The sequence below is a fragment of the Xiphophorus couchianus genome, chromosome 17 (assembly GCF_001444195.1).
Source record: "Xiphophorus couchianus chromosome 17, X_couchianus-1.0, whole genome shotgun sequence".
Lineage (NCBI taxonomy): Eukaryota > Metazoa > Chordata > Actinopteri > Cyprinodontiformes > Poeciliidae > Xiphophorus > Xiphophorus couchianus.
In genome coordinates, this window is record NC_040244.1 from 14,597,081 (window position 1) to 14,668,691 (window position 71,611).

General features: G+C 39.6%; 3 protein-coding genes across 6 annotated transcripts in view; 1 reads left to right on the forward strand and 2 right to left on the reverse strand.

Annotated features, from left to right (window-relative positions):
• The window catches only part of LOC114160733 (NXPE family member 3-like), an 8,897-nt gene extending 8,018 nt beyond the window's left edge, over nt 1–879 (reverse strand). For both annotated transcript variants that reach the window (XM_028043481.1, XM_028043480.1), the window contains exons 1-2: nt 788–879; nt 348–483 (exon numbers count right to left, since the gene is read on the reverse strand). In XM_028043481.1, coding sequence (XP_027899282.1) covers nt 348–365 — 18 coding nt within the window. In that variant the 5' untranslated portion in view covers nt 366–483; nt 788–879. The remainder of the gene's footprint in view (nt 1–347; nt 484–787) is intronic.
• A 1,500-nt stretch (nt 880–2,379) lies between these two features.
• On the reverse strand, nt 2,380–15,859 carry LOC114160736 (NXPE family member 3-like). The gene is made up of 8 exons (XM_028043486.1): nt 15,676–15,859; nt 7,530–7,701; nt 6,465–6,866; nt 5,274–5,566; nt 3,782–3,834; nt 3,570–3,602; nt 3,219–3,443; nt 2,380–3,139 (listed from the first exon to the last, which is right to left on the reverse strand). Exons 2-8 carry the CDS (start codon nt 7,659–7,661, stop codon nt 2,583–2,585), a joined length of 1,695 nt encoding a protein of 564 aa, XP_027899287.1. The 5' UTR covers nt 7,662–7,701; nt 15,676–15,859; the 3' UTR covers nt 2,380–2,582.
• LOC114160728 (anoctamin-4) lies at nt 10,256–59,056 on the forward strand. 3 transcript variants are annotated; one of them, XM_028043471.1, is made up of 29 exons: nt 10,257–10,642; nt 14,534–14,608; nt 24,307–24,531; nt 36,795–36,995; nt 37,104–37,252; nt 37,367–37,516; nt 38,962–39,062; nt 41,898–41,942; nt 42,025–42,156; nt 42,243–42,349; nt 42,560–42,615; nt 42,738–42,859; nt 43,548–43,682; nt 43,983–44,079; nt 44,555–44,615; nt 50,478–50,560; nt 50,692–50,832; nt 51,965–52,129; nt 52,315–52,351; nt 52,543–52,654; nt 53,642–53,699; nt 54,250–54,347; nt 54,902–55,044; nt 56,024–56,176; nt 56,254–56,401; nt 56,516–56,635; nt 57,293–57,398; nt 57,582–57,818; nt 58,526–59,056. In XM_028043471.1, the coding sequence occupies exons 1-28, from the start codon at nt 10,423–10,425 to the stop codon at nt 57,774–57,776; spliced, it is 3,435 nt and encodes a 1,144-aa protein (XP_027899272.1). In that variant the 5' UTR covers nt 10,257–10,422; the 3' UTR covers nt 57,777–57,818; nt 58,526–59,056. The 3 variants fall into 3 exon arrangements, with proteins under 3 accessions (XP_027899273.1, XP_027899272.1, XP_027899274.1); XM_028043472.1 differs by lacking the exon at nt 41,898–41,942 and having other exon boundaries at nt 10,256–10,642; XM_028043473.1 differs by lacking the exons at nt 10,257–10,642; nt 14,534–14,608; nt 24,307–24,531 and adding an exon at nt 29,974–30,669.
• The last annotated feature ends 12,555 nt before the right edge of the window (nt 59,057–71,611 follow it).

Sequence of the window (71,611 nt, forward strand, 5' to 3'; positions counted from 1 at the left end):
ATAATTATTCGCTAAAATGAACAAATCAGAAGGTTATGCATTCTGTATGCATTTTCACCGACAGTCACGTTTAAAAATATTTCTTCTTGTATTCTCATTGTACCCCACATGTCAATATTTAAATATGTAAATATTTTTAAAATAATTTGTTTTAGAGGGTTTTTATGCTTAAAAAAAAAAAAGCAGCCTTTTTGTAGCGCCAGTGCTATAAGCTGAAAAATTTAACTAGGCAGATTTTAAAAACTTCAAATTTGAGATGATTGACGTTGTGGGTCCAAAGAGCAGAAGAAAACGACCAGCTAAGAATAATAACTTTTCTCGTCTTTTTAAATTTTTTTTTCATTTACCTTTGTATTTTTCTCCATCGTCGTCCTCACTTGGCGAAATCCGCAGAGCTGTGTGGAGATGTGTGTGTGTGTGTGTGTGTGTGTGTGTTTTCCTGCCTCTCTCTTCTCACAAGGTGTAACCAGGAATGGACTGGAGCTATAAAAAAAAAAACAAACTTGGACTTTGACTCAACTGGACCAACAACAAAAAATGTATCAACACCTGGCACAGGTGTTCCACTACTTTAATCGTGACTCTACCACACACCATTCAAATTAAGCGGCACATTTCTGTGCTTAAACTGGTGCTCTTAGGGATGTTGTCTTTTTCTGAGGGTGGTACGAAAATCAAAGACGGTTTGTACTGTAAGATTAAGACGGCGTGATCTAAGCTCAGGCAAATATTTTCATGTTTCATCTTACAATAATAGGGGGAGTATTATGTAAAATCAAAAGCATACCTGGTGTCGTTGCCTTTATTCTTTAATGCATATTTGAGATAATCCTTTAATTGCCTCCCTGATCCATGTGAAGTTCCATCATGAGGTATCTGTTTGTTCCACCTGCTGCTAAAGTTCAATAGTCTATGGCATAAACTTAATCTGAGTTTGTTAATGTGTTTGATTAAGGCTGGGTCTGGGTAAAGCAAAAAGGAGAGGGAACAATAAAAAGGTGTAACTTGGCCATTAACAGATTTTGGAAAAGTTCTGCTGTTTTAAACAGCAGACACAGCTGGTTGAAGTTCAGACGTTACGGGGGAACTTGTTATGGATGTCCTTCTGCCAGAAGTAAATCATAACACCGTTTTCTGACATAAGGTTCAGTAGCCTACCTTATTTGCATGCATTCAAAGTAGGCTTCAGTTCATGGCTACCTAGAATAGGCATGAATTTCAGGTGTGTACTTGGTGAATACACCTGAAAACAACAGGTATCCAGGTGTATGTTATGAAGTAAGTGGAGCAGCGCCTTGGTTTATAACAATGCTTCTCAATTTCATGCCTTACATGTTTTAGTTGTTCCCCTTCCTGCCAATCAAACACAACAACAAAGGAGAGTGAATATTGACACCCTTGTTGATTTCTTCACCCAGGATAAAGGGCAGATTCTACATCTTGAGGTGAGTTTAAAAACTAACACTGGCCAGAAAATGATAAATAACTTAAGTAAAGTGGGTTTTTTTTGTTGTTTTTTTCACTCAATATTTCTGCATTACTTTGTATCCATTTACAGGCGGCCATCTCAGGAAATGTTTCGTCTCCTTGGGCAGCGTCAAAGGACGGGGGGTCGACATCTTCGTTAAAAGACGATGAGCAGCTGGTGTCCAGACCCCAATCTGTACCTGGACATCAATGACTTATATCAAGAACAACTGTCAGCTGTCCAGCCAAAATAATACCAACACTCTTGATGGTAACAGAAACAGACTGTCAATTCAGAAGGTGCTTAGTGACATTTCACCAAATATTAGCCTGCATTTATGTATATATTTGTGTATATATTTGTGTAGACCCACTGGTTTATCCCAACAGGGTTGCTGGTGCCTGTTTTTTGCGGCCACCAGGCAATGTCCACCCTGGACAGGTCATCTAGCGATCACAGGACAACACAAAGACCTAGCATTATTTTTTATATACTTTTGACTGTGTGAGGAAGTCAGAGTACCTGGAAAGTTCCCTCATTGACTGTGTAGAAAGACCGCAGGCCAGAATTATTAAACCCGAGTCCTTCTTGCTGTGAGGCAACAGGGCTAACAACTCTACTACTTTGCAGCCCAGATTAGAAAATAAATCTACAAATTGTTCAAAATTGTGCAAGCAGTCCTTGTCAAAAATACTAACAGTTGTGTGATAATTACACTCCCCAAAAAACTTGATTCAAATCATGAAATGTCTATTATATTAATGTGGCATTTGTACCCATAATGAATGCCTGTAAATTTATGAACAAAACTGTAGGTGTGAAATTTTCTATAATTTTACATTCAACCCTTTAACTTATTGCCTCAGCGTCAATAACTTAATAAGTGAAATTAAATGTAGAAATTCAAAAGATTTCTGATGGTGATGGACACTTTAATTACCATTACTTCGGTGTAATCTCAATTTAAGCTAATATTGTTTCTAGTGACTTAAGTAAGATTTTAGTAGTCGGTTTGGGAAATGTTTTTTCATAGAACTGTATCCGTTCACAGACAATGTTCACCAGAGAAGACAACAGAAAACACATTCAAGAAAGTCCAAACTCCCTTAGTTCTTTATAAATTCTCAGTTTTGGGGCATATGTAAGACAAAACAACAGCTATCATGTTCTTAACTATGGGAGATTGTGGGTGGAGGCTGTGCGGCAGGTGGTGGGCTATAGACATCTCCCAGGCGTCCACTAGTTTGACTTTGACTCTTTTAAATATTGCCCTGAGGACCTTGTCACGCTGTAGTGAATACCAGTCGCTGTTGGTCAGAGTCTCGTACAGCGTCAGCGCTTTGGGGTTCGCGGTCCTGATGATGACTAGAGTATCTGGAGACCTGCTCAACAGCCGCACCACCGCTTTCCGAATGTTCAGCAGACGTCGGATGTAGACCTCAATGGGGAAAGTGCTGAAGTGAGACCAGATGCCGATAACGACAACCGTATTGGTTCCCCCAACCACGCGGTCCAGTTCGTTGGCAATATAATGGAGATTACTGATAGGGATGATGCGAAAACGGATAGGAGGGCCGTGGCTGCGGAACGTCAATAAAATGTTGTTTGCGTAATCCAAAGCCAGGAACGGTCCGGTTTGATTGGAACTCCGCAGGTCAAACTCCTTGAGATCTGAGGCAAAGAGAACAGAAGAGGCAGCAATGTGAATCAGTTTAAACCCTAATGTCAGACATTTGTAACGGACACATACCTGGTAGCGATTGGTTTAAATATTCAAACCACTGTCTAATGGTGGAGTCTCCATACAGGTGGAGTGCTTTGTTTTTCAGACACTGGCTGATTGCTGTGATGGTGTTAAACTGGTGAACTGTGGTGCCATCTAGTGACCGCCAAGCACCCTGGTAGTAATAACCAGAGGGGCTAGACTGTGTAGTTTTTTTTACTCCACCAGAAAAGTCCCAAGGGAAGTTAAAATCTAAATAGATAGAAGGCAAAACAAAAGAATAGTTATAAACATTTAAAATTTAAAAATTTAAAAATTCCTACATGTCAAATTGTCAGAAGACTGGATGTTTGCAAGCATTACTTCTTATAACCTTACCTGATCTGTAAAAGTAATCAAATTGACTCCGAACTGGAAGAAGAAGAAAGAATTGGAAGTAGGTAGATTAATTAGTTTTTGATTGCAGATTAATACTCATTATGGACAATCTGCAGACAGACGAGTTCACCTAACTTTTTTTTCCTCATGCCATGCCTGCCATGTATTCAGCAGTACTGACAATTACGAAGGTGGCGGTAAAAATGTTCTACCTTGGACGTGTGCAGGTCCTGAAGCCGGAATGGAGACCTTCAGGTTGACGGCACTAACACAAAGATGAACAACATGTCAACACATTCAGCGAAATAAACAAAAACTATTTGTTTAACTTTAGAAAAGTCAAACAAATGTTTACTAAATGTTTTTTTGTACGAGTCAGACTGAACTAGACGGCAGTTGCCCAAACTGGCAAAATTGTCCTGGGACGTTAAGACTATCAGGTTTCATTTATGTTTGAGCTTTGATCACTTCCATGTTATTTATTATTATAATTATGTCTTACTGTATGTAGATTCATTAATACTATTTTAAAGATCTTGGGGTATCTGTTTATTCCTTTGAGTTTAGATTTACTTATTTATTCTTTCTTTCTGTTTCTTGTGTTTTTTGAATATAAAGCTTATTTGTCAGGGGTTTTAATTTGGTGCCAAATCCTCTGACTTCCTGTTCGTTCCCTACGGTGTTGATTCATCATCCATCATTTGTCTCTGCCTGTTTGCCTTCTTCTCACAGCTGCATGTGTGCAATTAAAGCACTTATAAAGTATTTAAAGGACACGAAGTTGGCCGGGAGAATTGTATTCATTTATTTATTTACAATAAACAAAGGTATGGAAGATAGGGTGAGTTAAACTTGTGGTTACACCTCAGTCCGGTTGGTGGCAGTAATACACAAAGCTTGTAAGCTGCCAATAAAGTACTGCAGAAGAAGAAGAAGATTGTTTTTCATTGGATCCTCTAGCTACTATGTCAGTCACCTGCCTAGTTCTGAATCTCAGCCTCTTGTCCTGTTTTCTACCGGTAAGTTGTTTTTTTGTTCATCATATTGTTTTCGGTGAAGCTTGTCAGCCTACCGAGATCTTGTTTGCATTTTTGGTCCAGTTTTAAACACGCATTTTATGGCATAAATTACGCCAGACTAAATGCATTTCCATTCTCACCAGACTCTGAACTTTGCCAATATTCCGCTAATTCAAAAAAACAAACAAACAAAAAATAAACAAATCACAATTTCACAATTGCGGCGTAGAAATGCGCGCGCCTCCATCTCCTACCACTTCTTTTTCGTGGTTTGTGCCAAGGACAACATCCGGTTTTTTGTTAAGTGACTCGCGTCATTTTTCGGCGCATCCAGAAAAAAAAACAAAAACGACATCTAATCGTAGCGGCAACGCTTTTTAAAATTTTTTTTCTTTATCAAAGAACAAGTTCGAAATAGCCGGGCCTTCATTAAGCAAATTTATTTTCGAAATGTCAAATTGTGCAATTATAATGGAAATGCACCTATTGTCTGTAAAATCATGTATTAAAGGATAACGTCAATTTGTGAAGCTCACTGCATTTCTCTTAATAGACGTATGTTGAGTCAAGAAGAACATGACTGAACATACGTGAAATAACATGAAAATAATAATAATAAAATGAAAACTACATTTCTACATTTTGTAATTTATATTTGTGTGTATAAATGTAACATTTCGCTTACCTTTGAAAGAGCTTTTCCTCCACTGGCCTGAGATATACTCTGAATCCTGCTTTGGCGTGGCTGATCCTGGCATCACAGCTCAAATTCTTTGGCTTGTAGCAGAACCAGGGCTCACCTGTGCTGAGGTCCGTGTAGTCGCACAGCCTCTGACTTGAACGGAGGCATATGTTGCAGGTCGTCATTTCGTGCGCTGAACCCAGTCGGAAGAGACTGCGGAAATAGATTCTGTCAGGTTGCTCCTGGGTCAGCTTTTCCAGCACGGCGACTCCCTCACTAGGGTGGACCAAGGTCACCTTGCAGAAATGAGAAGAAACATTAGCAAAAGCGTTTAGGGTTATTTATCAGAAACACAAAACAAATTGATTCAGTTCCAGAAGACATATACATTTCCACACATTAAAGTACAACACAATTGCTTAATTTCATAGAGAGAATGCAGCAAGTTTTCAATGTGTTCTTTCAAATTTGACATAAAAAATGAGCTTGTAGAGTGTTTTTAAATCCTGCCCAGCACACATACTATCTATGCTAATAGCTGCTTTGGACGATTAAAAGACTATATGAAAACACATTTCCTCGTTTGTTAAGCTAATCCTGTTTTAACAGTAGCACAACACAAGATATTTATGTTGAAAAATCTGTTGTGTCCAAAAAAAAACTAGATTTTAGCCATTTTTAAGCTCTATATTATATGCTATGCTATTTAGTTTGTCCTCCAATTATCAGTAGTAATTTAGAAGATAACTCTATACTTCCATATAAAAAAAAACCCAAAACATGTCGTGTGCATCTAAACGTGAGGAAATTAATTAGATTTTTTTTGTGACATTAACTCCAGTCAAGTCTTTGAAACTTCTGAGTCTCCCATTGTGAAGAGTCAACTTTTTTTGGGAGGGACGGGGGGCTGGGGGGTGGGGGGGGGGGTGTGAAAGGAGTGCAGTTTACTTAGATGGTTTGGACTTGTTTAGAGAAGAGTCAATGATTATATGGGTAGACGGATGCTGAGGTTGTAGCCACAGGGCAGGAAGACCAAAGGGACATTTATGGATGTAGCAAAAAAGGACATGAAGTTAGTTGGTGTGAGGTAGGACTACATGGAGACAGATGAATTGCATTTCCCTGTAGGGAAACGGTGGAAGAGAAGTCTTCCTACATTATTAAACGACGGTTTACCATACAACTTAGTCTCACCTCAACGTGTGCGCTTCCTTCCCAGAGTAAAGAGAATACAGCAGTGTAGGAGCCATTGCGATGATCAAAAACTCGCCCCGCCACGCCTGCGTTAAGGGTAGGGTTGTGCAGCCGAGCAAGCAGGAAGTCTCCGCCACACGTTTTGGGCCGACCGTGGAAGTCGGACATTTTTATCAAAACCTCCAGCTGACCCCCTACAAACCAACTTCCCCGTTCGTTTGGGAGAACGGTGAAGGTGCTGTGAGCGGGATCACTGGTGTCACTCAAGGAGAGGTGAGGTGGCAAAGAAAGCGTTTTGGGCCAGGCAATTAAGCGTTTCAGAGAATTTGCCACTTGTGCCTCCTTTGGTGATAGTGAATGGAAGGAGCAGCTGGTTTTAGCAATACTGTTGGTGAGTTTTGCCTGAAAAAAAAAAAACAGCAATACAAATTAGCTGGCATAGTCACACAGAATTAAAATCTATCAGTTATTTGATTTGCGGTATGAAAATTTCTGTTTCTAGGTTAATTGTTCAGCTGTAGCTTCTCGAAGACTCATTTACAGAAAGGAGTTTCTACACCCAAGCATCTGTATCCATGCCTTAAATCACCATGTGCAATTCAAAGCTTTGTTAGCAGAGATACAAGGAGTGGTTTTCAAGCTTCTTACCCCCCTTGTTACACCAAGAAAAACTTTGAGCATGTATACAAAACTAATGCCAGGGGTTGGTGGGTGCAAACACTGACATACTTGAACACAACATACTTGCAAGTACGTTAAAGCCTCTGCACATATGTGCGCAAACACCAAAAGGAGATCTTTGAGGGGTTTTTTTTCATACTTCTGCACAAGGATCAGATTTCAGGATTTACAAACTTGTTGCTACTGTTACAAGTTGAGTTGTGCAACAGGCTTTCTCTCTTTCCTTGGTCAAGAGAATAATTTCGGTATCAGTCTGAAAAATGTCCCCCTATACGTCTGGAGACGTGGCAAATCTTGGCAAACACATCGAACCTTTAATACACCTTCACATTATGTACACCTCATCTCTACAAGTCAAATCCCTCATAAGACTCACAGACTCACCTTGGTTACTTCACATGTTCTTAAATAATTGTCTCTGTACAGCAGCAGAATAATGACATTCAGAGTCAAGAGGAGGTAGATAAATCTGAACTTCAGACAGCAAAAGGCTCTCCAGGCTGGTGGTCTCATCATCAGTGATGTCTTTGTTCGATCCCAGGTTAAAATGTAAAAGCTGGAAAAAAGCAAATGTGTCATTAGGAATCATTCTCATGTGTTTTTTGTTATTGTTTTTTTCCCATTTTATTCTGTTTTGTATATTAGTTGTTTTCTTAAAATCTGTTTTGTTGCGGTTTTATGTTGAAAACAAGTCAAATGTAGATTTCTCCAAAGAATCTTTCTCAGCACATTTCCTTTATCTGCTATTGCTATTAAATTGCTTTTTATTATTATTATTATTATTATTATTATTATTATTTTGCATTTTGGGTAAAAATCTTAAATGTTTATTTATAATAGTGCCGACTTCAAGCAGAAACATTTTTGCTCTGTAGATGTGTTGAGTTTGACCTCTAACCTATTAGTGTCCAGACAATTTAAGTTCTCTATTAAATGAGTTTGAGATCAGCGTCACAAATACCAGAGTCCTCTATTTTTTTTTTTTTTTTACTGAGACCAGCAGGGGGCACTGTGGATACTTTAAAAAGAATGTCTTTGCATCTGACATTTTCCAAAGTGGAGGGTTGCAAGTGGCAAGTGGATGAAAACATCTTGCATCACTGCAAGTTATGATTTCACAAAGTTCCTCGCTGACGGTTCACAGTTTTTCCTCCAGCTTGCCCGGCTGGAGGAAAAACTGTTATCACCTCAGTTATTTTTTTTTTCAAAACCCCCAACCCGTTTTGTGACAGGTTAGGTTTGTGTAAGAATATTGATACGCACAACAGACCATCTCGTCCTAGCGCAAAAGCTTTACATCAAAACACGTGTTTTTTTTTTTCTTCCCATTAAGCAAATTTATTTCCTAGTTCAATTTGCACATTTTTGTTTTTGGTCAGAGGAAACGCAGCTATGGATGGGCCCCGCCAGGAGGTTACAAAAGACCTCATTAAGCCTCACTACCCTAGGTTAGAACAGCCACACATGACGGCAGATTGACAGCTGTCCTGTGAAGGTAAGTTGTTTCTCTAACATTAACGCATTTATCAGAGCATACGTGGGCATGACTGACAGCGCTAAGACCCGCCTCCTGGTTTTGACTGGTTGTTTTTGACCTTTTTTTTTCAGACCGCACTGAGATGGAGGAGGCAGAGGAACTTGATTCTCCCCCCCGACAGATTATCTTATCTCATACTGTCGCAACATGATGAATGTTTTAACAAATATGTTAATAGAAAAAACGCAATTTTTTTTTGGAAAACATTTAACGCTTTGGTCCTTGAACCTGTAATTCTGTGAACTTATTCTAACTGAATGACATAACTGAACATCTAGAATCGTCTTTTCTGGCAGTGGTTCATCGTTACTGAATCTCTACATTACTGAAGCAAAAAAAAAAAAAAAAAAAAACCAGGAGAAAATAGTTTGAGATCCTTAAAACATTATGTTCGCGCAGCCTGAAATGACTGAACAGCCAAATGCAGCTCAGCCAACACCCTGACATGAGGCTGGACCATGCAGCGCCTCCAAATGTGGAGCATTGTAAAGGATGGCTGCAGCTGCAGATCTGGGTTATTTCCCCTGAGCTGAAGGTTCTTCCTCAAGGTGAAGAGTTTTTTTCCCCAGCAGTTTTCCGCCAGAGCTCAAGGCCAGAGATTTAGACTCTGCTTTCGTGGGGGGGGGGGGGGAATCTGTCTTCGCTTGTTTTAGTTTGACCTTGGAACTGCGAGAAGGTGGTTGGGACGTTGGCGCCTCATCATGACTTTAAAAAAAAAAATTCATCACATCACCTTTTTTTTTAAATTATTGTTTATGCTTCAACACTTTAAAAAAGTATTGTAAATAACTAAAATAATTATGCAACGTTAAGACATCAGTTGGGATTAGACTACTGCTAAAGGGAAATTATGGTCTAATCATTCTAAACATTACTTTATATGAAATTTGTGGTTCATTAGTTTTCAGTTCTTTGTTGGTTTTTTTTTTTTTTTGCAGACTTTCCTCCAAATGCTTCTTTAAAGCTATTTAAGTTCAGCCAATCGGTTTGTAATATGTTGAAATGATCATTTGTTAGGTTATACAGCCCTAAGATTAGCCTCAGAAACCAAAAAATAAACATCTTTTTATGGATGTTTTTGTTTGACCTTTCAGTAACTTCAGAGGTGCCCAAAGTGGGACCTGTGGGTGACTAAAAGACTGTGGGATGATTTGTTTGTGTGTGCAACTCAAGAACGGTCCAGTCAGTCTGAAAACTTTGTCATTAAAGGAATTATACTGAGAATAATGTGGAAAATTTAGATTCTTGTTGATTTATGAATTTAAAACTCAAAGATAAGGACTCTCAAAGTGAGTGAGCGACTTTGATTTACCAAAAAAAACCCCCAACAAACCTGGCTTCCCCTTATAATTTAATCATTATTATAGGAACCAAAATCTTTTGTTGTTGTTGTTGTTTCAGAAAATAGAGAAATGGTGACTTACAAACTTCTGTGTTGCTTAACAGTTTCAAATGTGATTTCCAACAAACTGGACACAAATCCCAGCGTGTTCACATTACCGAAACTGCGTGAAGCAGCCACGCCCGCGGTCACGCGCAAAAGACCAGCATTTATCGTCCAGCGCGTGGAAAAAGCTGAGCGCGAGCTCAGATGGAAGCGAGGGGGAGTTGAGGTGAGCGCGTGTCCCCGCGTGCTGTGCGCGTCGCAGTGGGGAGGGGTCCAAAGCGAAAGGCGGTGCGGGGAGCGTCGCCTCGCCCGGCGGAGCCGCGCGTAATGCTGTGCGGGCTCCGCGGAGGAGGATGCTGGATCATGAAGCGGCGGCCGACGTGCGGCTGGTCCAGCAGATCGGCGCGAGCATGAAGATCCAGGGCGGCGGCGGCGAGCACGTCGGTTGCAGCAAGGTCGGAGACGGGCAGGTCGTGTGCTTGCAATGCCAGGATGAGGTGGTGCGGGTCTGCCCGGGCAGCCCGCGCAGTCCCCGCCGCGCCTTCACCACGCGCCTCTCCTCCGGGTCCGCAGGTATTAAAAAAAAAAAAAAAAGGCATCCTGTGCAGCATCCAGACTTTGATATGATGTTTTACAACTGTTACCTTCACTGAAGATCTAAAGCAGAGGTTCAAAAGTAGTGGGACACTTTAGTCCAACTCAGGTTTATACTCAGCTACTACACGTTCAAAAACAAAAATAAATAATAATAATTATCTAGAGTTTGGCTGTTCTCACTGAGCATTTTTGCTGTGATGTTGTTCATTCATTATGTGATGAATTATGGATGATAGGGTTTCCTGCTGACTTCCAACAGCTTTGGAAATAAATTACGTCTGCAGGATCTCTCTGTAAAAATGGAGTCAATTGTAATTGCTTCAGCTGGAAGAAGAAGAAGAAAAAAAAAAAGAGCCAGTCGGTGATAAACAGAACCTCAGTGTCGCTGCGGTTCTGTTTGGATGCAGCTGTTGGTGTAAGATTAGAGAATTAGAACAGGAAGTGATTTTGAAAGGAACTTTTTATTGATCTTTTTAATAAGCAGATACATCTGTTGATGACTTTGTCCCAAGCAGAAATGTAAGGAAGCATCTGAAATATTCTGCGGTTCGTAAAGAACAAAGTCATTTGATTTATTTTTATGGGTTATTCCAGGAAACGTATATGGACCAATCCGCCTATGGGCAGATGTAACGTCATGATTATTGGATTATTGGTTGAGTGACATTTAGCCTATTTTTGGGCCATCACAAAGCCATTGGCCATTGTAGATAGAATGTGTACATTTCCTCCAAAAACTCAGAAAAAAACATTTACTAGAAATTTTCTAAAAAGATTTTATTTTTTTTTTTAAATGTTTGATTTCTGGGAATTTTCGTAGTGTGAAAAGTTTCAAAACTCTGAAAATTCCAAGTTTTTTTTCTTGAAAATTTCTGAGATACATTTAAAAAAAAAAGGTTTTTTTTACCAGAAAATTTTCAAATGTTGAAACTCACAAATTTCCACGTTTCTTATACAAAATTTCCTACATTGATCCTAAACATTTCTGTCTTTTCTCACAAATTTTTGGCTTTTGAAACTGAAATTTCAACATTTTTTCTTAAAAAAATTGTGAGATTGGTCTCAAAATTTCTGATTTTTTTCTTGCACGTTTTCAGCTTCTTAAACTCAGAAATTTCCTGTTGTTTTTTGAGGGGTTGTTTTGTGAAAATTCCTGCGATTAATCTCAAAATGTACGATGGCCATAACACGCTGTCATAACACAGGGCATCCCTATGAATGATGGAAAACCTTAATAAAGCAGCATTAAATTCAAAAACACACCTTATGTTGTCATTTTGATTTGATGTTTTGTATTTAACAAAGTTTGGCACAGTTTAGGCAATTACTAATCTCTATAAATTTATTAGTCTTACTTGAGCTTCCCACATACTTTCTCCAATTTCCAGAATAAATTCAGCCTTGTTGTCTTTTTAAGGGAGCAGGTTATTGACATGAATGTAGTGAAGACGAATGAGATGGTAGAAATGAAGATGATGAACTTCAAGAACAGTTGTCAGGACAAACTGAGACTGATAAAGATCGACGCACGAATCAGGATGAGAATCAGGGCAGTGAAGGCGAAGGAAAATATCTCTGCTATGGAATATAAATCACCTGTCTGATTTCTACCCTCCTATTTTTGACCTTATCTTTGTTTAAGCCGTCTGTCCTAGCAGCGAAAGCCCAACATCTGGGTTAAGGGAAATAATCCAGCAGGTTTGTGGTTTGGTTTTTCTTGCGCCGAGACAGATTAATCATCACTGCAGTCTCCCCTGAAAGCTGGCGTTCCACATCAGGGCCGTAGTTTTCGGTGTGGAGGTCGTTTTGTTTGTTAACCATAGGATAAATGAATAATGGAATCGTTCTGTTTATTCCTTTAAGTCCACAATAAAAAAGGAATCATTTAGATGTTATCCATCAAAATGACTGCCATTGTCATTAGGCGTGTACGGGAATTTAAAACTCCCAAGATGATCCAAGATATTGAGTTCAGAGTGAGACGGGGTGAGATTTTAATTTTACTTTTAAAGAAGACGTCAAAGATTAAATTTATGCAGCAGAAATGCCTTTTTGCTGCATTTTTTTAAAAATAAATTTGACCAAAGCCTTTAGTGGTGTTTTTTCTTATCACCTAAATTTTTTTCAGATCATAGCATAGCGCTTCAGCTATGCATGGTCTGTTGTACATTTCCCATTTCAGAGTTGCTGTTGATGGCGTGCACTGTGATTCTGACGAAACTCAACATACCCGTAAACGTCCTCAACCCTTGATCCCCTAAATTAACCGATAAATGTCCAGCCATTTTATTAGCAATGCTTTCCGCCTGCTTCATCGTCTGTGCAGTGACGAAGTTGCTTTGTTGCCATTTACGGTTCTCACTGGAAACCCAAAGAACTGCAAAGGAAATGATGTAGAGCAGTTGGGGCAACTTTTAGTAGTCTTTCGTCTTTGAGAAAGACGAGAACGGGCGACCCCTAGTGACGAGGCGGTGAGCAGCGCTGCACCCCGCGCTGACTAACTGCATCTGAACACCTAAAATAAAAGACTTTTTTGAGTCGAGCTTTCATTGGGCTGATAGGAAAAAAAAAATGCAACTCAAGTCTATTTTTCCTTTTATTATTCTTTTAAATTACAAATAGTCCAAATATGTTATTAAAGTGCAAAACATTTGTAGTAAAGAACAGCTGCTTTTTATTATTATTTCTGTGTGTTTGACGTCATTGGAAAGCTTTGAATCCACACTTTTCTCTCAGAACCTATAAATGACTCAAAGCAGTAGCAGAGAGATTTTACTGGTGGCTAAAAAAAAATAAATAATGTGAAATAAAAGACAGCAAAAAAAGTAATACTTTTCAAAAAGTAATTATACTGCAGAGACAAAAAGAATAGAGAAAAAGCAAGTATATGTGAAATTTAATGAGCGATTAGAAACTGAAGATTAAATAATTAGCCTGATGTCCTGAGCAAAATATGTAAGTATTTTAATTTCTTTTATTTACTGTTTACTCAGTGCTGTCAGCTTTCAGAGGTTTGTTCATAATTAGTTTTAGAAAATAGTGGCAGTCGAACTTGACACCCTCCTTGTGGTGACTTTGAGATATAACACCCCAATGGGAGCTTCACCCTTAAATATAACGCACCAACAACAAATTCTGCATATAGTGGTGATGCTGCTGAAACATGTCGCTGAACGCAGCACAAATATATAGATGATGAAAAAAAAGGCACTAAATCCTTATGTAAATGTTCGTGAATCTGCTTGTGCGGCACAGCTTTCTGCCGCAGCAAGTTAGAAAGGCAACATTAGATCAAGAATAATAAAAAAAAAAAAAAACATACTTTTTTCACATTGATTTATTATTTTCCTGTGTCTCTCTTTAGTAGGATTGTTGAAGCTATTAAAAACTGTTTTGATAGCCAACATGGTTCTTTGATCTATTGTCAATGTCTTCATAGGACAGTAGCACAAGCGGCTTCTGTTTTCAGATGTCATCCCGATGACTTTGAACGCCCTAATCTCTATTCCTCCATCGCCTCCAAGGTTAAGAATTGTTACACTCAGTGTGGCCTGACATTGTTCAGGGTGCTAACACTGCAGGATTAGAGTTTCATTCTCGTAACCTTGCAGGTTCAGGAGTTTTCTCCACCTCCCCCCCGCTGGAGCAACACAACACCCAGGGGTTGCTTGACATATTTGAAACTGCGAGACAAAAATATTTCCCCTTACCTTCGGACTACAGAAACTTTTAATTGCAAAAGCATTGATTGTAAAAAAAAAAACCCAACCGATGCTAGCCTCGCGCTGAGGAAATCAATATCTTTTTTCTTCCCTCCCGCTGCAAGTTACTTTGGATAACACACCGCCTTATTTATGTGTCCCACAGACCGTGAACCCAGCAGCAGCAGCTACAACGTGTCTTCAGGAACATTTTACAGCTGCGTCAGTCAGATCACCATCGGTAAGTCTCACAGGAACTCAATTATTGGTTAGAGGAGGGGGGGGGAAAAAATGCTTTAAATATTTTGCCGTTCATGTGCACAGGATGGTTTTGCTGTGTGGTGGTGTTAAGTATTGCGTAGAACACTTTTCAAGCTGCCAAAACCAAAAGGGCTCTACAGCAGTGGTCATCGCCTCACACAAAAGGTCAATTTCAGATAGATTTTCAAGAAGACTGAGGTTGTTTTAGCCTGATAGAACAAGAGCTGTGATTTCCAGACCTGGCACACACACACACACACACACACACACACACACACACACACACACACACAATCTACTGTTATATCTAAAAATCCATTTTGACTAGACAAGACTATATTTGGACTATCCGGAAAGGTAATTTAAAGGTAATCTGCATTTACATTCTTACTAGTAGGAGTAATAATTCAAGATATCTTCAGTTACATTTTGACGAATCAAAATCCCCCTTCCAGACATCTCAAATATGACATCTCACATGTAAACATTACAATTTTAGATATCTGAATTAAGAGTTGCGTGGAAGGCCGACATGTGCTCTCACTGAGCTGTCCAAACAGCTGCCTTCAGAATTTTAGGTTCCCCAGCACAAACTTGTCAGAAAATGTCACAAAGTCGAAAGAGCTCAGCAGTGTGGCCTGTAAGGAAAATGCTAAATTTCATCAGCTTGAAGACTGCTTCAGAAATCTGCAATTTTTTCCCCTCCTATTTATTCACTTCCGACAAACACAACTCACTTAAAAACATCTTTGAAACTCTGAACGTTCTACTGTCAACCCATTCCCAAATTCCCTAATTCACTTTATGACTCGACGTAATTTAACTGTAGACGTCTGAAATTGAATCCTCCATACAACTCAGTGGTAAAGCTGACATAGTTTATACTAATCAGTAGTCAGAATGTAATTAGAAATATCTGAATTTACTAATACGTCTACGTCCTCTAGTCATAAACTAATTTAAGCTATCTGAAATTAGTGCGGTGAAACCGATTTTATGTTATGACGGCCTGCCATACACGCCCTGATTACGCCTGGACTCACCCACCTGTTTGTAAAGATGGTCCGGGACACAGCAGCAGTAACTTCCTGTGCTTCCTTGGCGAACTTCTGTTCCTATAGCTACATCTATCGTTGGATCGATAAAAAAAAAATAAAAAAATCCAATAGAGTAAAAAACGTCCGCTTCCTGTGCTCCAGACGCTCCGACGTATCAACACGGAAGTTCTGGAAGCAGGTGACGTCATCGCGTCTAAGGTTGCTCCTAAAAGTTTAACCCTCTTATGACCATGTGTCGGCGTATTAGGACCATTATATGAAAGAAAAGAGTACATTTTTGCCAAACATCTCAGAAATGTTTTGGTTAACCTAAGAAATTTTCTACAAAAACGTGGAAATTCCTGAGTTTGAAAAGCTGAAAAAATGCTAGAGAAAAAGTTCCAGAATAATCAGAGAATTTTTCTAGAAAAGAAAGAAAATAGGGAAACTGATTTCCTGTCCCCATAGGTTTAACAATGGGCCCAGATTTATTGGAATAGATTTTTTTTTCTTTCTCCCTTTAGAAAAATAAATAAAAAAATAGTTTAAAAAAACTACTTTTTGAAATTGCGTTTTAATTTTTTTCTAATTAGTTCGGAAACAACAAAATTTGATAAAAGAACAAAGCAGGAGAAATCTCTATGGAGTATTCTTGTCTACAGCACTGTTGGCTCTGTATGTACTTCCGCCATTTTCTCACAGTCAACCACTATGGACCTTACCACAGGGGCCGCTTTTCATTGGCTGATGCCCATTCTACGTGGTCACGTGCGAGGCCGTCTGACAAACACACTTAGCTTCCCGTTAGCTAAGTGCAGCATAATGGCAGAACTGATACAACTTCTACACCTTGAAGCCTGTCTGCTACACAGTCTTACGTTAGCTAAACAGATCAATATGCAATGTGTCTGTATCTGACATACACTAAAGATTTTATTTTAGCAGAAAAGGCTTTGGACTAAACTGTTACTCGTGTTAGCCACGATAGCACCAAGTACAGCTGGTCAATCAACCATCGCTGTGTTCAGGGAAGCGCTGATTAATAACATAATCTGTAGCATAAAATAAATGTCGATCAAACTGTTGCTTCAACCAATCAGATTTTGAGTTGGCGACACCAAGGCCCTCTAGCAGGCGTACGGAAACGTCAGCGTATTCACACGCTCTGATTGGATAGTCAAAGAGTGTACTAGCCAGAGCTAGCAAACCGCATCTGTAGCGAGCTGCGCAAGCAAAGATATTGTTGTGTTGATTTAATAGCTGGTTTTTCAACCCACAATGGGTGAAGGAGGAGAAGAAATGGATTTGGTTGGAGATTTACTGTCAAAGCCATTTTCAAGACGGACTTTTCAAGAAAAGCTGGACATTGTTAAGCAAGGTCGGGTAACTCCGAAGCTAGCGAGCCTGTCACAACCGGGAAAAGGATTTGTCCGCCATTTTCAGTCTACTAACTAAAACTTATGCCAGAAATAGGACCGGGCAGGCTCGACTTTCAGCATTAGCTTTGATGGCGATAGAAAATGACTTCTTCATGGAACTGAAACGCACAGATAATCTGCACAACAGAGTAATTGAAATCTTCTTGAGGAAAGAAAGGAGGATGGATTTTATGTACAAATAATCAGAATTTTTGGTGAGTAAAATGTTGCTATATTCCAAAATAATATTGTAATTTTATCAGGTTATTTTTGATGCTTTTTTATGTGTGTCGCAACTGTAGACGTTTTATAGCCATAAAATAGTTATTGAGGGTTGGATTGATTCAGACGGAGCACTACTGAAGGCCTCGGTGTGAAATGCAAGGCCCGCCACGTCATTCACAACAAACATCAAATGGAACAAAAATATATTTCATAAAATTTTAACAAACAAATGGCTTCTACCGCGATAATTATGTGAAATTAAATGAATTATATCCCAACTTCAGAAGATTTGCCTTTACCTTTACAGAGCTCTTTGGTTCCTCCTGTCAGTCTGTAGCTTCTCATATTGAGGTCAAAGTTCAGATCTACCATAACTGACTGACACCTGCTGGCCTCAAGTTTGCAACCAGCTTGTGACTGAGAAACCAGTAACCTCCTCCCAGTTGATGACATGAAATTGTTAGTTCCTCTGTCCAATGTAGTAGCTGATATATTGTGAAAATCCGGTAGAAATGATGCACTAATCCAGTCATGTTTACATAGAAACAACGCACAGCGAGGCTTTGTTTGTGAGACTTGCGGTCACGTGGGTCGGTTGTGGGCGGAGCTTGGTAAGGTCCATAGCTACTACTGGAACCACATGAGAAAATGTGGTTCCATCAAATTAAGAAAACAGTTTCCATCTAGCAGTTTGCATGGTATCTTCCTCCTCTCTTCTTCTTTAAAGCCTAATGACTGACAGCTTTGGAGCGTTGAGCTACACTCTATTGGGTTTTTCAAAGACAACGCTCTACAGCCTGCTCTCTGACATCAAAAAGAGCCGGCTGTTATTTAAACGCCGCTGCTTTTGTCTTAAAGAAAAGAACCAGTCAGCATCACTGTAGGTTCTTAAAAGTTCTAATCGATCCTAATCCTGCGGGTTCTTTATTGTCGTTGGGATTTACTGCAGTCCAGCAACTCAGAGTCAGTGTTCCCCTTTGGGCAAAGATTTGGTGAAGGGCGATATATAAAAATGATTTACATTACGCTGCTGACATGTTGGCAGCACTTTACACTCAAACGGACTTCAGTTTAGACTGATCTTTGTCAACTTTACTATGTGGATTTCTGTGCGGATTGCAAGTGGATTTTTGTCTGATGTTTTTCTTTGTTGCAAAAAGGAAAAAGAAAGAGAAAAAACTTCAACGAATCACATTCTGTCTCTGTAAAGCCAGCGTCACTTTTGCCCCGACGAATTCCAGGGCGGCTACTTCCTTTCACTTTACTGGTGAACATGCTCCAATCATTCCATGTTTAATAAGTTTATAACTCTGCGAAGGCCTCAGAGGTGTGTTAAAAATTAATCATTCACTCCAGGAAGTTGAGATGCCAACCATTAATGTGAATTCACTCATCGCTGCTGTTCCGCAAATCTGACCAATGACTTAAACACATTGTTTTAGCTCATATTTTATTAGTTTACTTGAGTCAAATTTGTTGCTGTTTGTAATTTTGCTTTGTTTGTGTTATCAAAACAGGTCTCTATTTTAAACGAGAGAAAACCTGTCTGATAAAAATTTTTAAAAAGTTCTTCTCTGACCAATCAGTGCGACTCTGCTGAATTCTGACCAATCCCTCTGTGCCCTCTTAAAATTGAACTTCCTGTTTCACGATGTCTCTTGAAAGCATGTGTGAAACGGTAAAACGGCAACATTTGCTTTTATTTTTATATTTTTAATTTTTGCAAAAACTATTGTGAGATGTTCCGTGGAATTTATTTCCAAGTTCATATTTAAGAAGTTCATGTTAGCTTGACGAATCAAGATGGAATTCTTTTGCACTTTGAAAACTCTTTAGGACATGATTTACTATTATTATTATTATTATTATTATTAAGGGTGATATTTCAAAAATTCACTTGAAAATGTTATTTGTACTTTATCTTTTTTTTTTCTCCATACTTTTGGCTCTGAATATAAATGCAACTCATGAAAAAAGTGATAGAAATAATTATGCAAAGCACTTCACTAAAGAGTAATTTAGTGAAGAGAAATTTTTGTGTTTTTGAGGGGCTTTTTTTATGCGTCAGACCTTAATATCATATTGATCTGCAGACGTTCCCCTCAGCAGTCCTCTCCAGCCCAGTTTCTGGGCGCCCCACATACCTGCACCTGTGTTTGCTGTGTTTGCTACGTTAGGCTCTGAGGATGTGAGGAACGTATCTGGGCCTCGCTGTCCTCTTAGAGCCAGGAGGGCACTTTTTCTTTTTCTTTTTTTTTTTTTTTGTTTCCTACTGCAACACAGATATTGCTTAGAACACACCACGTCCACGCTTTGCAAGTTTTGGAGGTCGTTGGGATACGTGCCAGGTGTAGGTTACAGCCGCGCGTGCCTCCTTCCTCACTGCTGTTTCCAGTGACTATGGTGCTTTTTTTTTTTTTCTTTCGAATCAGCGGCTCACACTGCTCATTAGTGACATTGAAAAATCTGATCTTAACTGAATCAATGGCCGTTTTCCAGTTACGTTGCAGAATGCTCAAGGCACATTGTTGCAACTGTTCTATGGGAGAGAGTGTTTGGTAAAATAGAAAACGGTAATAATTACGTTTCAGACTTTGAAACTTCCCTTTTACAGTGTTGCGGCGAATGCACCACCAGCTGCTTCGAAGCTGGACTGAAACCAAAGGGTTGTCTGTGTCGGAATCACGTGCTTCTCCAGTTTTAGTTTTTCAGAGTTCACAATAATTTTTGGATAGTTTGTAACATTTTAAGACTGCAGTATGATTATAGAATAGGAAAAGACATTAATTCGCAATGGATGGATGAATTAATGGCTAAACGGATATCTGGTTGGATGGATGGCTTGATGACTAAATGGATGGATGGATGGATAAACAATAGATGGAGGATAGATGGGCTGATTGATAGTTGGATGGTGGATGGATGGATGGATGGATGGATACTTGTCCAGACCTGTAGACACTCGAATCAGATTGCAGAATGTTCCATAGTTTAAAGCTAGCTGGTTCAATCTGAACTCAACTACATTTTCACACATAATGACAACTAACATGTTTTACTAAATGGTAAGCCGTCCATAGAACAGCAGAACCTCAGACTCTGCATCAGTAACTGATCCAGCTGTACATCTGAGGCCAGGGTATCATTTATCCAGCCATCCCTGCTCCTTGCCTCTCCTGTCCACAGAGGGCAGTAATACGAGCTGTGGATGAAAATCGCCCTTTTATCTGTACATTTTGAACTCTAGAACTGCAGAGTAAGCAGAAAACAAAAGGTTTTCTTGTGCTATTTTTAACTCACTGAATTTATTGGCACCTCTGGCAGGATGATTTGGAAAAAGGCTTGAAATAAATCCAGCTTTTATTGCATCAACATATGATGCAAAAAATAAGTTCAAATCTATCGTCATTTGATTAGCTGTATTATGTTTGGTGGAAAAAAAAATCTCATACCATGAAATACCTTTTTAAATGAAATCAGCCCTGATGTTAGTACTTCTCATAACCTCTATTTGCCCCGACTGGACGGCACTTAGTCTTCTATTACCTTTCACGAGGTTGGAATATCTCGAAAGACAGATCTTTGCTCTTTTTTCTTTGTTCAATAGAGATTAGGACTGTGGGGTTACCTGATACACTACCAGAATGAGAACTTCTACAATCCAAACAAGCCAAGTCAACAAAACACACACAGATGAAGTGATGTGATTCACTCAAAAGATGCTTCAACAATCCAAGGATGTGCAAACAACTGCATTATTGCACATGGCGTATCACCACAAATTCCATGGTGGCATATTAGTGCTATTGTAGACAGAAGAATAGTAAATCTGACCCACAAAACCTGAAATATTGAAATTAAGCTCAGAAATTTTCTAGAAAACGCTGGGAAATTTCAGGATTTTTTCTAGCATTTATTTTTTTCTTGTGGTCTTTAGAAATTTCCCTGTGTTTTCTAGAAAATGTCTGAGATTAACTTAAAAATTTCTGAGTTTTTTTTTTTAGCAAATATCTGAGATTAATCTCAAAATTTCCGAGTTTTTGCGTGGAAATTTACTCCTATTTTATATATCTACATTGTCCATAATACACCGTTGTTAAGAATCCTTCTATCCGCCTGATTGTTTTTCACTTGAATTGTTCAGATTGTACTGTGCGGGTCATTAAAAGTGATTTATCATGTTCAGAGGGGCTGTGTAGACCTTTGAGAACCGCTGGGTTCTCATGTCTGTCCTTGGAATAAATCTCTGTGGTAAACGTAGAGCCAAGTTGTGATCTGAGAGGCTCAGGGACTACCAGGCATCCCACTCCTCTATTGATTAGGAAGTGTGTAGTTGTTCCAAAATCTGCTGGGATTTCTGTTTTACATAAGCACACATATACACCCTATGTGTGTGTGTGTGTGTGTGTGTGTGAACCAGGTTTTTATATCCTCGTGGGGATCTATTTCTGTCAACAATGTGGGGTTGTGGGGACCACTGCTTCTTGTAGGGACAAATCCTGGTCCCCATGTTGTTTTTGGGCTAGGGGTTAGGTATGTGATGGTTAGGGTTGGTGTAAGGATTACCCTAACCCTATGATTACCCCATTCATTTAAAAGAATTAGTGGAAGTCAATGTAAAATCCCCACAAGAAACAAAAACACCACGGTGTGTGTGTGTGTGTACTTGTTTAGCTATTCTTCTAAAGACCATTGCTATCACATTTACCGACCTCCTGAAGACCGATGGGCCTTATGGGGACCAAAGCCTGAACATTATACAGTGGACCCCCTTGTTTAGGGTCAGGGGTCAGCTTTAGAGGTAAAGTGTGAATTAAGTTTTGATTAAGGTTAGAAATATACTAGTAATGCTTAGCATTAAGGGTTACGAGTAGGAGTGGGCGATGTGAACTCTATCACGATATTTTGTGGTACTGTTGCTATAACAATGATGCCACAAAATATTATTGTGGTATTAAATGTAGTTCTCATCTGTCATCTTTGTGCAGTGCTAATCCAAAATTCTAAACAATTTTATATTTAATACAGCACTTTTAGAAAATTGTACAGAAACAAAGCAAGATAAAAACCTGAGGACATATTTTCATCTCCAAAGTGCTCCTACAAAACCATCTAAAAGGTTCAACTTTTCTTTATGTCCAAGTTTTCCAGGGATAAAGAAGCAGTTGGAAATTGCTCCCGTTAACTCCGCATTGCGATGTCTAAACTTGAAGGGAAAATTGTGGAGTCTGTTTAAAAAAAAAGCATTAAACAGCGTCGTTGGATCCGGTGTTTGGTTTGTCCTTTCAGAGCTGCTGTAGAACATCGATGATGCACAATATAGTGCAGATTCAGTGTAATAGAAGGAACTGTGTCCTTAGAGATAAGTTACCAAGACAACAAGATTATTATTCTCATGTTACTCAAAACAACTACATCTGTCATGGGATGGATGAAAAGACACATAACATCTTTTTGTCACAATCAGAAATGAAATCATGATAAACTTAGGCTGTTGTTGGTCTCTTAGGATGACCAGAATGACCCATATTCAGAAAATGGGTTAAAATATGGACACAGTAAGAATATTTTGATTTAAATTAAGAAGTTTGCATACATTTCCTTCATAGAATTGCTTAAGGATAGCAATTGGCTTTGTTGTCCTTAAGCCTGTTTGTTACTAACTTGCTGGTGTCATTTACATTGTTGGACTGTAAACCAAACTACAACTGGTTCACCAGAACATAGCCTGGCACAAATGCTAATACTAGTTAGCATAGCCACTGATGTCGGTGAATACACAGTTTTTCTGTAACAATATGTTGTTTTTCCACCATTAACACATTGAGCATTGTACAGGAGGATGATTGACAGCGCTAAGACCCTCCTCCTGGCTCTGATTGTTTTTGACAGGTAGTTAGCAGACCTTGATAGTAGCTCTGGGAGTAGGTGGAGGAGTTAGATTTTTTTTTTCATGGATTAACTGTCTTATCCCATACTGTCATGACATGGTGACAGTTATGAAGAACACATATTTTTGTAAAAGTTATGTACTGCGTCTTTAAGGGGTATAATATGCATTCTTTATATATATATATATGACTCAAAATGGAGCAGTAACTAGCTAATTTATTTCAAAACCAAAATATGGTCGTTCTGAAAATGTTTAGAGGCACAGTAATTGTTTTGTGTGAAAACTTTTGAGTTTAAATAAAGTAGTCACAAATCATAGTACCATTTAGCAAAGATAAATAATTCTGGAAATAAAACCGGAAGTTTATAGCTAAGAAAGTGTCTTGTCAGCGTTTCTTGTTTAGAGTGAATTTTTGTGCATCTCCTTTCCTCCTGCATAAAACGGGTAAATGCACAGTAAATACAATAGTACACTGTTGCATTCAGTCTAATGGGCAACTACCCTGGATGGCCACTTTATTGTTCTGTATTGCTAAAATATTCTTTCGGCTGTCTGCTTGTGTTTTTCGCTGTCATAAAAGGACGAGAGGTTCATGTTGGACCCTCTAAAAGACGGATCTGAAGTGGCTGGCAGCAGAAAGCCCAGCTGCTCCAGGTCACCGCTCTTAGAGACCTTGTAAAAGTGAAGGAAAAGCCTGCAGAGGGGAAATCGAAGGCCGGAGGCGAGCCGAGCTGGATCAGCAGTCTGCACGTCTTCACAAAGCGGGGAGGGCAGCAGATAAAAAGGCTGGCTGGCAGAGGCTTCCAGCCTTTCACTCTGATGAACCAGCACTTGACCATCTGCTGTTAATGATTAGTCATTCGGAATGCTGTTAAAATAATTATTTCCACATATCTGTACTTAGAAAAAATTGTCTTACTTCTTCATTTTTGCTTTGGAGTGTGTAACTTGACATTGAAGCAGAAAAGACAAGGCTCAGATGTGCACGTTACTTTCTGACATCACTAGATGGCAGTGTTGTTTTACTGAAACTCTCTTCACGGACGTTCTCATTCTGCGTGCTGATTGTTTTTTTGTTTGTTTGTTTGCTGTTGTTTTTTGACAGGGTTTGACCTCGGGGGTCAGGTGGCGATTGGCTTTTCCCATTGGAAGAGTCCCGTCCAATCGAGCAGCCGGAATCTCCACAGTCCGGATGGCGTTCGCTCCGAGGCTTCGGCTGCCCCACCCATCGGCGAGCATGCGGAGCCGATGTCCTGCCCGGCGTCGCTCTCCGTCAACCCGCTGCCCACCTGCAGCGCCAGTCAGGAGACGCTGTGCGACAGCAGCACAAGTAGGTTAGACGGCGTGGTGGATGAGATGCCTAAAATCCGGTCTAGTTGAGTCCAAAACCGCCGTCTCTACCTTAGCTGACAGGCTGTACACTTGAGAGATCTGGTCTTTATGGAAGACCAGAACTTTGTTCAAAGTTCTAAAAACTCCCAATCAAGGTTTGACACAATCCATGTAGGAAACACAGCAAACATGTAGGAGACGTTGCTATGTTTACATAAAACCAAGACTAAGACTTCTGCCTACATTCAGAATGCTTAAACCAATGAGAAACACAAAAACTGGACAAAAAAATTTATATACCTTCACTATCTTAACATTTGGTTTTCAGATTAGAGAAAAATGGAAGGAGCCAAGTTCTGGGCAATTGTTTATCAATCATTTATTGGGGCCTGCCCATAGCAATGCATTAGAAGAGCAGTGACTGACTTACGACGCTAGTCAGTCACTGCCTCCATGCATTGCATGGCAGGCACCTATTATTCTACACCCAATAGAACGTCTCTTTATTTATTTATTTATATAGTTATTTATTTTTCTTCTGTCAACTGGAATGCGGCAGAGCAAAGCAGTTCATTAGCATTAGCCTTTTAGCTTAAATAAGCTATTAGCTATTCTCCTGACTTATTAGCCATGTCTAGTATACTGAATGGAGGAAGTCAATTATAGAAAACATCCTAGTGATGCCCCACATGCCACTGATAGCAATCACGCTAACATTAGCATTTTTGCTAATTTTAGCTGATACACTTACTTTATCATACTGAATGGTGCAAGTCCATGTTAGTCAACATTCTTGTGATTCTCCTCATACTATTGCAGCTTTCTTTAGCATTGATTCTAATTTTTAGCATCAGAACGCTGGGTCCAAACCGACGGGCACACTTTGGCAGGCCCCGGTTCAATTTCTTCAGGGATTTTCTAGTATTGTGTCCAATGTTTGCATTTCCGCAGCGTACAGAACAAATGTGTTGGAGAGGGTTGTTTACAACCCATCAAATATGGAGCCGCAGCATCATTTCTTTGGGCTCATTCTTTATTCTTTACTTATGCTAACATGTAAAATGATTAAACCAAAATTATTTCTTTGTAGCTCTTCTCTAAGCAGGCAAAGTTTCTTGTCACATTTTACAACAACAGCATCAGCAAATGCCTGTAAGTTACATTTAATTTTACTTGTAAGATATTTTTAAGTCAAGTATGATTCAAACGTTTAAGCCTGATAGAATGATAAAAAACCTACTTAAATTAATGGTTTTAATATACTATTGTCAATCTAAACTTAATATTTAACTATCAAAATCCCTGTTTTAATCCCCAGCCTCCTGAAATATAAACTTCCGACGTCCGTCATGATTAATCATTCGCCTCAAATGATTAAGTGACGCAGTTGCAAAGGGTTAATAGTTTGAGTCATGCAGAAATTGATCTGACCGTTTCCATAGCAACGATCAGAAACAAGACATTCTCCCAGAACTACAGTGAGCTCATTGTAGCTATGACGACTTCTATGACATAGATCTATGTCATAGATCAAAGAACATCTGAGTTTATGAATGCTTGCATCTCAAAGCATCAGGTATTCTACAAGCAACTCTTTGACTCTGAGAACAGTGATTTTCAACGATTTTTAGGATGGAAGGAGTTTTGGCTAGCATGTTTTCCCCCCTGACTTTTGGGGCCGGATATTTGATCACGACAGGAGTGAGGAAAGTTTGTAACAAACTGCTTCCGGGAATCACTTTTGAAACGAGCAGCTATCGGGACGAATGCACGGAGTATGATGATTTTGATAAGTTTCTTTTCAACCCTTCCCCGGCTGGGGAAGTTTGCTCGCTTAGCTCTCAGGACGAGAGCAGTATCGTCTCCGAGTGTGATATTTTTGATTCTTCTCCAACTAGAGAGCAGCAAACTTCCCTGCCTGAGGACATCAGCTGTGAGATGATAGCAGATGATAATGTCCTTGATGTCCTTGAAGAGGATATTGTAGGAGGGAACGATTCCTCCATTTCCTCCAATTCCTCTAACTCCTCCAATTCCTCTAACTCCTCCGATTCCTCTGATTCCTCTAACTCCTCCGATTCCTCTGATTCATCTAATTTTCATAATCAGGACTTCTCCTTATCTGGCTCCAGTGAGAGTTATCATGTATTTCCGCCTGGAAAGATGCCTCCTACTTTCAGAAAGAATGCTTTACAAGATAATAGCCACGTAGAGACTGCGCTCCTGGGGAAAGATTTCCCAAATCTTTCTAAAAAGCAAACTTCTCCGGCTGGAGAAGACCGGACCAATAAAAAAAGATCCGTCCCAAGAGATGATTTCCCCCATCTTCGCCAATCTCGACAAAGACCAATGTTACCTGGATGCAACATCTGCAAAGAAGATCAAAGACATCTCCCTGAAATTGACAAACGACCACGCAGACGTCAGGCTAGATCTTCTTGCTGTTCCTTATTTTGATTTGTAATATGCCAGAGATCTTTGTCAGCGTCCTATTGTCGTGATCTGTGTTTTGCTGTGTGTTTATTTTGAGTTTCCTGTGTATCTGTGTCTCCGTGTTGTCCTGTCTCCCCTTGATTAGTTCCCAGGTGTTTCTTGTTCCCTGATTACCCTCAGTGTATTTAGTGCAGTGCTTCTCAATTCCAGTCCTCAGGCCCCCCTGCTCTGCATGTTTTAGATGTACCCCTATCTCAGAACAGCTGATCCAAATGATTGCATTACCTGTTCTGCAGCCATTAAGTACTGCAGAAGCCTGTTAATCACTCATAGATTCAATCCAGGTGTGTGGCAGCAAGGAAACACCTAAAACATGCAGGGCAGGGGGGCCTGAGGACCGGAATTGAGAAGCACTGATTTAGTGTCACTTGTGTGTCTGTTCTTCGTCGGGTCCTCGTCTAATGTGCGTTCAGTACTTTGTGTTGTCCAGTCGTTTTAACGGTTGCTACCGGCGTCGAGCCCTGGCTTCCGCTCGGCCGTGCTGCCCGTTGATGGACTGTATTTTCATCATTAAAAGATATAATAATACATTTTATTTCAAAGGCGCCTTTCTGGCACTCAAGGACACCGTACAAAGAGCAAGAGTAACAGAAACAATAAAATGTAGCAATTAAAAATAGATAGAATAAATACACAACAATGTATCTATATGGAATCTATATATAAATCTATGTAAAAAATCTATATAAAAATCAAGCAAACCAATTGTGTCATATTGAAAAGGCAGATCTAAAAAGGTGTGTTTTAAGTTCGGTTTTAAATTTAGGGAATGACTTTATGTTTCTAAGGTGAGGTGGTAATGGGTTCCAGAGTTGGGGAGCAGAGCGACTGAAAGCTCTGCTCCCCATGGTAGTGAGATGGACAGAGGGGACAGACAAATGGATGGAGGAGGATGATCTGAGGGAACGAGAGGGAGTGGCAATATGAATAAGATTGGAAAGTGTCAGGTCCAAATACCTATTAGAGACAATTTAAACAAACACAGGAAAGACAAGAGAGTTAGATTCTTTGTTTCTCGCGAGGAGAACGGACAGAGATGTGCCTTCAGTTACAAATCTCCTACCGCTCTGAAAAACACATCTCCCGCTCCTCTGTTTTATTGATTTTAGGAACCCTGCCACACGGGGCGCTGCAACTCTAAAATGGTGGAGGGGAAAACAATTCACATAGTTGCAGCGCTAAATGATAATCACTAACTAAACACATGTTATCTACAATCTAAATCCTTGCTCCAGGCACGGCGTCGAATGGGACACGTTGTATAGCTTCAAAGCAACGAAGAACAAAGCAGAGTTCTTTGCAGGACTATAAAACTCAGCTGGGAACTACTAACACCTCTATCTCCCAGAGATTCCTGCAGGGTAACAAATGCTAAGAATAGCTGACACCTCTCTCTCACAAAGGAGGCCTTTAGGAAAGAATCAAACTTATTTAACACACAGAAACATCACTTAAAATAGAAGGAAAAGAGTAAAAGCATATAATTTAACATTATCTAAATGTAACTACAAGGCTACATGATACAACAAATATTTGATAATACTAATAATACAATTTACCCAACAGAAAGATATAGTGGGGAAATATTGTAAAGAGCCTTAAAAGTATACAGAAGAATTTTGTATTCTATGCGGAACTTGGTAGACAGCCAATGAAGTCTTTGCAAGATAGGAGTGATGTGGTGCATGGATGGGGTTTTAGCAAGCTAGCACACTGCGGTCAACAACCCTGTTGGGAGCACGCCGGAGACGACGAGAGGTAGACCAGATGGGTTTTATGGGTTTCGAGATGTCCTCTTGGGTGTTCCAACGAGACCCGCGGTGGATGTATTTCCGGCGTGGTAAGGGGGTTGCATCCAAGATGAGCAGTGAAGCAGGAGGGGGTGCAGGTAGATGAGACCGCAGCCGGAGGAGTTCAGCAGCGGAGTACTGGATCAGACCCGTAACAGGTTGTTGGAAAAGTGCCAGGAGAGTCCAGAGAAGCACAGCCCAGTTATATATCCTGCTAGGGATATGGATATGGAAGCCACTTTACCTTAACTCTACAGGGCTTTAGAAGTTGCTTTGGGTTCTTTGAGACCTCCTTGATCAATCCTTGATGCACCCTGAATTACTCTCAAAGTAATGACCTAAATTATTTTTGAGATTCCATTACGTAGAGTCGGGGTTAGGGCAGAATTACCTTCGAAGGCTACAAAGTTACTTTGGTAGGTAACTGTGTTATTGCTTTTTGAGTGTCTAGTCTACTTGATGTCTATGGCAGGTCGTACATTAGGGATTTTGTGATAATCCTGTCCTAATGAGGCATAAGGGAGACCCAGGTGCAGAGGAATTTGTAGAGCAGGAAGTATAATGAAAATAATCAAAACAACTGACAGTAAAAACTAACAGGAGACACAAAAACTGGAGCAACGACTAGAATGCAGGCAGTGTGGTGCATAGTAATGGAAGTGAAGAACAATGTAACTGGAAAGCTTAAATATACTGAGACGGGAGTGGAAATGACAGAGAAGCTAATTACAGGTGAGTGGATGCAGCTGGGGAATGGAGCAGGCAAGCTGATAGTGAGGTGGAAAATAATCAAAGCTAAAAGAATCAGAAGAGGGAAAGAAACCTGAAACTGATAAAACAGTAAACAGAAATACTAATGTAAGGAAACAAATCCAGAACACAAATAATGGGACTCATTGGACTGACACAAGGAATTAACAAAAATGGCAAAAATATAGGGAAACTATAAAGAAATGATCAAGACAGAAAATAACGGAAGCTAAAAGTCCAAACATTAATGCTTCATAACAACTACAGATCTGGCAATAACGAAAACTCCTTATATATGATGTACATTTATGTAATATGATGGGGGCTGATAGGAAAAAAGAAGAAATCAGCAGTAATACGGCAATAACATTATCTCATCTTTTAATTTTTATTAACATTTTTAACGTTGACCCGGCCCCTAGTTTCCGTGGCGATGTGTGCCCTTGAGGCTCCATGGAAGCTACCTGCTGACACTGTAATCGGTGCCAACTGTCATTGTGCTGTGCTGCCGCAACACTGCCAGCACTCTCTTCCGATTGGCCCGTTGTCAGAGCAAGCCTGACGTCTGATTGGCTGGCGTTGAAGAAGCCGATGAGCGCCACACACACACACACACACACGCTCGCGCACACACCCCCTTGCTCCATCTCCTCCTCTCTCTCCCTGACACTGTAAACATCCTGCTCATGCTTGCGCGTTCCTTCTCCTTTCTTTGAGGATCTTTTGAATGCCAGCCTCTCCAGTCCAGAGCGCGTGCATGCGTCCCTGCGTGTCTGGGATGTTGACTTGGTCGCTACGGTGATGGGGTAAAAAGTGTGTGGGGCCGAGGGGAGATGCTGCTTTCCCTCGTGGGACGCCGTGTTTGTTTGTTTGTGTCCCTCTGCGAGGCCGTTCGTTGGCGCTGGAGGGAAAACGCGGGCTGACCGAGTGTGCGTGCAAGCGTGCGTGTTTGCATGTTTGTATGTGGAGGAGTCCTTCTGGGTGTTTTGACATTTGCTTCAGCTCAGCTGGGAACCCCCCCCATTCCGTCCCCAGCCCCGCTGTCCCCTCTCTCCTCCGCTCTGAGGGGTGAAGCTGCCTCTGTCTCTGCCCACCTCCACACGGTGAGTGTTATCAAGTTGTCTTGAAGCGAAGGCAGCTTGTTCTTCAGAGTGCTGCAGTGCTCTCCTTCATGCGTTGCCATGTCCTCCTCCTCTCACTCACCTGTACCCCCGGCTCATTCCTCACACTCGGCTCCCCCGTGACCATGCAAGCATATATGACCTTCAGTCGCTGTGGCGGTGAACTCTTTTTTTTTTTTTTCCATACACTTCTCCATCATGCATGATGCATTGCTCTGAACACACTCAGAAAGGTCGTGTCATTGACGCCGGAGAGTGTGAGTGAGCGTCCTGCTGGATGTGCGGCGATGGAAACTCCATCATTCCCTGATGGGAAAGACACATCCAAGGACGATGATGGGCGCATCCAGATGGAGGGAACGGTTTTCCTGACACTGATCTGCGAACCACACACGCACACCATCGTCTCCTGTTCTCCTCTGTGACATAGAAGATCTAAAAGCGGCCGTAGAACGGATACAACCATTTTCTCCAAAAATATACAGTTCTTTGAATAAAAATGCAACACATATCTTCTTTTTTGTGTTTTGTTTAATGTTATACATAAAGGGGACATATTACTCAAAGTTCATAATTTGCACTTTCTTGTACTTCCATTTGGGTTTCCGTTGCTTCTAAAAACAGCCAAAATGCTTTAAAAACTCAAAAAGATGGGGTTTTTTTGGACAATATGTCAATGTTTTTTGGTGTCTGAAAAATGTGCCCTTTCAAAAAACTCAAGAATGTAATGTCACAAATCAACAAATCAAATCAACAGACACAAATCAACAGGCACCGCCCCTCACCTAGCCCATCACCTAGCAACCAAGCGGAGTTCCAGCACGGTTGGTCAGCTGGTCTCTTCATAAAAATCCATATTCCCATCATGTTTTAGTGAGTCTGTCCATTTGTTTTGTAACTTATGGAATTCTATACTAATATTTGCTAGTACCCTCATGCCATAATTTTCCCTCCTCCAAACACACTGTTGGTATGTTGTGTTTGGGGTGTTGTGCAGTGCAACTATTCCTCTAAACATGCAGCGTGAAATGGAATTGAAACCACTCACTGATGTTTCCAATAGAGTTCAGCTCTTTTCTTGACCTTCTATGCCTACTTTACCTCCTTCTTGTAAAGTTTTTAAAATGCATAGTATATTTCCTCTTTATTACACTTAATTTTTTATTTATTTGGGTGGATATTTTTGTCTTTATTGAATATTTGGACTGTTCATCCCTATTTTCCTCACTAATATTTAGGCAGGACCACTGTCTTAAAGTGGAACAAGACATGAGGGATCTGTAAATAAAAATAAATCTGTGCAATATCATTTTAAACTGAAACAAAAGATAAATTGTGTTTGATGTAGCATTAATGAGGCGTCTTGAGCTGCCTAACTCCCACACAGGAATGTTTATGAGTATTAATACCTTATATTGCCTGAGAGGGCAGAAACACTGGCACGGCCTCAAAACTGGAAAAGCACCATAAAATATCATACACTTTGACTATTTCTTGATCCTAGTGTCTCGAAAACTAAAGTTTTGGTTTGGAGTGGTCAGTGTCTATCAGAAACATCCTAAGGAATTAGCAACAGTGAACTGGTAACATGATTGAGCAAGAGACTGATCTGATGAAGCAAGTTTTCTTATAAATTCTCTTGTATATTATGGCCTGATGGTGTATGCGTTGTTTGAAGAAGGCAAGCCAATGGAGGCGGTATGAGGCTTCTGGTAAAGTTCTGTTGAGAAACTATAGGTTCTTCCATCTGTTGGGAGGCTACTTTGACCCCTCTCCATCTAGCATACCGTGCGTCCACTGTCATGGAAACATTGTTCCCTATAGGTTACAGCATCTTTCAGCCAGATATTTCACCTTGTCACTGAGAACACTGAGTACTTGAGCTTTTGGACGTTGGCTAGCCTTCCAAATTCCTGGATATGGCTACTGAGGTAAAGAAATCTGATCCATGGAGATGCCACTTTGCAACGTCCTGCTGTTCAGAGTCTGTTGTGTCTGCTGCTAACATACTGGAGACAGATACCACAGCCCACACCGATGTGTCAGGAGGACTCCAAGCCTCTAAAGGTTGTCTTGTGGCTTATTGGTGTAGATTTATCTTAGAATTTAGTCTTCAGACAGAATGTATTTGCCATGTCAAATACAAATCTATTCTTCTACTTACAAGGTACAGTATGCCAGTTGGACGTATCCCAAGAGCCACATCTTAGACTCTAAAAGCCTCTGTTAGCTTGAGAAATGCTGAAGTTTATGCCAGAAATGTTAGCAAAAAAAACCCCAAAAATCTGAACGATTGCTCATGTGGAGGCGTTGCCAAGAAAAAGGTTTGCAAAGATGCATCTGGGTGAAACCCAAGGCTCATGGAAAAATGTATTCTGGACAGATGAGACCAAAGTAGAGATTTTAGCTATGATTCACACTGCCACAGTTAGCTAATGCCCAGCACAGGCTGTAGGACTGGCAGATAAAATATCTATGGACTCAGCTCATGTGTTGGGAGGGTGAATTTGAACTTCTGCCATCTGGGAGGCGATTCAGAATGCTTTGTCACAGAAGGAACAGGTACAAGAACTCCTTTGTGCTGTATTCCATCAAACTCCAAAACCAGAGGAAGAATAAATTAATTCACCAGACACAGGTTAGGACCAAACAACCTCTGCATGGCAAGGAAACAACTCCTGCATTCCCAGAAAGTAACTGTTAGGTTCCAGGAATGTACTATCTATTACATGTAGTTCTATAAAACATTCTCATTTTCACTTCTCTTTTATGAGTTTTCAGTTGATGCTGTGATCAAAATGTGTTTGAACTACCTATACCTTTCCCTATTAGGTTTCAACCGTGGGATATGACAATCAATACGTTTTGAAATTCATTCTGAGAGTATATAAAAAATAATCCAAGAACCAGCAATTATTTCAGCACAACAGTGTGAAAACATTGCTTTATGGTTGTTATTTTCTGTTTTTTCACTTTGGAAGACACTAATCATTTGAGAAACGATTGAGTGGAATCAGTGAAAGCAACCGATGCTCGTTCTGTTGCTTCACTGGTGCCTGTCTGTCAATGACTCTCACCAGCAGTCTAAATATTTCAGCCTCGTGTGAATAAATGCATTTTGACCGGTTGGAATGCTTTGGAGATATAAAAGGGTGAAAGCAATAGCCAGATGAAAGGGTATCTGATGAAACGGAGATCTGACGATGAGGTCAGTTTCTCTTTTCTTTTATGTGCGCTCCCATCAGTTCACCATGCGATCTCAGATGTAGCTTGCGTTACACAGGCACCGTTAATGTTTCACAGATGCATTGTTTAACCCGTTACAGTGTGACCCGTCGGAGCAGCAGCACTACGTAAGCCAGGGGTGTCCAAAGTCAGTCCTGGAGGGCCGGCATCCTGCATCCTTAGTTCTCACCCTGGTTTAACGCACCTGGATCCAATGATGTCTTGTTAGAAGGCCTAAGAAGAGCATTGACATGCTGAGAAGGTTGTTGGTACTACCAGGGAGAGAACTACAACATGCAGAACGCCGGCCCTCGAGAACCCACTTTGGGCACCCCTGACGTAAACTAATCTGTAACATCCTAGTCCCCAGACAGCTAACATTTATAGTAAGCAATTCTAATTTCCACTAATGAGAGCAGGGTTGACGTTCTGTAGCGACCAAGGAAATGGGGTCGCTAATGCATTAAATACTGGAAGTGGAGTCAAAAAGCTAAAACAGTGGAGCACTTCTGATATTTTTATGTAATTGTTACATAATTGCACACAAAATCAACAAATGTGGGTAAAAGATAACAGAAAAGCACCAATTAAGACAACAGTGCCAAAAAAAAGGAGTGAACGTTTTCTAAAGCATTAAAGTTTGATGTTTCAGGCCCAACTTGTCTATTCATGATCTATTATGAATTAGTTCTGTGCAGGTTCTCCAAATAAACGAATATGCATCTTTATGAGTTAGGGTTAGGGTTGTAGGTTGAAACTGGATTATCCAGAGAAAACACAGAACAAGGCGATAGGTATTTATTCAGATGAAAATAAAAAACTAGAAATCTTTTTTTCCAGACCTGTTGTCTGGTTGATTGAGCTATTTATTTGATAACTTATCCACACCCTCCATCCCGATATACATGCACTATTCACAGTGGCTTTGACCTCAAAGACCTTCATTTCCTCATACTAAGACAACATAGCATTATGTTTTTCTATCTGTCAACATACAAGAAACGTGAGCTGCATTGTCACTGACGCAAATTGGAATTATGAAAATAAATTTGCCAATTAAAAAAAAACGTCGCTAAAAAGACTTTGCGCTCGGATGAGGTGGATTGTTTCGGTCGATTCGACAGTGTTTCGGTGGAAACACTTTGTTTGCGTCACACGAGTCGCATGACCAACAACCAGATGTTACTGCTGACGAAAAAGACGGAGAAGTCAACAGGAAGTGGTGGAAGATGACAACATGTTTTCACTGATGACTTATTCATCGATGGAAACGCAGCAGTTGAGAAATTATGTTTTTTTTTGTTTGATTTTTTTTTTTTGTTTGATTTTTTTTACGGAATATAGATAATATAATATGCGGAATATAGATGATATTTTGCACACATTTGTAATGGAAATGCAGCTAGTACGACAGTAGCTTTTTATTATCCATTTTATTAACTTAAGCCCACTATAGAGGAACCCTTCAAGGATGACTGGCTGAGCAGTAATTTTGCTTGTTGGGAGTTTGATCTCTTACCGCTCTCTGCATCCAGGGGCTCCGGTGTTCCACAGCATCAGCAGCTGATTAAAAGCTGCTTCCCCCAACTTCTGTCTCTCTCTCTCTCTTCCTCTCTCTCTCTCTTTCTTACTATCCCTCAGCAGAAAAATTCAGCTGAGTCACATTTGCTGTCACAAACGAAGGCAGTCATTAAGGACTGAAGGTTAAAAAAAGAGAGAAATAGATAGTTGGATTGAGTATAATTAATCTTTTTGGCTAAACTGAGGAAATTTTATCAATCCGGGAGTCAATCCAGTTGAGAAAAATTTCCAGTTATCTTGTGGTTTTATTGACCAGTGTAGATTTTCAGTGTTAAGCCTTATGAATGATCACAAATGACACACTGCCTCCTGTTTCCATTTTTTTATTTATTTATTTTTTTCAAATTATGGTGACAAACAGGTCAGGACCAGCAGTCCCGCATAATGTTATGGGACACCTCATCCCAACACTAGCTGTGTTTTCATTACTAATGTGCGCAAAACTTTGCCAATATTCCCGTAAAGTAAAAAAAAAAAAAACGAAACATAATTTTGTAATTGTGTTGTTTCCATTAACCAAGAAGTACAATTAAAATCACACACGAATAACATTGTCCATGTGATAGTTCATAAAAAAAATATGTCATACCATCATTCTCCTGACACTTCTTGTTGACTTTGTAATTTTCGTCAGTAGTAACATCTGGCTGTTGATCACGTGACTCGTGATGTGAAAAAAAGTGTTTCTATCGCTGCTTTTGTGAAAGACACGAACTTCGATACAGCCGGGTAACCCCCCTCCTCCAAGAAACTTTAGGGCAGTTTTTTGTAATTGCCGTGTTTCCATTGAGCAATGTTTTTTTTTGTAATTCCAATTTGCAACATTTCATGGTCAATGGAAGTGCTGCTAGTGTTTGTGGAATTATATTACGGAAAATCTTAGGGATTCTGAAACTTGGACTGTTTCAAATCCATTCATGCAAACATTAGCATGAAGTCGAGCAGCTAAAGCATTCCCTCTGAATACATCTCCCAGAATGCCATGCAGTCCTGGCTCAGAGTTCAGTCTTATTATCTATTGATATCGATCACGTGTCAATCGCGATATACAGTATACTGTTATTGATTTATTGACCAATCTTATATTAGATCAGAGAACTGTCCTCTTATATTAGGACAGTACAACCTAAAGCAGAAATAACTCTAAACCTCTTTACATCAACAGAGGAAGCACATAACCCTCCAAAACAAAAGTCCGTTTCAGTTTGGTACTGCATCTCAGAGTGGACATGCTGCTTTTGCATCACCGCGAAGTGTGCAAAGACACAACTCACGAGTGAGTTTCCTCTGCGTTTCTGCAGATGTGAGTTTATCTCTACATGGATCTGAGCCCAAGCAGCAGAGCCCGCACCGACACAGAGAGCTGCAGCGGCCCTCGGCCTCTGGCTACCAGCCAGCCGGCAGACCCCTTGCTTTCCGGTACCGAGAGAGGGACGGCGTCATGGAGGAGTCGTCGGCCGAAACCCTGGACTCCAGCACTCAGGGCGACGTGCCTCCACTGGGTGGGACTTTTGAAGGCGTATCTAGTTTTATTTTATTTTATTTTATTTTTTCTCTCTTTCTCTCTCTCCAGATAACTTAGTTTATTTTCTCATTCGTCTTTGCGTTAGCCGTGAAGGACGTCCAGGTGGTGCTGCAGAAAGAAAGGTCAGACGGCATCAGCACCCCGTCCAGAGACGACGACTCCACCCTCCAGAACCCGGGAACTCACAGCAGCATCCTGGATGACAACAGCAAGTCGCAGTCAGCCGTCCCGCAGGTAGACTAAGAAAAAGATAAACCTGGAAAACACAAAAAAGCAGTATTCCAATTGATGATTTCATTTTATAAAAGAAAAATACTATCCAACTTCTCTCTGTCTGTTTGTCCACAGAAGAGGAACAAATCGACTGGTCTTTGCTTCGGGGACGGAAAAAGTCTCATAGACTACATCCTGGTTTACAGGAAGTCCAGCTCCCAGTCCGAGAAGAGGGAGATGTTTGAGAGGAACATCCGCGCCGAGGGGCTACACATGGAAAAGGAGGTAAGGAAAGACGAAAAACATATGTGCCACGTGACTAGAGCCTAACAAGTTGTGTATTTTTTGTAAATATTTAGCTTGCTAATAGGTGTTAAGGATGAGGTTGTGGTCATAGTGGGATATTTATAAAACCCTTGTTCAAAACTGGAAGTGCCCTGGATTCACCTTTACTGTTGTAGGCTGTGACAATAATACGGAAGAAGGATGGCCCAAAAACACGTTCTCCCGGATGTGCTATGGCATTTAAAGTTTAAGCACTTATTTGGCATGGTGGCGAAACATGAAACTGTTGCTGCGCAAGTTACTCAACAGGTTGTTGCTTGGTAACCAAAGAGTGAGTTAGTTACTAGACGCCACCAACCTAGCTTCGCTCGCTGTCAGAGATATTAAGAATGTTGTGAATATTGAATATTCTATCAGACATACTGTATACTTTATTGATATTGATCACGTGTCTTACTGCGATATATATTGTTATTGATTTATTATCCAGCCCTAGATCCTAGTGCAAAAACCTTAATAGACTCACAAGCTCCTGTACCAAGACACAGAAGCTTGTTTTAAGTCAAGAAATTTTTTCAAATATTATAAGTTAAAATGTCTGGTGGCAGAATATTTCACTTTATAACTAATGCTTTTTCATCAATATTACAGAATTAATGACTTGCATATCATGCTGAAAAGTTACTCATAAGTTAGTTTTGTTTTATTTCAAGATATTTGCTTCAGAAAGTAGATCAAAAATACTTGATAAGATTTTGTGTTTTTAGAGCGTGGTTACTCTTTGCCAGACAAAATGATTTTTATAGTAACTGAGTAGTGGTTTATGAAGGATCTTTGTCTGTTTTATGACATAGAGAGGAACGTTAGCCTGTTCCTCTCTTCAGCTCTTAGTATAGAGGGACAGGGTGCTATCTCCGCCTACACACCCAGAATCTTATTAAGGTCTTATAAAATTGTGTTCTGTCTTAATTTGGTTTCATAACACATTCAGTCTTACCAATGTAAATCTTAAAACGCTCAGTGCTTTAGTGCCAGCTTTGAAATCGTAGGATAAGAACTCTACTCCCACCTCAGAATCAAGAGATTTGATGATGCTGTTGTGAAATCGTCTCTTGGAATTGTGAAATTTCTGGATCATCTCTGATCTTTCAACCCCGTCTTTGATGTAGCAGCGCCCGCGTCCTGATTGGAGCATCTAGAGAACGATCAATGAAACTCTTTCAGCTCTCGGCCGTGGGTGTTTCTTTCACGGAGTCATTCGGTTATTTTTAGATCTCCTACTAGTCGTTTGCAGATCATGGGTGTTTTTAAACGAAACACCCACGCTGCTGGAACGTACGGAGAGTTAAGGATGCTGATGCCGAGCGGCCTGAGGAAAGTAGTGGTCCGCGGTTACTGAACCTGTTTTGCTTTGTGTGTGTTTGTGTGTTTGCTGTTCTGCGCAGGCCTCTTTAACAAACAGCGATGTGATCTTCCTGAAGCTGCATGCGCCGTGGGATGTTCTCTGCCGCTATGCGGAGCTCATGAACATCCGCATGCCATTCAGGTGAGAGTTTTCAGACTTATGCAGTCATTCGTCTGTGAAAAACAACAGCATTTGGACATGGCTTACATCTTCACTGGGGCATCCATATTAATGTGATAAACTATAACAGTTCTTTGATCCTGATTTTTTATTTCTGTTATTTTTTTCACAATGATTGTAAATCTAAATGTTTGCCCTGAAAATCTTGTTTTGGGGTTTTTAATGGAACTTAGAACTCATCTTGTTCAAGTCGATTTTTCTGGTTACAAAACATACTGAGTCAGGTTTTTAGGCCTCCTTGTTCACATGTTTTCAAATCTGTCCCCAAAGTTTCTATTAGCCTAATATTTGGGCTGATGGTGGCTCCAAAATTTGACTTTGTTCTCCTTAAGCTACTTGGTATCGAATTGGGTGGTCCAGCAAAACACCCAGACAACATAAAACTGCCACTCCTACAGTACTCAAGCTGGTTAGCTTCTTCCTTTTCTTGCTAGCATCTTATTTTTCTTGCTAGCTTCTTTCTTCTCTTGCTAGCATCTTATTTTTCTTGCTAGCTTCCTCATTTTTTTGCCAGCATCTTATTTTTCTTGCTAGCTTCTTCCTTTTCTTGCTAGCATCTTATTTTTCTTGGTAGCTTCTTCCTTTTCTTGCTAGCATCTTATTTTTCTTGCTAGCTTCTTCCTTTTCTTGCTAGCATCTTATTGTTCTTGCTATCTTCTTCCTTTTCTTGCTAGCATCTTATTTTTCTTGCTATCTTCCTCCTTTTTTTCCCAGCATCTTATTTTTCTTGCTAGCTTCTTTCTTTTCTTGCTAGCATCTTATTTTTCTTGCTATCTTCCTCCTTTTTTTCCCAGCATCTTATTTTTCTTGCTAGCTTCTTTCTTTTCTTGCCAGCATCTTATTTTTCTTGCTAGCTTCCTCCTTTTTTTCCCAGCATCTTATTTTTCTTGCCAGCATCTTATTTTTCTTGCTAGCTTCCTCCTTTTTTTCCCAGCATCATATTTTTCTTGCTAGCTTCTTTCTTTTCTTGCTAGCATCTTATTTTTCTTGCTAGCTTCTTCCTTTTCTTGCTAGCATCTTATTTTTCTTGCTAGCTTCTTCCTTTTCTTGCTAGCATCTTATTTTTCTTGCTAGCTTCTTCCTTTTCTTGCTAGCATCTTATTTTTCTTGCTAGCTTCTTCCTTTTCTTGCTAGCATCTTATTTTTCTTGCTAGCTTCTTCCTTTTCTTGCTAGCATCTTATTTTTCTTGCTATCTTCCTCCTTTTTTTCCCAGCATCTTATTTTTCTTGCCAGCATCTTATTTTTCTTGCTGGCTTCCTCCTTTTTTCCCCAGCATCTTATTTTTCTTGCTAGTGTTAAGGAAGAATAATTTATAAATTAACTTTGGAAAAAAGTTTGGCTCTCTCTCTTCCTCAAACTCCCAGGTCCTCTCAGCGGGCGACGTGCGGCCACAAGAAAAAACAACAATGCGTGTTGACGTCACAGAATTACAGAGTTTAATCCCATACAAAGCAACGTATGAATTAACAACAAAACTGCAGAGGAACAGAGATATACATTCATTACCTGAGACAAGAAAAATAGAGAAAAAAAAACAAAGAAAAGGCAAAGACGCGTCTTTGGAGAGAGCTGATGCAAAAAAAAAAGCAAAATAGTGGCAGCTGTCTGAATTATTACTCCTGTGCACGAACTCTTATACTGAAGGTGTGTCTTTCCTTTTTAATATATTCAATTAAGGCGTACCTCTGGTTGACCAACTGGAAGCTACCTTGGACACTCAGAGAAACTTAGAACTCCCCCTAATTTACGCCAAAGATCAAAGGCCATTTGCTCTCTGGTTCAACAAAACAGCCAACAGCTGCGTCCTGGCCTCCTGGATTCTACGGTCATTTGGGTAAAGAAAAACATGAGATAAGATTTCACAGATACCTGTGGAATCCGGAGTCTCTCCCGTTATCTCTCCTTACATAAATTCTCAGGACAAACTTAAATCCAGTAATTTGGTTCAAAGAAAGGTTATCTTCACAAAACCCCATTTAGCATAAATCCTGAGCAATTTTCTAATACTAAACAAAACATTTTCATTCAAACAATTTCCATTTGATTCTGATATTGTCACAGATAGTACAATTTTCAAATACATTCATCATTTACTAGATTAGTAGTTCTACAATTAGATAATACAATCTTCATTAAAAAGCATGCTATTAGTACTTAGAAAAATGTCTTAGAAATTAAATGTTAGTGGTTTCAACATTCTATGTTGTATTCAGTTTTACACCATCCCAGATGTTGGTTCTGGAAGACTTTTGATCTTCTGTGAACCAAACAGACTTCTCTCCTCCAGGCTCAAGTGATAGTGCCCTGCAGGAGATGCTAATTTTATGGCCTCCTGTTCTCTGACAACACAGCAGGAGCCCCATTGAGAGATCCCCTTTGATCTACATTTGGTTCCTGTACTTTGAATACTTGCCCATCAATAGTTTAGTTTTAAATCCTTAACACAAACCTGTTCAAAATTAAGAAATTTCTTCAAAATAAGAATGTTCAATATACCTTTTACACATGCCGTAAGATTAACTGTATTAAGCACTAAAAATAATCATTTTTCCTCAACACTAGCTTCTTTCTTTTCTTGCCAGCATCTTATTTTTCTTGCTAGCTTCTTTCTTTTATTGCTACCATCTTTTTTAGTATTTCTAAATCTCAATAAGGAAAAAAAAGAGGTTGTATGCTTTTTCATACACATCATCAGTCACACACCGTAGCGGTATGCGTCCATAATTACAGAACTTAATACCATTGTTTCCCTGAGCTCAACATTTTCTAAACCTTTGATCGTCAATCTTTGGCAGGAGGAAGGTCTTTTACATGCACAGACGACACAAGTTTTTGAGCAGGTTAGTGTGGAAGTTTTCAGAATCTGCCCGCAAACTTCCAACTCAATAAGTCTGGTGGTTTTAAACGAAACTTCTCTTCCAGGATGGAGAAGCGCATCAACAAGTTTCGGGGATGGCTCCCCCGCAAGCCTATGAAGTTTGACAACGACACTCTGCCCTACTTGGAGGAGAACGAAAGCTTCACGGCTCCCTTCAGTCGATCGAGGATCCATCAGTGAGATTTTTCATTTTAACTTCATCTCTTCTCTTGTGATTTTGAAATCTTTTACATGTGCTTCTCACTCCCCCTTTTCCTTCCAGTTTCATCATCCACAACAAAGACACGTTTTTCAACAACGCCACCAGAAGCCGGGTCGTCCACCACATCCTTCAACGGGTCAAATATGAGGAGGGGAAAAACAAGATGGGTGAGTTTTCTCTGGATATTCAAAAGTCAACATTTTTTTTCTACTTTTAAAACTCGGGAAATTTTCCAAAGTCAAAAGTTTTCCACTTTTGAAACTTAGAAATTTTTTCTAGAATGTTTTTTTAGGTGGGAATTTGTTCTTCTTCCTACGTTTCCGTGGATATGAGGCCTAACTTAATGTTCTTACCAACTGTTTTCTCTCACGTTGCAGGACTGAATCGTCTTCTGACCAACACCTCGTACGAGGCAGCGTTCCCTATTCACGAGGTAATCACATCCGCCTTCCTTTGCGGCTCTTGTTGTCGCTCTCTTCCACCGCCTGTTTTCAGGTCTTTGCTGCTCACTCCGTTCAGCATGTTCAGGATTTTCTTGTGTTTGAACCGCACCAGGGTAGCTACCACAGCAAAAACTCCATCCGGACCCACGGAGCAGAGAACCAGAGGCACCTCCTGTATGAATGCTGGGCCTGGTGGGGGGTCTGGTACAAGTACCAGCCGCTGGACCTCATCAGGTGAGCAGACAGCTACAGTATGTTTCATATTGCATTTAAAAGAAGGAGATGCAACAATACAGTGCAACCCATATTTGGGCTAATTTTCGATCTTAACCCCAGGTCTGTGCAACAACTGAAATTTGATGAAACCCAAACAATACTTTAGTACGATGGTGTATTTGGGACATTCTATATAAGAGAAAGATAAATCTCTCTTATTTAAGCCTAATACAGGAGGAATCAATTTGCTGGAAAGAAATGTACATTCGTTTTAGATTAATCTCCGAAATTTTCTAGAAAAAACTTGGACATTTTTGAGTTTGAAAAATCCAAAAGATAGTTTTGAAAAAAAAAAAAAAAACCATCAGAAATTTGAGATTCTTGGAAATTTTGTAGAAAAAGCTTGAAAATGTCTGAGTTTCAAAAGTCGAACATTTTTGACTTTTGGGAGTTTTCTGGATTACAATAACATTTTTTTTTCACTTTTAAAGCTCAAAAAGGAAAGAAAAAAAAATCCATGTTTTTTCTAAAAACATTTCTGAGGTTTTTTTGAAGCAAATTTTCAACTTTTCAAACTCAGAAAATGCCTTGCTGTTTCACAGTTCCGGAGATTTTAGACAGAAATTTCCATCTTATTCTTTCTTTTTGATCTGCTGTAGCCCTAATGCACCGTCGTACTTCTTAACATCCTCTGCTGTTGCTTCAGGAGGTATTTTGGCGAGAAGATTGGTCTTTACTTCGCTTGGCTCGGCTGGTACACGGGGATGCTGTTCCCTGCGGCCGTGGTCGGGCTCTTTGTGTTTCTCTACGGGGTTTTCACACTGGAGCACTGCGCGGTCAGGTAAACACTCAAATGCTCTTTTCTTTCTATGAACAATGCCTTGTAAGTTGTTCACAGTTTTGTTGGTAGACCAAGACAAAGTAACTCTTCATGGAAAACCTATTTTTTGACATTCTCATGCAAATAAAACCTTAAAAGTGTGGCTCACATGGATTCTTCCTAAGTTAAAACTTTGTAGAGTCACTCACAACTCCAGCTGTAGGTCTACTTTTTACGTACATTTTTAGCCCCTCCTACTCCCATGTGTGACATGAAGACTTTGTAAAGGACAAGGTTAATTTGGTGTTTGCTTTTCTCCAGTAAAGAAATCTGCCAGGCCACCGACACCATCATGTGTCCCATATGCGACCAGTACTGCCCTTACCTGAGGCTGTCAGACAGCTGCATCTACGCAAAGGTACGCCCACTGCAGAGCACTTCCTGCAGCAACCTGCACAACAACCAGAGGAATAAATGTGGTACTTTAACTAGGCCTGTCGCAATAAGCAATAAACCAGTTAATCACATGAGAAATTGAAATGAACTCAATCATTTGCACGATTTATCGTTTTTCCTTTTTTTCTCTCCCTATTTCTACCAAATAGTGATTCTTTTTTTTACCACTTTTTGAACTTGTAAAAACAGATTAAGTTAACTTTCGTTTTCATCTAAGTTGTAAGAAAGTTTGAGTTATTGTTGTGCTTATAAGCCGCAATGCTCCACTTATGAAAAATAAATCTGTTACCTTGTAACTCAATCAATTATTCAGGTTTTTCAGCCATCCGATTGGTGCAAAGTGTGATTCTACCCATTCAGCTTTCAAGTGCTTCAGGAAGAACTGATCATTCATGCATTTGTTTGACAGTAAAACAAAGCCCTGTCTGTATTTTTAGGTCACCCATCTCTTTGACAATGGAGCGACTGTTTTCTTTGCCGTATTCATGGCGGTGTGGGGTGAGTCCCTGTTAAACTGCTCCCCAACATTCCCAGTGTCTTGTGTTCTCGTCTTGTCACCCGGGTTTAGCGTAACCATCACGCTAACGACTCAGTTAAAGATGAAATTCAAAACTTCAAGCTGAACTGCAGTGTTAGTGTTAGGGAAATGCGTTGTCCGCCTTCCAGGGTTTTTGCCGGGGTTTTTTTTGGGTTTTTTTGTGATGCGGATATGTTTCAGTACATCAGACAAAGAACACCTGCGTAAATACACGGAGCTGTTTTTCTCAATAAGATGGTTTCATTCATTTAGGAAAAGAGGCTATCTGGGCAAAATTTGCCACAGGAGCTTTGTGTTGCAGTCTCGTTTTACTACATCGATTGTAACGTTTTCCGTGAAACTGAGATGGAAACAATTTCATCGCCGTCGCCCCGAAACGTGACTAGTCGTGGGTGTTCCATCTTAAATTGACATGCGATACGGTGTCAGTGCAAATCTATCTTAAGGTGAGGATTATACGCTTAAGCCGCAGCTCAAAAGAGACGCCGTTTACCTCAAGTCGCATGTTAGGTTTCTCATTGGTCGAGAGTTCAGTCTTGTATCTCCTCTGCCCAATCAGACGTTGTTGTTTTTTGTTTGTTTTAAAAAAAATCTTGTTCACTGTTGGAATGGGAAACACAGCAAGGTTTGGGACGAGGATATTGATTCCCTCACAGAGGAGACAGTTGGACAGAGACTGGGATCAACATGATGTGAGATTAAATCAAAATGCTGGTTTTGAATGGCAGAAAAATAATGTTGGGCTACAAGATTGTGAAAACTGATGAAAAAATTAAAATGTACAAACGAATCTTAATAACTGTTCATTTTAGTCTCTATTACCTTTTTGGTTACCTGGAAATAATCCTGTAGATTGCAGGACAGGAAACATGGATTCTGAATCCGTTTTTCATCAATCCATTTTTTTTTTCTCAGTTATTTCCTACACTTGTCATTAATGACATGTTCTTTGCATCGAAAGCATGCATCACCATAAAATACCTCGGCAAATCCCATCTTTTGGATGTAAAATAAGAACACAGACACATATTTATGAGCAAAGAAGTACAAAAGGATAAGATTAAGTCATGTTTAATACTTTGCATAGCCAATGTGGGTAAATTATAATAAGCATCTAATACTCACTCTGTGATAAAAAAAAAAATCAGACTAAATTCTTGTCTGTACTTTTTTTGTCAAAATCTTTAAAAAAAAATTAAGCATTCTTTGAATAATACTTCTACGACCTCGTTTTCTTTATTTCACTTTGTGAAAGTTGGCAACACTAGCTGCTAGCTCTGGCTAACGGTTAGCTAACCGCAGCCTGTTTACAGTGGTTGAAAGTCATTTATATCAATTCCGTCATTGTTTTTTTTTTGTTGTTGTTGTTGTTGTGTTTTTATTTCTGCAGGGCACAAAATCGATGAAACCAGGTTTTCACAATTAGCCAAAAACATTTTTATTAGCTAATTCTTCCAACATGACAGGCTAAGAGGCTCTTCAAAATAAGAGCCATGATAAATCGTGTCGCGATGTAAAGAATCATAACAATTTCTACCATTAATTTTGCCAGATGAAGTCACACGAAAAATGGTGTAGTGTTTTAATATTTATGGACAATTTAAATCATTTTTAGTTCTAATCATGTTTAACCCTCTTTAAAAGACTTGTTTGTTGTTTGAAATGCCACTTTGTGTCAATTTTTTTTAATATACAATGCATATTTGCATCAGTCTCATATCAAAAGAAGACAGAATGACTAAATCACAGCAAATTGAAATGTAAAAAAAAAAGTTATTTCATAACTGCTGTACAAGGTCCCAGGGTATAGATGGTGAGTGTGCAAAATCCTCTGGATCTTTGTAGTTTTCTATTGCGCGGGGTGTGCAATGTGATGTACCATCAGAAGAATCATTGTAGAGCAAATAGGAGTTCTGTTCATAACCCTCAGGGTAATAGTGTGGGAGCCCTAAAGGGACACAAATAAGAAAAAAGTTAATTTTATATCCTGAAAAAGTGCAAATGAAAACTGACTGCAGACGAATAAATACAAGATTTTTATATCTGTCCTCTAAGAGGAGTTTAAGAAAAAATTAGACTAATTATAAGTCAGAAAAACATTCACATATGGTTCATACACAAAGATTTCAATATACTTTAATGTTTTTTTTGTGGCAGACCTACGGAAAATAGTAGGTTTCAGAATAAGAGTGACTGAATAAAAATAAATGCTAGATTCTATATTGGAAGCAATTATGTATCACAATTAGGTCTGTCACAAAAGAAATCCCAACGAAATGTGGTCGGTTGCTTTCTATCTACTCAGGATGAGCGTCTGGCGTCTGTCTGCCGCCCTTCTGTGTGCATGTTGGATCAAACACGGAACCACTGCAGCAAAATCACTCACCGCTGAGCTTGTGAACAGAGTCTGGTTGTTGGAGAGCCTCCTGAACTCTTCGCTCAAGCCTCCAACATCTCAGCATGAAGAGCAGGACGCAGCACAGCTGCAGGGCAAAGGTCAACACGCCCAGCGCTATGATGGTGCTGTTGCCTGTTGAGGGGGAGGAGCAGAGAACAGGCAGACGGATTTACACTGCACACCATTTTCAGTATTTTCGGGACATACAAGCGATATGTTGCTGTGGCAACTGTGTCCTAATAATCTACGCATGCGGACGTTGTCCTCATCCCAAAGGAAAGCCTGGCTCTCAGTTCTCATTCATCCCAAAGCCGTTCTGTGGAGATAAAATCTGGATTTTCCCACACCAAACTCGTAAATCCATGTCCTCTGTTGACCTTGTGCTTTGCTGCGCAGCCTTGTTGGAACATTGGCATCACCAAAGTGAACCCGACTCCTGAAAAACAGCCAAACACCACAGTGACTTACACTTGACACAATAAAGGGGGAGACAAGTGCTGTTCCCCTGGCAACGGCCTGACAAAAACGGCCTCTGCTCTTTGCGCCACAGCGTCGGACGCTTTGCATGAGAATCAGAGATTAAAAGGTTTGGAGTCGGCTGCTGGGCCATGGAAACCCATTCCATGAAGCTCTCTATGCGCTGTTCTTGAGCTAATCTGAAGGCAGCACCACATTTTTGAGGTCTGCTGAAGGTACCCGACCACCTCTCTGGGATTTTACGTAGGGGTTCCCATATCTTCCATGCCGCGGCGCCCCAAAGAGCATGAACCAATGGCAATGCTAACCACAGATAATGCTACAATGTAAAGAACCATCAACTTTAAAATGCTTATTTTTAAATTCACTATTCAATAATAATTGCATTCCTTTAGCATAAATGCTGCCTCATACCTGAATACAGATCCTGTTGAACACGTTTGTGATTTGAACAAAAACAATGAGAAGAAATGACTTGTATCCCGTCTGTATCTTGGTCTTATGAACCCATAAGTTGGATGTGTTACTTTAAACCAAGAGTAAAATTATCCACTTCCAGTAGAGGTGATCAACTGTGATCCAGACTATAAGGTGTAAAATAGCCCTTTAGCAACAACTAGGTCCAACATTAGCATTAGTGGCTAACAGTTCACCAGTCCTGGTGTTCTCACAGAGCTTAGAAATTATTATAGTCTTGTCCATTCTTCGTTTTCTGTGGTTACTACAGCTGTGACCATTGAAAGAAACAGAACAGCTCAAAAACTACTTCCCTCTGACTTAAAAACAAGAGTCAAATATAGATGGAGGTCACCATCAGATTCTGGGCCCTTAAAAAATAACATGCACTTACGGTACATTAACCAGAAAGTCGACATGTCGAGACATTCCATTTTAATCTCACCAGGTTCTAGATGTGACTGCTACGCTAGTCAAACAGTAAAACAAGATATTCAGCTTTTAGGAGATGATTGAAAATGGTCCAGTACCGACTGATGATGCAGCGACTTCCCTGAAAGCGATGTCTGTCTGTACGACGGCTAGCGTCAGGTTCTGGTTCCGAATGAATCCCATCCCGCCGCTTCCCGTCTGCTCCAACAGCCGACCTGATGCCAAAAAAATCATGTTTACATTGCTAAAAGTTTATTTTATTTGAAATTTAATTTACCAAAATATCTATCAATAGCAAACCTGTGAAGTTCTGCAATACTATGAGCTGCTAGGTCAGAGGTCAGAAAACTATACAGTCATTTTTACTCTTATTCATGATAAATCAAATTTGTCTAGCGCTGTAAAAGCTGCATGACCCTTTGTGAACTATAGTTAAGTTAAAGAACTCAAACTTTATTACTGATTTTCGACTTTAGAACAAAGAAATAAACTTTTAGAAGAAGACAAAACTACATCCTTGACTGAAACATTTCAAATTTGTGGGAATCTCGCGAGGATGGAAGCAGATCGATGCTGGCTAAGAAATTCAGAAAACAATCATTAATCTGAGCGACAGGCAGAGAATGGCTTCTGCAAACAAGTAGGTTTTGGTCCCACTGTGCAGAATACATTTGGATTCAAACAGTTGCTGCCATCTTACAGGGAGATGAGTTTAAAGTAAAAAAGAACAATTCCAAACTGCAACTCACAGATACTATGCGTAGACTCAAAACGTCTGATGAATCTGAGATGAGAGAAGTTGTGCAGCAGCTCTTTTAAGGGAAAACTCAGACGGGAAAGCGTGCCGACCTCGCAGCTCTTCTGCTGTCCCGACGGATGTAGTTTGGGTTCACTAGCGACGGAGAATGCGCTCAAATCCCTTCATTATGGCCCTCCGGTATGGGCTCCCTGCCGGCTCCCAGTGGAGAGCTGGGCCCTTCCCAGACAGCTGAGCCTTTCACTTTCAAAACATCCCACTCCTCTGAGGGCTGATCGCGGACCTGGACGTGGCAGAGGGACAGAGCAGACGAGAGGAGGGTAGAGACTGTGAGAATAAAGGGCAGTGATTAGAGCAGAGGAGAAGGTAAACATGTTCAATGAGTAAGCTATCCACAGGACTTTGATCAGAGACACACCACCCAACCTCTGTCTCAGGACTTTCTCTGGGAATGACCTCCACTTTATAGTTTAAATGATTTAATCAGGCTTTTAAAATGCAAACCTAGTCATGTTCTTCAGGATTGGTTTAAGGTGAACTGAGTCGACCCAGATCTCGCTAAACTTGACGTGGGCAGGAAATTCCCAGGTTCGGTTTTGAAAGTTTGCTGCTTTGCTGAAAAAAGGAGCAGCTGAGTCCAGAAATGTTGCCTCGGAGTTTTGCACATGACCTCCGAGTCCGTGAGGTCGGGAAAACCCTCCACGGCGGTTTCAAGTCTGGACCTGAGCGGTTAACATGTCCCTCACTCTGAAGAAACATACTGGAAAAAACGGTACATTTGTAGTACAGTTGATGTGAAACAACAACAGAAGATTTTCTGAAATAAAGACTGAATTAATATTTACTGTGTTGACTAGTGAGCACACCATTCGTCGCGCTTGTTTCCATTTCAATTGCCCAAAAATTTACCAGCAATCATAATTAAAGCTGTACATTTGTAGACATTTGTCACCTATAAAGGAATAAATATGGTTGTAGGATAAAATAATTATTTGCTTACTTTTTGTTGATGGGTCGGGTTGCTGCAGCAGAATTGAACTGTAGATCACATGAGGTCCTGGTTTCAAAGCAGATGAGGTGCAACAATAATGAAGAGACAAAAATTAAATAAAAGGGGAAAAAATGCAGAAGAGACAACCAGAACCACAGTAATCTTGACCAATACATTGATTATCACTTTAAAAAGAGAAGGCAATTAAATAGATTTGCCTGCTTTGCTCATTTATTTATTCCTAAAAAAAATTACAAAGAAAAACACGCAACGAGAATAATGAACTAAACGATTTTTTTTTCTCCCTCCAGCAACAGTCTTCCTGGAGTTCTGGAAAAGACGGAGAGCTGTCTTAGCGTACGACTGGGACCTCATAGACTGGGAGGAGGAAGAGGTAAAGGATTTTACTCCTGTCTTTGTCCTCTGGGTTGATTTGCTGCGCGTCTAAAAACTCTCGCTATGCGGTTTCTGCGTTCCTTTTGTGCGTGAAGTGGTGCGCGAACTCCCCTGTTTCTGGTCATTCAGGATGAAATCAGACCCCAGTTTGAGGCCAAATACTCCAAGAAGGAGCGGATGAACCCCATATCTGGAAAGCCCGAGCCCTACCAGGCCTTCACCGACAAGTACAGCCGCCTTCTCGTCTCGTCGTCTGGAATATTCTTCATGGTGGGTCTTTAAGACGTCGATTAAATGTGAATATAAGTTGAACTTCTTAATTTTCCCACTTGTTTATTCAAATGTTTCAGACACAGGCTCTCCGTCACCTAATTGTGTATTTATATGTATATTTTTTAAATCTCTTTTAGTTTTCGTAAGATTAGGACAAAGTACCTTCTCATTTGTTAAATGTAATCTTTAAAATTGTACTAAATACGTCTTCTTTTTACAGGTAATTTCATATTTTAAGTTAACATTTGGACAGTAAACAACTTTTGCTTCTGAATTCGAAAAGAAAGCTGGAGCAATTAATTATCATAACATCATGACAATGTTGAAAGAGCCAAACAGAAGCAGCTGCTACATCAGTGAACATATATTATTCACTGGGTATTTTTCCTCCATTTTGAGAAAAATCTGCATCTACATGTCAAAAATGGCTGTAATGCTGAAGCATCGTTGGGCTAAAAGCCACGTCTCCATGGGAACTGTTTACCATTTCCTCCCAGTTATTACCTTCTATGTGTTACATGTATGTTTGACAGAAACAGAATCAGGATGCCGTGAGTCAGACTTTTGGGAATAAAAATGTAACAGTTTATTATTGTTGTGAACAATAAACAGTGTGTGAAAGTGGGTCAGCACCTGCATGCTTTTCAATATTCTACAATTGTGCAGTAGGCATGCAGTTTCCTTAAATACTGCTCCTTTTTTTCTAAAGGAGAAGCCTTATGTAAAGCTTTAGGTCATGCTCCAATATTATTCCCTCATCAAAACATACCTTCATTCTTTCATGTATGTTTGAAAAAAAATCCTCTCATCTCCTATGGCAACGATTCAGCTGTGCAAAACACCTGGGTGGACATAGCCCCGCCCTCTGAGACGAAGCTCCTGCAGTTTAGGAGCTTGCAGCTCATAGAGTAGCCGTCCCCTGTGACTAAATGGAGCTAACAGTTGGTCTCTTTGTATTCAGAGGTTGTATTTTTAGTGTTTAGCTGGAGTTCCAAGTGAGAAAGTTGGAGCTCGTGAAGCAGCCAAAGGTTTAGCATCCAAAATCCGTCTTTTTTTCTGCTGTAGCTTAGTAAAACCTTAGCAGCTTTTCTCTCACGCAGCGTGTTTTTGTGTCCCGCCGATTTCCCAGATACTGGTGGTGATCGCAGCCGTGTTTGGCATCGTGATCTACCGCGTGATCACGGTCAGCACCTTCGCCGCCTTCGGCTGGGCGCTCATCAGGAACAACTCTCAGGTGGCAACTACAGGCACGGCAGTCTGCATCAACTTCTGCGTCATCATGCTCCTCAACGTGGTGAGTCAGTCGCTCGCCGCTAACTTTCTGCAGACAAGAAGCAAAACGTTTTGTCTGCTTGATGAAACCCTTTCTGCGTACAGTGTTCTGCAAAAGTACTCATAGCCAGTAATTTTTTTACATTTTTTGTCACATATGTTAGGTGACAGACAGACTGATGTACTGAGTTCCTATTTTTTTCACAGCTTTATGAAAAAGTTGCCCTTTTCCTCACAAATTTAGGTGAGTGGACTTTAAGACAAGTTTAAGTCTTACAATGTCATTAACATAGCACCTTTTCTGTACATTTCAAATGTACAGTTGAGTGACAATAAAGTCTGTCTGGGTCTGTAAACTTGTCCATGAGTTGTTGGCGTTCCTGAAACCAGGAACATAAATAAACTGCACTTTATTTGTTTCTCGTGTGGCTACAGAGCAGCCAAGGACGGAGTCAGAGTGGGAGAACAGTTTCACCTTCAAGATGTTCCTTTTCCAGTTCGTCAATCTCAACAGCTCAACTTTCTACATCGCCTTCTTTTTGGGAAGGTGAGGAGGTTTAGCATTACGCTTCTTACATACGACAGGACTGAAGTAAGTGTAAAAACAGCCACTTAGTGTGAAACTAATAGTTCTATACGGCAAAAAAACACTAACTTATGAACGGAGATAGAGTCCGAAAAAAAAGGAGAAAATTATTTGTAAATGTTGAAATAAAAAAAAGTTGAAATAGAAGTGTTATTGATGTTACAAAAGAGCAATGCTACTTTTGTAATAAATCTGGGTAGCTAACTGTATATAATTTCAAATGTACAGCAAAACACCCATTGCCATATGTTTTTGAAATAAACCAATGATAAGGCCACAGCCCTGTTTTGGTGGCCGAGGGAGCCAGCAGCTTTATTTAACAATAACTTTCTGCTGATAACATTAGAAAGTGAGCACACTGCTTTCTTTTAAGCCGAGATGCTAACAGGTCATTAGCAGGAGAACTGTGAAAGAGGAAAACGTAAGCAATCTAAATGATAGCATTAGCTCTACCGCTATGCTAGCTGCTACAGAAAGTTAAAAAATAGCACTTTATAACTCCTACTAAACACTTTTAACAACAAGACTGAACAAAACCAAAACCCCATCTGCCCAACTTCAAAAAATATCTATAAAAATAGAACCAAGTCGTAGAAATATGGATGCTGGTCATTTTAGCACATTGCTAGCACTTGTGAATGTGCTACCAACACATTGCTTGTTCTTGTGAAAGACTTGCTTGTGAAATAAGCAAGTTACTTATTTCTCAGTCATTTGATGTTAGCAATTTGCTAATAAGCTAATTTTCTTGAACAGGCTAGCACATATGTGGATACTTGAGTTACATACAGGTATTAATGGTGTTAAAAAAATCCTTTAGTGATGTTCCTCTGACGTGAAATAATAGTTTCTCTGTATCGAACTCGCCTTTCCAGCCCTTTGTTGATCACTTACTGAGTCAGTACAAATGTTTGACTGTGATTGTCAGTAATATTGTTTTATTGACAGATTCACCGGTCGGCCAGGCGCATATCTACGCCTCATCAATCGCTGGAAGCTGGAGGAAGTGAGTTTTCCCATGACGGCATAGCCAAGAATTGTGAATTCACGAAGATAGAAATTAGAAATTGGGCTATTACTGCAAACCCACTCACCAAGCATTTAACCCTCATCTCTAGTAAGTGCTACTTCTGGGAACATGCGAGGAAAATAAAGCACTGAGGTAGTCCACTGGGACAGAAGACCTGAGCGGACACTTTTTGCTGCTGAGCTAATGTGCTCCCTCTTGTGACTCTGCAGCTGCAGAAATGGAAAACTCCTCTAATGGGACAAAGACAGTTCTTGTCAGCCTTTTGTAGCCGTGCAGAAACATGACTGTGCTCAGTGGTTCATGCCGTACATTTCCTGGAAAATCAAAAGATACATTTTGTTCAGCGGATGACATTTTTGCCAAATAAATGTTTGGCAAAACTGTATGAGGTTCCAGCATACTGGAATTGCTTCATGTTCCCAAGTAATTGTTACTAACAAAACCAAATAGACTAATGATAACTCTCATTAGTGTTCAGGGATTTTTTTGTAATTGCTGATCTAATGTGTTTTTGTTGCTGCTGCAGTGCCATCCCAGTGGCTGCCTGATTGACCTCTGCATGCAGATGGGCATCATTATGGTACTGAAACAGACGTGGAACAACTTCATGGAGCTCGGCTACCCGTAGGTTCAGGTTCTTTTCATTTTTTCTTTTGCTCAGTTTTGTTATTGCTCTGTGGATGGTCCTAAACATTTACCAGCGGAGTCTTACACTTTCGTAGTAAGACTCTGCTGGTGTTTGATTGCGGTGTGTCTGGCTTCTGGGTGCGATAGAGTAGTTGAAGCAAATGAGAAAACTGAAGCAGGACACTGTCAGGACAAAAAACTTGCTTCTGCTCTCACTAATCAGCTTAAATGAACAAACCAGGGCCTACAATATTTAGCTCCCTTACTGATAGAAAACAGTTGGAGAGAAGTGCGCGCACCTCCAAATTGTGCATACGGCTACTGGTTGAGGGGGAAAAAAATAGTTCAGCACCAGTTCAAGAATAAAATGTGCCCGTCCATTCAAAAAAGGTCCTGACATCCTATTTTGAAGATAAGGGAATTGCACAAGCCGTGACTGATTTATAACCATTTTTAACAACGGTAGAATGGACACTAAGCTAAATAGACACAGCAAACTCTACTTTAGGAGTGACATATGTCTGTTGGGTCGCCTTGCATTGTGCTTCCAGGCTCATCCAGAACTGGTGGACTCGACAGAGGTTAAAGAGAGAGCACGGCCACATCCCCAAGGCCAGCCTCCCCCAGTGGGAGCGAGACTACAACCTGCAGTCAATGAACGCGTACGGACTGTTTGATGAGTACCTGAAGATGAGTAAGTCGGCCCTCTATTCGGTTTCTGTTCTATATTCAGCCTCGCAGAAAATATTTCATATCGGGGCTGGGTTTTGAGATGACCTTATATGCGTTACACGGTTTAATCTGTCCCAGTATCATCAAAATATTCAAACAAAACATTTTTTCATTATGGAGCTGATCTGCTGTACACGTTATGTAATTGTGACATCCATCTGCTCCGGTATTCGCTGCTGCTTTCCTTTCTCTTCACAGGACGTGGAAACACTCTTTTTTTTTACGCTTGCGTCAGAGTGGAATAAGTTTTAGTGCAGATTAATTAACAAACATGGAAATGATAGGATTGGATTTCCTAATAAAGCTCTGTTGAGAAATGGCGCCATACTGTGGATTATTTTGGTTTGTGAAGTGGTATTTAAAACTATTTCAGTTGTTTTCATGCAACAAGGACGTCATAAAATAACTCACAATCAAATAAAAATATATTCCTTTTAATAAACAGTTTATATGTTGCGAGACAAACTGTTATATGACACCTGTTCCTGGCCTCCTATTTCATACTGAACTCACTTCAAAAGTTGTCTATAACCTTGTTTCTCCAAGCCTCTCTGAACTCATCTGCATCGACACGCCCCCTCACATTCCAAGGTCTTCCTCCTTATTTAAATATGCCACCATATTTAAATATGCCACCATATGTAGCATATTTATGACTACATATGCAGTTATGTAGTCATAGAATGGAACAAGTAAATCAATCAATGAAGACGCTGGGTAGAGCCGTGAATGAAGGAAAACCGTAGCATTGTTTGAAGGGGACGGTTTGGAAAGTTTCTTTCTTTTGGTTGACACTGTTACTTAGATTAGTTGTCATGGAGAAGTCGTAAACATGCTATTGTAGATCTGTAAGTAAACCGGATGATAGAAGATCTTGGAGCCTCAACTACACCTACTGCACCGTTCAACCGGTCAACGAAGACGTGCTGTCTTTGTCTCAGTTTTGCAGTTCGGCTTCACCACCATCTTCGTGGCCGCGTTTCCTTTGGCTCCTCTCTTGGCGCTGATCAACAACATCATCGAGATCCGTTTAGACGCCTACAAGTTTGTCACCCAGTGGCGGCGACCTCTTCCATCACAAGCCAAAGACATTGGTAAGGAAAAGGCTATAAATTCTTTAGTAAAATAATTTCTAGCCTTATTTTGGTGTCTTAACTATTGTTTGACTCAGGAATCTGGTATGGCATTCTGGAGGGTATCGGCATCTTGTCTGTCATCACCAACGCCTTTGTCATCGCCGTCACCTCAGACTTCATCCCTCGTCTCGTTTATGCCTACAAGTACGGACCGTGTGCCGGTCAGGGTCGAGCAGGGGAGGGGTAAGAGTTATCTTACCTCATAAGAGTTCATCGTTTCTCTTCGTTCCATGCTGCATGGTGTATGATGTCAGTTTCAATATATGTGTTAAATGCTATTTCTTTGCTTTTCCCCAGGTGTATGATGGGTTATGTAAATGCCAGTCTGTCTGTCTTCCGAGTTTCTGACTTTGAGAAGAGATCCCAGCCAAGAACCAATGGTTCTGAACTGTTTGAAGAAGCTGTGAAGTACTGCAGGTGAAGTTTAAAGGACTATGTTATCTGTGTGGTTGTGCCCAAAACACCCGAAAGAAAGGGGAAGCCTCAAAACATGTTTTACGTATGTTTTATAGATGCAACAATTAGAGTTCTGTGGCGATTTCTGATCTTTGGTATTTTGATTAGCAACACATTGTCAATTGAAGTTCACATTTTAATCCGTCTTCAGCAATTTATTTCTTAACTAGCAAAACCAACATGGCGAGCATGTTGGTTTTAACATTTACAATGACTAATTGTGAACGTCAGTCATTCTGTCGCTCTATCGATCCTGTCCACAACTCTAAGATATCCAAAATGCTACCAACATTTATAAATTAATAATTAATGTAAGCGTCCTCTCACCCCTCACCGATGCTGAAAATCACTAATATCAAATCTTCTTCCCTCATTGACAATGTCCACTCTGAAGAGTGTTATGGTTAGCACAAATTGGTTGGTATGGTGTGTTTTAATGATCGGGAAAGGATTGGGTTTTCAACTCTGTATCTAATTTTTGGGTGCATCTCTACTGTTTTGCATTTCCAAATACAAATACAGGATATGTCTTTCCAAATAGTAGGAGAAATCAGACAAATGGAAGTGTTTTTTGTGTGACCTCAGTGATTGTTTCTTTTGTTTTACCTTACTCAATAGGTATCGGGATTACAGGGAGCCTCCGGACTCAACTGAGCCATACACCTACACTCTGCAGTTCTGGCACGTCCTGGCAGCCCGGCTGGCGTTCATTATTGTTTTTGAGGTCTGTTTGTGTGGATCCTGATTGCGTTATTTTGTTCTTGTTGCAGACAAGTATCTGAGAAATTTCGCCTTTATGTTTATTCCAAACCTCCTCACTCAGTATTAGTTTAACAGTCGAGTTCATTGACACATTTCACTGAAAATGGGGTTTAATTTACATCATGATCTGATTCGGTTTCCACAGCATATGGTCTTCGCCATAAAGACCCTGATTGCATACCTAATCCCGGACCTGCCCAAGGACCTGCGGGACCGGATGCGCCGAGAGAAGTACCTGATCCAGGAGATGATGTATGAGGCCGAGTTGGAGAGATTGCAGAAGGAGAAAGATGAGAAGAAGAAGAAGAAAGACAGGACCCACCATAAAGAATGGCCTTGAATACAACTGTCTGCTACATTGTTGGATTGGTTGTAAAAGAAAGTAATTATCTTCTTTGTAAGATCATTATGTTCTGCTGATTTTTAAAAAATGTTTTTAAAACTAAGTCAATTATATATTCAATATTTTTCCCTCTATTTTTTTCATGTGGGGTCAGATACTTCCTTTTAACACTTTTAAGGCCAAAAATGGCTTACAAAAGTGATTTTTGGCGTTTTTACTGCATTGTTCCAGATTCAGCTGACTTCCATTGTAGATCGGTCGACAAAAGACATAAATACACGCAACCGCCACAAACACCTCAAAAGATTTTTCCATTCCTGATATGATGATTGCTAATTTTTCTATGAAATGATTCAATAAATATCTGAATCTAATGCTAAAACAGAAACAAAAAATTGCAGCTGAATTCAAGAAAAATAGAAGTAAAAAATATGAAGTCTTCTATTTCAGACCAACATTTTTTTTTCTTCCTTTTTACCATATATTTGATGGTCATTATAGAGATTTAAATTAGGGCCATAATGTTTGTTCAAAACAGAAATTGAAACTGAAAAAAATAATCTTGAATCTGATATGTAATTTCGAACATTTCGGTTTCAAATCTCTTTTTCATTTAGATTTTCTTTCTTTTCTTTTCAACAAACTTTATGGCCCCAATTTAGCTCCATAGAAGACGCTTTAAAATCAGCATTTTCTCATTTCCAGGCTTTCAATTGATGGGTTTTTTTTTTCTTTTTCTTTTACAGTGGAGGAGTTCTGCATGTACTGGATCGTCAAGTCTTCCTCCTGCCATGTTAGACCAGCACCTCCTGTTGGACAATTACAGAACTGCATCTAACACAGAGCGACCATGGAGCCTCTGTGTCAGAACTCCTCAGCACACGGGACTTTTGGCAGCCAATTTTGCAACTTTTTCTCTCTTGTTCAGACTTTTAGCAGTATTTGGCTTCAGCTCCTGAATGTAGATTACAAGCAAGAATAAAACTTTATTCCTTTGTAGGCGACTGGAGCTGCTCTGCGGAGCGTAACGAATGATAAACCTTGTTTACATTTCTCCTTGTTCTGGGAGTTTACATTTTTTGTTTTTTGCTTTATTGTAAATAAAATGTTGAAATGAATGAATGTCAGGCCGTACGCTCTGCTGTAGTGTAGTGCAATAACAATAAAAGTCACATAGATGAGGTTTCTTCTATTGATGCTGCTGTGGTACTTTCTACAGTTTGCTGTAAACAGAGGCTCAGATTAATACCTGCAGTAATAAACATTTATTTTGAGTCCCTTTGTTTTGTTATTTTTTTTATTAAATGTTCAAATTGATGCTAATGTTATTAGCGTAATATCTTTCAAGACAATTGCAAAACAAGTCATTCTAAAAAGTAGTCAATTTATAAGTCAAACTATATTATTTAAAATGATTTATCTTTAGCTGATTTAATTTTGATGCCTTCACATGAGTCAGCTTTTGTTTTTTTTTTTTAATTATTAAAATTATTTTGTAGTCTCAGTAAATGTTTCACGTAGTACCATAAAATCCAAGAAGAATGTCTCACGTAGGAAGATCATTAGTGGCGCACGTCCTCCTCCTCCATTGTTTTTTTTTTTTTTTTTTTTTGTAAAATAAATGAGGCGATAATTTAATGTTTATACAATAAGTTTAGCACAAACTGTTTGTGTTTTCTTGTGACTGAGTTCTTCTTAAACATCATAAATCCATTTTGGTCTGAGCACCTCTTGGACTAGCCGGTAGCTAAACGAAGATACCAAAGAGAGTTAGCTACACCAGGTAAGACTTCACTTCTAAACTCCTGAACTACCGCTTTTACTTTTCTGCTGAAATATTGTGTTTATGTCTTTCACTGTTATTATTTTTCAGTGTTGTTTGTGATCAATTTCGTACATTTTTATGTTTATTTTAACAGCTGCATGAAGGGTCTAGCGATGAGAATTAGCTTAATTTTAGCTAAGTCGGGCACGGCGCCCGGCACGCTCATTAATGTGCGCTGACAAAAAAATAAGATAAAATTAAAATTTGGATTTAAAATTAAAAATAATGAACTATATTAAATGAATGAAATAAAAATAAAGAATTAAAAATAACTAAAAACATAAATGTATATACTTGGAAAAAATTCAGAGCTATAATTTTTGAAAAACCTTGTTTTCTTTCTCACCACTAGATGGGGCTAGAGCCCGTTTCCAGTTTAACTATGGCAGATTTAACATGGGACATTTGGGTAAAACAGGGTTACGGTTTAAGATAAATTAAGGGGGATTAATTGTATGTAAAGTTAATGACTTCTATTTAATTAACCTGACTGTACCTAAGCAGGGGATAGCTTATGTTGGTGTTAAAGTGAGAAGAGGGGAATCGTGAGACGTGTTCAGCTTCCTAATCGTTTTTAATCAGCTCATTTCCCCACTCTCTATATTTCAGGAACATTTTTACTGACTGCTGTTCTCTCACCACTCTCATTGTGACCGGCAACGTGCTGCGGACATTCCTGTAGGTCCATTTTATTTCCCAAACACGTGTTTATCCAACAGGATATCCTTCTGAACATCAAAGTAATCATAGATTAGAGATCAGAGGCTTGTCTTCCAACATGGATTACTCAGCAGCAGCAGCGCTCCTGCAACAACAACAAAAAATCCTCAATTTTCATTAGTAAAAGCAGGGGACAGAAGAGGCAAACTGTGTTTTGTTCTCTATTGGTGCAACTCCTCTCCCCTATAAGAGGATTATCTCTGACATACGCTTAGGGGTTACATAAGGCTGCCAGAGGATAATATCTGACATTTCCTCATATCCTGTATTTTGGCAGCTCCCACTATGTGGAATTGGTGTAGCGTAATGAGGTATGGCGAAACAGTGGCTGTGTGGCATAAAAGGCAACAGGACCGGTCGGCAAGAGAATTACTCAGAGAAACACTCATGAGAGCTACCACGGTAGTGGCAGCATCATGCCGTGTGGATGATTTTCATTTTTTGGAAGAGACAAGGAAGCAGGTCGGAGTTGATGGAAAGCTAGACGGAGCTACATGGGAGAAACCCGGTAGGCTCAGCCACGTGTTAGACTGGCCCAGTCAAAGTCCAAATCCACTTTTTCAAAAAAACAGCGATAATTCTAGAAAATATATCTTCACAGGTGCTAAATCCAGTTTAACATTTAAAGAATTTCAGCTGCAACTGCAGTAGAGGTTTTTTGACTTGATCTCGCGTAAAGAAGGCACCTGCAGAGCTGTTGTCGACCAGTTGCCATGGCGACAGGTCAGCGTGCAGCATTCAAGAATACTGTATTGGTCCCGAAGGAAAATTAAATGTTGTTGTAACTCATATAATCAAAGAGTTGTCGAATATGGTGATGGCAAAAGGAACCGACAACACCAGCTGTGTTTCCGTGAACCAAAACAATTCCACAATTTGACATTTGTAAAATAAATTAGCTCAATGAAAACTTGCCAATTTTGAGTTTCCGTTAAGGAAAAGGAAAGTTTTGGTGAGAGGATGAAGTGTTTTTTTTTTTTTTTTTGGAAGCATCAAATTTCCATTTGATGCGTTTTACAAAACGTTTTGTAAAACGTTTTTGCTGTTTTGTAAAACGGCAAAGGAAACACTTTTTTTTTTCTGCATCACACCAGTGACATGATCAACAACAGGAAATTGTTGATCATGTCAAAAACCACGATGACAAGCAGTAGTTGGAGGATAATGGTGCGACATGTTTTTCATTTACTTATCCTGTGAACAAACTTCTTCATGTGTGATTTTTAACCGTGTTTCTTATCTAACGGAAACTTTGCAATTGCGAAATTGTGTTTTTGTCCACGTTAGTGGAAGTGGAACATCGACAGAGTTTTGGGCACATTTGTAATGGAAACACAGCTACTGTCTCGTCAAAGAAACCCGCTTGAGGAAACCTGGGTGTGTGCTTGTCTCTGATCTGATCTAAAAGCGCCTGCTTGGTTCAAAAAGATCTGCCTTCAATATTAAGGATACAACAGTCATAAAAGATGTGCTTTCATTAGATTACGCCATGTTGCCAAATCCTTCTTGAATGTCTCTATCTGCACTTTCATGAAGAATACAAGTGCCTGATGCAGACTGTTTTTATTTCTTTAATTCATTCTGCTTTATTTTACTTTGTGTTATGATTTATTCTATATAATATAAAGTAATGTAGAGTTAACAAACTTTAACTGACATATTTTTACCCTGTGGAAACTTATGTATATATGGTAAATGGGAAGTAATCAACGGCGTGGCAAATCACACGTTTCGTCTCATCTATCACCTCCATTATTCTTATTGTCCAGCCTTACGCATCAGGAATGCAGCTTGTTTGCGCACAGTGAGACCCCCATGTCTCATCCTGGACCTTCACTGCAAACACCTGAGCGGGGAAAAAAAGGGAACGAAGGGAAAAAAGAATCATAAATCTCCTGCTGTGACTTGGGTTTCGGTTGCCGGGGCAACGCAGCTGACAAATCAATCACCATTTCCATTCATGTTTTTCCTCTCTTCTCTATCTTTCTTTCAGTGTCATTTCCTCCGTCCCTTCTTTACACAGTCACTGTTAGAAGGCGCAGGAAGTAAACAATGGAGACAGATTCTCCATTACTACGTGATATATATTTTTATATTTTGTGTTTTTAAAGTTAGACTGTATTTTCTGTCGTGAGTAAAACTACAGGTTACTAATTTCTTCTTCTTTTTGGTTAATCTATTTTACTCCTGTGACTTCTACACATGTAATTGTGCAGTTTGACTTTTCGACAATAAATTTGCTCAATGGAAACATGGCAGTTTTGGAAAGAAAAAAAAAGGCAAGTTTTCAATAAGACGTTTATTGAAAACAAGCCAATAAGCCAATTTTGGCCATATCAAAATTGGTTTATTTAGCAAAACTGCACTGGAAACAGCCAGTGGCAACCAAACGTTGCCACGGGTCAAAACCACAAAAAGAGGACAACAGGAAGTAGGAGGAACATGTTTTTAACTACTAAAAGCGTGAGCAAACTTATTCACGTGTGATTTTAATCGCATTTCTTATTTAACGGAAATGGCGCCGTTGCAATATTGAGTGTGTTTTCGACATAAGAGGAATATTGAGAAAATTTTGCTTTGTTTCAGATTAGTGGCGCATAAAAAACCAAATGCTGCTTCTCCATGTTCGCTTCTGGTTCTGGGGATCCAGAGTACAGCAGAACCAGGAGTGGTCTGGAAGGTTAATACAACAACAAGATATATCTTTCTGGGCAACAATGAGTTGACAACAAAGATGAAACTAAATTACAAAAGGATTTGGACGTATCTATACGAGTTTGACACCCTGCACAGCACATTTCTCTCTGTATTCCAACCACATCCTCTGTTGCTCTTTGTTATCCAACGAGGGGAAGGCGCCAGGCAGGGAGCTGTCTCCAAACTTTTTATCTTTCATTATGGATGAGGAGCTGTGTGACGCTATGGAAATCATTACGAGAGGTGATTGCAGTGCAGACTTGACCGTCTCTCTCTCTCTCTCTGTGTCTCACTATTTTCTCTCTTTGACATATCCAATGAAAGTTTTACTTTTGAGGTCCCGTTGGCAGGTTAATGTATATTATGTTGAATGATAATAAGAAAAATCATCCTCAGACTACTGCGCAAAAAAAAAAAAAAAGCTCTTCATACAGTAGAAAGTTGGAAATTAAAAAGTTGTTTCTAACGTGTAGTCGATAATGGTTCAATAATTTACCTTTAGAGTTAGCATACCAGCGCTAAAAATAAAGTTGTATACAGTTATGCTACACTAAGCTAGTCGTATTGCTAGAAAAATCAGCTACTGTAACATTGTATCTGAAAATTGATGTTCACATTTGATTTCCATTCAGTCCGACTGACCTTGACCTCTTTTGTGAAGAAGAATGAGCAAAAATATCAGACTTTAGATATGCAACATTGCTGGGAGAAAACCCAGAAAGATCTTCTATAAGGTACTCAGCAAATTACAAGGTGTTCCAATGCATTTAAAGAGACAGAACGATGTTCAGAAAAATGTTTTATACAAAGTAATCTAACAATTATTTAGCCAAATTAGCGTCAGAATGAGCAGGGTAAAGTAGCAGGTTTTCAATGAAATTCAGTCTGATGTCAATTCCAAAATAAAATCCAAACTAGAAAAGTGGTATTTTGAAAAAAGTTATCTTGAACGTAATTGAAAGCGGCTGTTGTTTTCTGTTGGACTTGATGGGTTTCGTGTTTTCGCCATCCCAGCTTGCTATAAATGCTTCACATCCTGCAGCACCGGACTGATATTAAAACCTTCAGAGACATCGGAAAAGCCAGGTACTGCCATTCCCAGCCTGCGAGCCTGTTTCCACACTGAAATATTGGATGTGACCAGAAAGGGCAGCGCTGTCATCGCCTGCCTCAGAGACAGAGGAAATTACTTCACAGATAAGGCTCTCTCTCCTTTTCACCCTGTTTCTATGGAATCTGGGTCAGCAGCAGGGAACGCACTGGACACAAGTTGTATTTGGAAGTGTCGATAATAACTGCTTTAAAACTCCAGTATGTAACTTTAATTAAAATAAATATTTTCTTACATTTTTGTTGGAAATGTCACTATGTCATGACAGTATAGTGTGAGACAGATAACCTGTGCCTTCTCTCCGAAACAACCAATCGGAGCCAGAAGGGGAAAAAAAATGTAGTTGGACTTTTATATCAGGCATAAAGAATTTTTATAGTGTTGGTTGGTTCCAACAATGGTTCCCAAGAAAAAGAGCCATATTTGAACATGTTAACCAAATTCCAAGTCATTAATTATGATTATGATTGTTAGTGATAAAACTGTTTCTGAAATAATTTTTGATTCAGAAACCAAATTTTCTATTCAAATTGTTTAGAGATTCTGTTTTAAATTACATGACAAGAGGAATAGAGAGTGTAAATGTATAGAACATTTATTTAAAACAATTTTACAAGATCCAATACTGTATCAAATTCCATTGCCAAATTAGGTTTGTGCACCTAAACTACCAGTATTAGGTTAGCTTAGCTCCCTGGCTTTTTCTGAAATAAAAAAATATGAAAGTATTATTCAAAATATATACGGCGGGCAAGCACCCGTGTAATGCAAATGTGCAAAGACATACAATTTAAATCGATTTTTGAGCACTGTGAATCCCCAAGACCAGGACTTACGATTTTTTTTAAAGAACCTATTATTTTCTTGTGCACTTATATTGCACAAATGTTTGAAGTATTTATTTTTTTCACTTAATAAAAAAAGAAACTTGTTCACTGCTTGGTAAAGTACAATTTACAATGTAACCCAAAATGAATCACCTCGCATTGCCTACGGCTGAAAGCCCATGTAAAATTAAAGCTTCATAATGTTTTCAAACCTGTAAAATTCCCTTTAAAAAAAAAAAAAAAAAAAAGCTTGTCCTTCACATTTTTTTCCCCTGCACGTCTTTAATACAAAAGTTAGTTTCACTCCGATCCACAGTCATAATATTTCCATCTCATTGTGGGCTAAACACCCCTTCAACAAATAGCTGCCATCAGTCTCTGAGCTCTGAATCACGTTCCCTCCCGTGTTCGCCTCCTCCGCTCCCTCTGATATGCACCTTAAACCGAGGCTTTTTACCAGATGAAACATCCATTCTCTCCACTAAGCCCTCTCTTGTTTTCGGCTGAAGCACTCCATCGTTCTAAGCTTTCAAGCACGCCGATTTCTACTCGTGGTGAGCTGAAATCTTGTTGCCCGCGCAGCGTCAAGCGTTGCCTTCAATTTTCTGTTCTGATTGTCCCATTATGAGGACAGCCGTGGATCAGGCTGTATGGATCGACCAAGAATTGAAGGACATGACACAATAACACATTTTTAAATTAAAAAATTGCTGCACCTATCCTGGCTATGCCTACTATAAAGGCATTCATTATTTTAGGCCCACATTTCATAAACTACTGGGCAGTTTTATGTATATGTTTTGTTGAGCTTTACATCACGTTATAATGTTATTCCCTCATCAAAAAACATACCTTGTCATGATTCTTTTAGTGGATGTTTGAGAAATCCTTTAATCTCCATGGCAACCATTAAGCTGTGCAAAAATGCCTTGTTGGACCTAACCCCGCCTTCCCTGCGCAGCTCCTCCTCTGAGCTGCAGTTTATAAGCTGAGCTTCAAAATCACAGAGCACTCCACCCTGGTGGCTCCCCCCACTCAGCTCCTTCAAACTAGCCAGCAGTAATTAGCAAACATCTGGTGGAAAGGCGCATCTTCTGAGCTCAATATTCAAGATATTTCTCAGAGCAACACTGGTAAAAACGTTAAAAAGTTAATAGAGGAGCCATGTGGTAATGACTTCCTGAAGGCGGAGTTTCAAAAAGAGCAGGAGCTACTTAAAAGAGACAGAGGCCCAATTTCAAAGCGTTTGATTCCGATGTCAAATTATTTTTAAGCCATGTTTGATGTGTATGGAGCATTTTTATAACAAGTGAAGGTAACGTGGTTACTTGATTGTGCTATTGAAATACATAATACTGCCCTTTAAGTATTGCAAGGCAAATACAAGCTAACTTATGTAGCTCTATTAAGCACCAAGTAGTAATTAGAGCTGAAAGTAGTTCTTATAATCTATTAAATCTGACTCTATTGGACCAACAGGACATGTAATAATTTGTCTATGCCTTATTTATCATTCACTAATGTTAGGGTATTGGCCTCCTCTGTTTTATTAAACAAGGATAGCTGGCTGGGTGTTAACATTGCAGATTTTTATTTTATTCGTCTTGCGTTCAGATTTGCCGACTATAACGGTGGTGTCTTCAATTATAACGATAACAGCTGGTAGTAAATTAGTTCAAATGGAACCATTAAAAAGAGCCAACTGCTGCCAGTGCCTTCCCTCTGAGATGAACTCAAACAGCTCAGTGGTGCTGCTCACCTCTCTTCTCAAAGAAATGAGTAGGCAGCTGCTTCCCCTTACTTAATTTTCTCTCCATCTCCTTTTTTTCTCTCTCTTTCTGTGAATTTCGTTTCTCAAGGAAAGACGCTAATTTCTGAGGGAACAAAAAACTCAGAAAGAAAGTCCAAACCTTTGAAATCTGAGAATGTAGCCCTCCGCTGAGCCTTCGTCCAATTCTCAATTAGCATGTCTCCCCATCTGCCCGTCCCTTTGAGCCCTTCCTTCGCTAAACCTTTAAATTCATATCTTTGTTGCTAATAAAAATGTATTTACTGATCTGTCAAGCATTCAGGCATGACAGAAAAGCAAACGGAAGACATAATTAAGAGGCAAATGCGTTTTCACAGCCGTATTTTGCCAATGCGACTTCAAAATAAGCATATGCTGCAAACATTACTGGATCAACGCCACACGATATCAATATCTGCAGATTGTTTGGATCTTGGATGAAATTTGCGTCTTAAAAGTCCTTTGCAGATTAGAAACTAGAGCCTTTTTCAGTACAGGACTGGCTAAAAGTATCCAGATTTCTGATAGACTGGATTAGAGACGATCCATCAACAACACGAGCAAGAACCCGAGGTTAATTAAACAATGGGAACAATTTGCTAAATGGATCCATTGTCTTTTTTTTGTTTTTCATTACTGTTCTTATTTTAGTTCCAGCCCACACTTCCATTCTGTGCAGGTGAATTATGAATAGTCAGGAAATGACTGCATTTACATTAGACTCGTAGAGTAAATGATTCTGTAGTGCTGGGTAATACATCCACATGCAATTACTGCATATTTAATAGGATCTGTGATTAATACAGAACTTTGGACCACAAATTCCAAAGTTCTACTACAACTATGACAATAGTAATTAACTGAACACAAAACACTTTGCCATAAAGACAACAGGAGGCTATTACTGACATTGTTGCAAACTACTCTGTTGGACTATTAATACTGATTGTATAGCAATTTGTTGAAATTCAAAAAAGACTAATTTCGCATGTTTACTACAATTTCGCTCGACTCAATTCTCGCTTCAGAGCACAGTCTGGACTTTCTCCCATTCACTCGGATTCCTCCAAAAGAGTTTCTACCCAGCCAATCAGAGAAATGGAGAAGTTTTGAACAATGATGTCAATTTTCTGCGCTGTTTTGGAATTGTAGTCTGCCTGTAGTTTTAGCAATGGCTTTTTACCAGGCTAGGGGGAAAGATTGCCCTTTTTTGTTCTAAAATCAATTGCAAAATTACAACATTTGCTTTACAGAATCTGTAGGAAACAATCAGTCCTGGATTCTCTAAATAATACATGTATTTTCTTTTTATGTCCTACAAAATTCTATAGTAGGCCTGAAAAGGCATTGTCAAGATTTTTTTAAGACTTTCTGACCGTTATTGAATCATCCAGTCTCAGTATTTTCACTGTCCAACAAACTGTTAAGTAGCCCTTCAAAGCAGAGACAGACTTCATAGACATTAGCAGCTAATGGTTAGCCAATCACGGTATCTTCACACTGCCTACTAATCATTTAGATCAGTTCTCATGCTGTTGTCATTTTTTCTTATGCCTACCATTTCTTAGATATGCTTCCATATAAACAAGTTAGCCATATACTGCCTAAAAAATGAAAACAAAACTCCTTAGCTGATTTTAGCTCCTTGCTGATTTTCTTCATTCTCGGCCATAAAAAATAAGTCACCTAAGTGAGAGCAGCAGATCAGAAACCCTCTCTCTGTAACAACATAGATTTTTATCTGCTGAGTAGCAGTGGAAAATGTGTTCCAGGCTTTTGTAGAGGACTGACACCAACAGCACATTGAGAAGGTCACGCTACAGACCTGTGAAAAGCTACATGTCACGACAAAGTAAACAGGAATACCTCAGGCGTCTGTTTGGCACTGCCTTAAAAGTGCTTCCTGTACGAGCTTATGGCATTTGCAAAATTTCTTTTCTGACATTCTAACACTAAATTTGTTTTCTTTAATATTTAGTTTCTACAAAACTTAGCTAGCCGCATGCGGTACCCCAAATGCTCATAATAAATCGTTTAATAAAAACTTTTTCCACATATTGTGACATAAATTCCCAACAATTCAAAGAAAAACTTTTATCTTTGGGAGAAAATATAAAACGGAAAAGATGGCTTGCATATGGGTGCACCTTCCTAAATTAATACTTGTGGCTGTGACAAAAATAAGGTTTTGCCACAGTGGATGGAGTGATGAATATGTCCACAGAGCCACCAACCTGGACTGAAAAACCTGCAAGATGGTTGAGGACGAAGTGAGATTTTATTTTTCATGCATCCAAATCAACAAAAATGACCGCATGAGGAAATTTATGTCCTATTCAAAGTAAGGAACTAAATCTTTAGAATCACCAGGGACAAGAGATGACTTCACAATCTGATAGATTTGGAAGACTTGCCAGATAGTGGACAATGGTTAAAGCTTAAACAAAAGTTAGTAAATTTATGTGAACTGATTTTTTATTTTTTTTTAAACGTTGCGATATTGGTGGCAAAAGCCAAAGTGATTTATAATGGTCTTATGTTTTTCAATCACAAAAAGCGAACAGTTTAACTGGACTCTGAAGAGCCGCTGTAAAAGGATCAGTGTTTTGCAGTAGCCTCGGCAGAAGCCTGTAAGAGGATTTCTGGAAAGGCGATTTGTTAACTAAAAGGTTGTCTGTCATTATTAAATCCTTCTGATGTAACATGACTTTTCTTTTTTTTTTTTTTTCACCCAAACCTCTTTTGATTTATATCCCACTAATACCAAAAACACGAGGCAAAACGCAGCGGCCAAACATGACAGGACAAACGTGTCGTTCTTGGATATAGCGCAGAACTCACCTCCAGCACCGAGACATTTTATTCCACTTTCATTCATCATGACAAAATGTCACCTTTGCTCCTTTCTTCTTGACCATAAAACAGAAAAGAAAACCTGGTTAGGAACAGCGTTAGCTAGCATGGACATCTGTAGCTGGAGAAACATTAGCAGATGTGGTGATATGCTGCAAATGATCCCACACGTTCAGAGATCAGACAAAGGAAAGATGGAGAAATGTGGGTCACGGTGAGCTCTAGGGCATTCAAGCGAACATCTTTTTGATTTGTGTGATAGTGATCTGGGCTGACTGAAGCCTCGGGGCAAGCCCCGACACTCCTTCTGTCCTAGCAGATACAGATCGATCTTCAGGGAATCTGTCCAGCGATGCAACAAGGTGGTCGGGATGTAGGCAAATACATTTTTCACAATATCCATAAAGATTAAATTGTCAAGTGTTTGCCTTGCTGCTGTAGCCACAAAGAAATATTCGAATGTTTGGACCTGAACTTCAATGGCCCTTTAAGGAAGAGCAGAATAAACTGTATTCATGTCATGATTTACCCTCGTAAGCTATAAAATTTGATCTTCCACAGCTTAGAGGTCTGCCCAAAAAGTCGCAGTGGATAAGTACTTTTGAGCATGGCGTTTACAAATGGAAAATATTCAACCTTGCATTGCAATTGCATCTGAAGATTTGCATAATGAAGGATGCATGTTGCGTGACTCTAAACATGAGGAAATACAGGAAATTTCTTGGAATGTTATCTCCCGCTAGGTTTGAATAGTACATGTAAACTGGGATCAAGGGTGTGTAGTTAACAGTGTTCAGCTGGGTAGCTATTTACTTTAGCTGTGATGTTACCTACTTGTGCTTTTTTTCCATATGCAAAGGGGCAGTATTATGTGTTTTCCAGCCACATAGTGCAATTTTGTAGCATAATCACGTAAGTGTTATTATAAAATTCTGTTATAAAATGTTATAAATATCAAATATGACTTTAAAAAAATTGACTTTGTCATTTAACACATTGACATTGGGAGTCGCAAAGGAGGGGCTCTGAACCTAGGAAACTGCAGCTCTGAGGAGGAGAAACATCTCAAAAGTGGAGTTAGGACCACTGAGGCTGAGTGGTTGCCACGAGAGATTGAAGGATTTCTCAAACAGTATGGCACTCTGAGTAACATCTTTGAATCATCAGGAAACAACGATCATGACCAGTGACTCATGCATCCTAATTGTTCCATCAGTGCCCTTAATGGTCCGATTAGAGTAATTTTTCTGACTAGAACTAATGAGTCTCTTACTTACAAACATGTTCAGAACTGAACATGTTTCTGATTCAGAGGCAGAACCTCAGCAGGAAGCAATAGCTCTCCTTACTTGAAAAATAGACTTCATGGGTCAATAATTTAGGTCTTGAGATGGTGGCAAAGTGTACATTGAATACACTCTTTCTTTAAACACACTTAACTCGGCTTATATTCTTCTGTTTGAGATCCTTATATGTCATGTTTTTAGATAACCCAGTATGGCTAGTAACTGGTGTAAAAGCAATTTGCATAATATTGGAAAACCTGAAATGGTTTAGTGCCATTTACTCTGATTCCTTGTCAAAACCTTCTGTGTATCTGAGTTGCAACACTCATTATTACTAGATTATTGCCCTACTGGAAGAACCTGAAGCTTGGAGCCAATAGCTGAGTTTCCTTAACAAATGTGTGCAAAAACTCGCAATTTTGCAATTACGGTGTTTCAATTAAATATGAAACGCAATTGAAATCACACGCGAATAACATGTAATTTGTTCATGTAATAAGTCATTAAAAAACATGTTGCGCCTTTGTCCTCCTACCACTTCCTGTCATCTTCTTCTTTGTGGGTTGCACCAGTGGCAACATCCGCTTGTTGATCATGTGACTTGTGTGTATGTGTGATGCATAAAAAGTGTTTCCACTGTAGTTTTGCTAAATAAACCACTTTAGATCTGGCCAAAAAAAAACCACACACCTCATTCTGACACCAAAACATGATCAAAAACAAG

What these genes read in the sequence shown, in the direction of transcription:
- LOC114160728 (XM_028043471.1), top strand. Translation starts at nt 10,423, where the DNA reads ATGCTGGATCATGAAGCGGCGGCCGACGTGCGGCTGGTCCAGCAGATC. An exon ending in CGTCAGTCAGATCACCATCG is followed by an intron (nt 14,609 to 24,306) that starts GTAAGTCTCACA and finishes GTTTTTTGACAG; the next exon opens with GGTTTGACCTCGGGGGTCAG. An exon ending in CGTCTGGAATATTCTTCATG is followed by an intron (nt 50,833 to 51,964) that starts GTGGGTCTTTAA and finishes CCGATTTCCCAG; the next exon opens with ATACTGGTGGTGATCGCAGC.
- LOC114160736 (XM_028043486.1), bottom strand. Translation starts at nt 7,661, where the DNA reads ATGATGAGACCACCAGCCTGGAGAGCCTTTTGCTGTCTGAAGTTCAGA. An exon ending in GAACATGTGAAGTAACCAAG is followed by an intron (nt 6,867 to 7,529) that starts GTGAGTCTGTGA and finishes TTTTTTTTTCAG; the next exon opens with GCAAAACTCACCAACAGTAT. An exon ending in GAGGAAAAGCTCTTTCAAAG is followed by an intron (nt 3,835 to 5,273) that starts GTAAGCGAAATG and finishes TCTTTGTGTTAG; the next exon opens with TGCCGTCAACCTGAAGGTCT.